The sequence below is a fragment of the Myotis nattereri genome (genome assembly GCF_964212035.1).
Source record: "Myotis nattereri genome assembly, chromosome: 5".
Classification (NCBI taxonomy): Eukaryota; Metazoa; Chordata; class Mammalia; order Chiroptera; family Vespertilionidae; genus Myotis; species Myotis nattereri.
The window spans coordinates 98,392,572-98,464,660 of NC_138080.1; positions in this window are offsets into that span (position 1 = coordinate 98,392,572).

A 72,089-nucleotide genomic window follows, 5' to 3' on the forward strand; every position below is an offset into this window, starting at 1 on the left:
GCCAGTGTCTACTTCTGTTTGCCCAGGAGACTCTGAAGCCTTGGTAAACTGCCATCCTCAAATCCTGCAAGCCTGTGTTGCTATGGAACTAACACCTCCACCCCAAGGAGTAGCCTAAACCAGCGGTTGCCAACCCGTGGTCCATGGACCACTGGTGGTTCGTGAGGTCTGAAAGGCGCTGGCCTAAACCAATGGGTAAATGGAGTTGCTATATAGATGCCCAGTGGCTCACCTCCCACGCAAGACAGGTGTGTATTTTACACCATTTTTCATAATTTCACAACTATGTTAAGATCAAATCACTAATAGCACTGGCTACCTCACCTTCTCTGTATCTCTCCCCCACTTCCCCACTCCTGTGTCCTGTACCTGCCAAACAAGCTACTTGCACTCAAGTCCTTATATTGTCTCAGGACCTGTTTCTGGGGAAACCCAAACTCAGACTATCAGAAACAGGATGATCTCATCATGCAAGTAAATCTTTAAATAAGTTATCATTTGGTCTTCCACCACCCTGCTTATACACACACTCACTATCTTACCCAAAATTGGAAACAAACTTGACAGGAATCTTGTATTTGCTACCAAGAAAGCAATATCCACTTACAAAAGATAAATAAATATGGAGGTAAAATTTAACACTCACCCTGGAAGCAAAGAACATAACAGAAACTGTTTTCACAAATGAAGAAATTACAGGATGGAGGTATGGGGAGGAGGGGTGCATAGCTATTTTTTCTGCTCTCAGGAGAATTTCAAAGATAAAGACTTAGCCTTGGATGATTTGGCTCAGTGGATAGAACGTTGGCCTGTGGACTGAAGGGTCCCAAGTTCGATTCCAGTTGGGGGCACATGCCTGGATTGCGGGCTCGATCCCCAGTAGGAGGCATGCAGGAGGCAGCTGATTGATGATTCTCTCTCATCACTGATGTTTCTATCTCTCTCCCCTTCTCCCTTCCTCTCTGAAAAAAAAAAAAAAGATAAAGACTTAGCCTATTTTATCAGGATAGGTGTGAAGGAACTAACACTAAATCTTAGTCTAAAAGCAGATTCCTGGCAGAGATACATTACGGATATAAGCCTACCCTAGCAGAGTGGTTGGAACATAATAGGATCTGTAAATATAAAGAACCAAGATGTATCAGCAGGAATTAGAGGCTAAGAAATAGGAAGTTATAACAAGATCAAGTTGTAACCGGACAACCAATGGGTCTTCGCTGTCTGTTGCTACTTGAGCCAATTAAGCAGAGACAGGGTTGAATCATATATGCACATTTATTCCAATACTGCCAGCAGTATGGGAGAGCAGCAGGTCATCCACGAAAATCTACTCTGCACCCCACCATAAGCCAGCTGCTTATATTGCGTAGAAGGACAAAGATTACATGGGGAAGTAGGCAAAAGTGTATGCCAAATGGACAGTCAACAGGTAATGCAGGCTGGAGATTTGCAAAGGCCTGCAGGTATGGAAAGGCTGGGGGTCTTCAAAGGGTTTGTGATATGCACATGCCTGGGGGTCTTCAAAGGGCAGGCAGTTCTGGTTTCTGCAACAAGGTTGTTAATCTTTCCATGATAATAGGCAGCTCTCTGATGGGGAGCTTGAGCTGCATTTCCAGGTGAGCTCCCAGGTCCCATACAACTCCCAGCCAGGTTAGAATGTGCCTTCTTTAATCAGAACAAAGCAATCATGGTTAATAGAGCATGACTAATATTTCTTACAATTAATAGCTGGTCCCCAATATTCTATTTCTGCCCCTACCAATGTCTTTAGAAAGAGAAGTTAAAAGAAACTTTGATATTTCTTCTAAGTCATACAGTTCAGCCCACCAAGTTAGGAAGGAGGACTGTTCAAAAATTCCATGTGTACTGTCTTTCAGATGTGTGGGGATAGATAATAGAAAGGAGGGCAAAGGTTCTCCAAAGGAAAGCGAAATATCCATCACCTCAATATGAAGTCCAAACCAAAGGTAAACTGTCTATTTTACCTTCAGAATGACTAAATAATTAATTACTGTTGTAATATCTTGATTCTTACATTTGAAAGTCAAAATTGTACCTTCCTAAATGTCTATTTTTATATCTCTGAATTGCTCATGAATACACTATGGGTTACAGACATGGCGGTGTTTTTGTTCTGTTTTTTAATTTATCTGTATTGTTGAAAGTATCACGGATGTCCCTTTTTCCTCCCATTGACCTCCTTTACCCTATTCCCACCCCCTCCCCAGGCTTTCACTGCTCTACTGCCTGTGTCCATGGATACTTATACACGCATATAAATTCTTTGGTTAATCTCTTCCCACCCCTACCCTCCCCCCCTTCCCTTTGAAATATGTCAGTCTGTTGCATGCTCCAGTGTCTCTGGGTCTATTCTGTTCGTCAGTGTACTTTGTTCTGGCATGGTGTTGTTATCTGGCTCAACCAATATAGTGCCACTCATATTAATAGGCCTGATTCAAGGTAAAAATTATTCTGATGGAGACAAAAGAAATTTAATGTGTGACTGATCCTAGCCTTCTTACATCACCTCCAGTTATAAAGAATTTGGGTTTTTTGCTCATCCTTTTTCTCTTCCCTCTTGTCTGCTCTCTTTTAAGGCGAATTTTCTTGGTAAGCCCACTCTCCAGGGTTTTATCTTTCTGACTTTACGGAGTAAGTGCAGTGATATCTAATTGGAGGAAAGGGATGCTTCAAAAAATATTGGACATCATGGTTTGCGACTTGGTAAGACGGGAAGCAAAGGGAAAAAATGATGGGTCAGGCATCACTATGGTGAAAAATTGAGAGAGAAAATGGGATTTTATAAAATGCTGCTGAATTACAGAGCTGTGATTCAGAAATAAAACACTCAAATACTTGTCTGGAGGTATAAGCTTAGAGTAGAGTAGAACAGAGTAAATATTGTCTGTAATACTAAGCTAAGCTGCCTCTCCAACCCCCTTTCTATCCTGAAGCTACATACAATGATGGTGATGGGTCCCCAGAGCACTAGCAGGACAATTTTGAAATAATTTATTAGAAAAACAAACCACTAAACAGGCGCTAAGTTATCATCTTTCCATCAACCATAATACCCTTCTGTCTCTAACAGACAGATGTTTAAAGAGTGAGAATGTGCATGTTTACATGGGGGGGGGGGGGGCAAGGATGTGGGAATTTTATTTCAGCTTTCTGTGCATCATTAGGTTACTGGAAATCATGGAAACTAAATCACACATGCAAGCCGTTTCATGCACTGAGAGCTCTTGTGGAAAGAGAGAGGCGATCAAATCAGTCTGTTCAGTTCATCCTGAGCATTAACGAGGTGGCCGTAGGATCAGTTTAAGAAATGAGTTTCTGCTCCTATTAAGCAGAATGATTATATTCTAGTGTTTCTTCCAGAAACATAGCACCAAACCAGTCTCTAAAAATGTCTACTAAAAGGATATAATTTTTGTGACAGTGTTTATATTCAAGTCAGAGTGCTTTTTAAAAAGAACAAGAATGCCAAAAAAAAAAAAAAAAAACCACAAAAAAAAAACCTTGAAGCCATGGCAGTTTGCAATAGCAATCACCAAGGCAAACATTTGCTATTTGGGCTGTTGAACAGAGATGTGTGGACAGAAGTTTAATGTCTGCGCAGTCTGTTTCCAGTGCATTAGCCATCACATTACAAACAACAAACAAGATTCTTTCTTGTTTAAAATGTGTCCCACATGCTCAGAATCAATCTTGATCAACAGACTGGAGTATAATATGGCAGTTCAGAGTTGAGAAGATTCTGGATACATTTCAATTAAAAAATAAATGTGGAGGACAAATCATATGCATTACACATCTAACAAGGTTTCCAAAAGACATTTAGAAATCCAATACGTCAACTCTGAATACAGTCTTGGTCTACTTTGTCAAACAATGGAATGGCTGCTCTGGGAACCGTAATATGCATATTTCTGCCCCTTTTTTATTATATTCAACAAAGAGTATACTATTAAAAATGGGAAGGTATCTGAACTTCATTATTTAACACAGAGGTGGGGAACTTTTTTCTGCCAAGGGCCATTTGGATATTTATAACATCATTCTCAGGCCATACAAAATTACCAACTTAAAAATTAGCCTGCTATATTTGGTCAAAAATTTAATTAACTTACTCCTAGTGCCTTGGCAGGGCCAGACTAAATGATTCTGAGGGCATTGTATGGTCCGCAGGCCAGATGTTCCCTACCCAATTTAGCATAAGAATCAGATTGATTAGCTCCTAAAGCAGTGATGGGTAACCTATGACACGCATGTCAGAGGTGACACGCGAACTCATTTTTTTTGGCTGATTTTTCTTTGTTAAATGGCATTTAAATATATAAAATAAATATCAAAAATATAAATCTTTGTTTTAATATGGTTTCAAATATCAAAAAATTTCTGTATGTGACACGGCACCAGAGTTAAGTTAGGGTTTTTCAAAATGCTGACACGCCAAGCTCAAAAGGTTCGCCATCACTGTCCTAAAGTTAGGATGACTGAATTGGAATGAAAGACTTAATTATCAATGTGTGTGTACATAAGCTATTTGCCATTCATAAAAGACTAACAACTTTTTTTCCTGACCATGTCTGTAACTAGGCCAACAGCCATGTAAAAGGAGATAGATATGTATGAAATGTGGCAAAGCTAGAATAGAACAGAGAGAACCCAGCCTGGTTGATGTGGCTCAGTTTATTGGGCACTGTCCCATGCACCAGGGGGTCACCAGTTTGGGTTGTGGGCTCAATCCCCAGTAGGGAGCATGCAGGAGGCAGCCTATCAATGTTTCTACCTCTTTCTCCCTCTCCCTTCCTCTCTCTCTGAAATCAATCAAAACATATTTTTTTTAAAAGGAGAGAAAAGAGAGAACCCAGGAAATTCTCTTTTAAAGAGAGGCAGTAGCATCTGAGTTATGAATTCAGTTTATTTGTCAAGTGAACTAGTCTTGAGAAAGTCTAAATAACCTTTAGAGAAGTACTATAGACATCTTTTACCAGTTATTTGCCACCGACACAATGCATAAACAAAACAAGGTTAAATAACATAAACAAGGACCCAGTACCATATGACTACTACAGTCTGTTCCAATCTCTCAGTTTCTTTCTCTCTCTCCCCTTCTCCCTCTTTTTTGCACTCTCTGATTTTCCCCTTCTCTCTCTTTACATTCTCCAATTTTTATGTGTGGGAAGAAGGCAAGGAGTGAATCAGAGCTTTCAAGGAGAATTTTGCCTTGTTATTTTGCTAATTTAATGTTCAGCATCTGGTCCACCTTCTGCTGTGTATGAGCCACAGTGATCTGACATTGATCATGAAATGCTGATTGAAAAATAATGAAGAGTTGACTTTAGATTGAAATTCTCTGCATGTGAACTAACAACATTCAAGCTTATTAAGACCAGCCAAAAACGAACCAAAATGTTGCTTTCAAATTTTAACAGATGGCTGTCTTATCTTGTTTCATGTATCTTTCATAAGCTCACAAAGAGAGCTCATTTGCATTTTCTTTACATCTTAGAAAATAATTGCCATCGTTCTTCCCTTTTATTCCCTTTTGTGCTTAAGTTTAATTTTTTATGTCAAAATTTTATTCTGGACTTTTCCACTTTATAATGGCAAGATTAGAATAAGTAGTTAAGTGTCGGTCAGAAGCATATGTAAATGCTTGGAAACTCATGTTGCCTTAGGAAAATACTTCACCTGTGTCTTCAGTGCAAAATGTGAGATTCTGCGTTTGCCAGATTAAGCATCTGCTTACGTAAGACAATTTTCCAAAAAATTAGAAAAAGTTCAAGGCAATAACATGAACGTTTCTAATAGCAACTGACTTTTTCTGTAATTGCAAACAAATATTTAAACAATTATGAAAAAGTCACATATCTGAGGTGCTTACTTCTTTTAAAGTATGTTTTTATTGATTTAGAGAGGTAGGGAGAAGAGAGATAGAAACATTGATGACAGAGAAACATCAATTGGCTGCCTCCTGCACCTCCCCTACTGGAGATTCAGCCCACAACATAGGCATGTGCCCTGACTGGGAATCTAACCAGCGACATATTGGTGCATGGGACAAGGCTCAACCAACTGAGCTGCACTTGCCGGGCTGAGGTGCTTATTTATAGGGCAAAGTTTTCCAATGGATCCATGCAATAGATACACCATCCTACATCTAGGAATCTTTGGCAACATAGACTGATGTGACACGTTACTCTATATAGAATTTATCCCAATAGATACTATTTTTCCTTTTGTCTATCCCAGTGGTCGGCAAACTGCGGCTCTTTGGCCCCTTGAATGTGGCCACGAAGTTTCAATCACACTGTACGTGCGCGCCCACACGTGGTATTTTGTGGAAAAGCCACACTCAAGGGGCCGCAGTTTGCCGGCCACTGGCCTAGACTAATTTACCTCTAAAAATACTTGGAAGAATTTTCTTCCCTCAGGGATAGGGCTTTCAAATGCCTTATATTATTAAAAACATAATTAAAAATGCTAATGATCAAATAAAGAAATACCTAACCTAGGCAGCACACTTTATATTTATTCATCTACTTTTCATACATATGCTAAGAGTCCTTATGTCTGGAGAGTTGCTTTGTATGTATGCTTGTTATCAAATCCCATGTTTGTAAGCAAGCCCAATATAGCCTCTCTCCCTGTACTCAATATTGAAGTAAACATTGCATCAGTAATCTCTCCAATATGTCCCAACACCAATCTTATCCTAGGTTCCAAGTGAATAGAAGATGCTGGTTGTATCTGAAAACAATAGCAGAATTAATAGTTGCAATTGCCAAAAGGTTTACTTTGCATTTGGCCAGAAGATAGATATAAAGGCACAGAGACCAAGAGTGACATAAACTATAAAATGGAGGTCTTTCAGAGAGCATATTTCCTGGGAGCAGGTCTTGCCTTCATCTTTTTATTGTTGGGGGCTCTGTAACCCTAAAACTGCTCCTAATTTAGAGAACTTTGGAGCTACTAGAGTTATTTACTGGGGGATTTTGTATTATGAAGACAATTGAACAAACTGCAGTCCCATATTTTGTTATTGAAAGAAATCAGGCTTTAAAGCCAGATGGACATTTACAAACTTGCATACCTGGGGTTATTTATTTTCCATGTTTAAGCCTCAGAGTCCAGCTCTAACTCACAAGGAAGTTACAGACTAAATATAGACTTCTGTTAAGTGCTTGGTAGAGATTTTGGTACAGATGTTCAATAAATGATTGCTATTTAATTAACTTGATTATCATCTTGATATTTAATCTTATTTTCCTTAAGTTATCTTTAGACAAAACTAGAAGTAGAAATACCACAATACAGTCAGCCAATTTCACACTTACTCAAAATAACTTTCTGGTCTCAAAATTAAATCTTCTTTTAAAGCCTGTAATCCTACCTAATAAAGAGGGAATATACAAATTGACCATCACACCATCACAAAGATGGCAGCGCCCACAGCGGAGGCGGGGTTTCCGTAACACAAGATGTCTGCACCCACAGTGGAGGCCAAGTTCCCATAATGAGCCTTAACGAGCAATCAGCAGGGACCTGAGGCTGTGCCCTCCACCCAGTGGGGCTTGACAGGGGACCTCAGGCCACGCCCCCCACCCTGGCACCAGGCGAAGGGACCTCAGGCCATGTCCCCCGCCTAGCAGGGCTTGATGGGAGACCTTAGGCCACACCCCCCTCCTTGGCACCTAACCAGGGGACCTGAGACCACAGCCCTGGCGCCGGGCCGGGGGACCTGAGGCCGCGCCCCCCACCTGGCTGGGCTTGGCAGGAGACCTCAGGCTGCACCCCCCGCCCGGCAGGGCTTAACAGGGTACCTCAAGGTGCGCCCCCCCGCCCTGGTGCTGGGCCAGAGGATCTCAGGCCGCGCCCCCCACCCCGGCGCCAGGCCAGGGGACCTCAGGCCATGTCCCCCGCCTGGCAGAGCTTGATGGGGGACCTTAGGCTGCACCCCCCTTCCCAGCACCGGATCAGGAGACCTGAGGCCACTGCCCCAGCGCCGGGCTGGGGGACCTGAGGCCGTGCCCCCCACCTGGCTGGGCTTGGCAGGAGACCTCAGGCTGCACCCCCTGCCCAGAAGGGCTTGACAGGGGACCTCAAGGTGCACCCCCTGCCATGGTGCTAGGCCAGGGGACCTCAGGCCGCGCCCCCCACCCTGGCGCTGGGGGATCTGAGGCTGCATCCCCCACTCGGCAGGGCTTGACAGGGGACCTCAGGCTGAGCCCCCTGCCCAGCGGGGCTTGATGGGGGACCTCAGGCCACACCCCCCACCCTGGCACCATGGGACCTGAGGCTGCGCACCCCCCCCCCGCCGAGCAGGGCTTGACTGGGGACCTGAGGCTGCGCACCCCACCCAGCGCCGGGCCAGGGGACCTGAGGCTGTGCCCCCTGCCTGGCAGGGCTTGACAAGGGTAGGGCTGGCCGGGTCTGGATCTCACCCAATGTGGGTGGGGCTGGCTGGGTCTGGATCTCACCCAATGTGGGTGGGGCCGGCTGGGTCTGGGTCTCGCGTGATTTTGAGCGCCGCGGGCGGGCGGGCGGGCGGGCGGGGACTTGACTCTGGGTCCCGCGGCGTGCCCCACACTCTGACAGGAGGAAGATTTTCATATACATTTTACTAATTTTCTTTCATCTCTGACACTTCTATTATAGAAAAAGGGCAAACAGCAATATTAAAATATTTCCTCTAATTAATCCCCTTTTAATGTGCACAAATTTCATGCACCGGGCCACTAGTCTCTAAATATGAGGAAAGGAAATTGTGATGAGAGCAGCCATTGATTCTGTTGAGATCCCTGACTGGGCTGAGCAGTCTGGGTAAACTCCAAGTTCAAAGGGGGCTGAGGGAAAAATAAAAGAAAACCACAGCAAGTTCTATTTGCTCCATCTGCTTAAAATGTGAAGAAAGTGCAAATGCAGTGTCCTATTAGCCTACACTTTGTTAGAAAAGGTGAGACTGGTCAAGTAGCCTGTGCTTTGGCAGCCTTAGTCACAAATATTAGCTCTCAGTGAAACACAAAATCTTACACTCTTTCTAGTCCTTCTTCCCTGTAGACTGTTCATTTAACAAGTGTTTGAGTGCCTTCTGTTTTTTCAGGCATGGAGGATGCAAAGGTTAGTAAGATTCAGCTCCTGCCCCCATGACGCATGCCCCGTCTAGTTGGAATGAGAAACCTTTAAAAACTGGCTTCTGTAGCAACCCTGGTGAACAGCAATACAGGCTGAGAATGAGTTGTTTGTAGAGATCATAGAAAATAAATGCTCTGTTACTCAACTTACTTATCAAGTTATATCATGAAAAGTCTTCTCCTTCCCTGCCTCCCTAACGCAGCTTCTCTATGCGAGTGCCAACACTTGGAGTCTAGAGTAATGCAGACAAGAGTATCCAGGCTTGTATTAAACTGAAATTATTAAATCAGCCTGAGAAAACAAGGAACTATGAGTGATCTATTCCATGGAGCCTGACTCAGAAATTCCAAATGCCAACTAGTCCAGGTGTGCAGCCTGGCTCATATCCCCATTAGGTAGCCTTAACCCAAGAAGAACAGGTGGCAATTGTGTCCTAAACATTGATAATATTCTAAAAAGAAATCCTTAAGCCAGAGACCCTGTTTTACTTGTTTCTTTAATATTTCACTAAATTTAATATTTAATATTTCACTAAATTTGAGGACATGTCGGCCAAATAACTCCACCCAAGTAGGAATAAGACAGGCTTGTATGCAAAGGACCCAATAACTCAAGGATAAGAATAATGAAACTGCCAAACAAGATGGATGCAATGGCAGCGACAAGCAACATAACTGATTGAAGAGCAGAATAGGGCCACGCAGCAGAGGCCAGGAAACCAAAGGCGCCTTGTTGGGACCAAGCTCTGAACATGAAGATCAGGTTGCATCAGAAAAACCCTAAGAAAGATTTGAAAGAGTGGATGTCCTTCTGCAGGTTTCATTTAATTTCAGTATTCAGGCACATTCATACCCACTTTTAAATTTTGCTTTCTGCTCTAACCGGTTTGGCTCAGTGGAAAGAGCATCATCCTGCAGACTGAAGGGTCCTGGGTTGGATTCTGGTCAGGGGCATGTACCTTGATTGCAGACTCATCCCAAGTGGTGGGGGAGTGGGGGGGGCATGCAGGAGACAGCTGATCGATGTTTCTCATTGATGTTTCTAACTCTAACCCTCTCCCTTCCTCTCTGTAAAATCAATAAGGTATATTTTTCTTAAATTTTTGCTATCTGTCTTGTATGAAAGAATAGAAAGGACAGAAAACAAAACAAAACAATATTCTCAAAAAAGAAAAGGACATATAATTGCAGTTATCAGAATTTTACATGGAATCATTATTCTACTTTATGCCAACAATGGGCATGTTTCAAGAAACTTGGCAGTTATTTTATGTCCAGATTTCACAATTTTTTCCCAGATACAATGGTATTTGCAGGGAGTGCTTTTTTCTTGCCAATATATTGTCTTAGATTGTCTTAGATATTAAACTCCTAGAGGCAATGATAGATCTTACACTAATTTTATATAACCAGTTGTACTTTGTTTTAAATAATAATGGATTGCCTTTATAATGCAGAATTAGATATTTCCGTAGAGTTTTTCTAGTATATGATTTTGTGAGATACTCATTGTCGTTGGGAATGAGCAGGATGGCATTATCCTAATTTTACAGATAAAGTTTAAAAAGAATGCATAGTTTCTCAAAAACACACAACTATTCAGCAGGAGGGTTGAGGCAAAAACCCAAATCTTCTGATTTAAGAATAAATGAACCAGCCCTAACCAGTTTGGCTCAATGGATAGAGCGTCGGCCTGCAGACTGAAGGGTCCCAGGTTCGATTCCAGTCAAGGGCATGTATCTTGGTTGCAGGCACATATCCAGTAGGGAGTGTGCAGGAGGCAGCTGATCGATGTTTCTCTCTCATCGATGTTTCTAACTCTCTATCCCTCTCCCTTCCTCTCTGTAAAAAATCAATAAAATATATTTTTTTAAAAAAGAATAAATGAACCAATTTTCAGATTCATTTATTTTAAAAGAAGAAAAAAACTCTAAACATTCCCATGTAATCCTCTTAAGTCTACTCAGCCTAAATTCTGGGTCAAACACTAGGAACCCATGAGCAAAATCTTGAGAATACTTGTTGTTTAGTCTAGATACTGTTATAAAGGGCAGTATAACATGTTAATAAAATAGTTGACAGATATTGCCTTTGTGGAATAAATTCATTTTGATTGGAAGTATGTTGAATTTCTAATTAATACAATAGCCTATTGAATAGCTTAAATATAAAATAAAGCAAAGGTTATTGCTATACACTGAATTTTGGTATGGCCCCAAAATTTATAAGTTGAAACCCTAACTCCCAATATTATGGTATTTGGATATGGGGTCTTTTGAGGTAGTTAGTGTTAAGTTTAGATCGTGAAGATAGACCCCTCATTATGGGATTAATACTCTTGTCAAAAGAGGATAAAACATGGGATTTCTCTTAGTGCATATACCAAGGAAGGCCAAGTGATGGCATATCCAAAAACAGGGCCCTCACCCAAAATATGACCATGGGACCACGCTGGAACTCTCATCTTGGACTTATAGATTTCAAAACTGTGAAAAAATAAATGTTTGTAATTTAAGCCACACAGTCTGTGGCATTCTGTCATAGCAGCCTCCGTAGACTGAGGGAGACATATAACTGAATAGGTGTCATACATGGAAAAAAATACAAGAAGCTTAGCACCAATTCCTTATACTAGCCGACCTCTGTTGTCCTTTGAGATTGTGACCCTGCGACCCAAATAATGGATTTGTCCTCACTTCTTTGAAAATTCTGTTTCTAGTCAATTTTAATTCCTAAAAATACTACCACATAAAGAACTTTTCAAAAACAAGGTTAAAATGTCTATCAACTGAATCCATCAAAAATTCTCTAAGTAGTATTGGCCAGTTAAGTCCATTAGATGATTGCCTCAATATGCCATTCTCTGTTCAATGAAATGTTATATATTATTCTCCAAAATAAAGCAAACATCTTAAAAACAAAAATGCCATTTGGAGGCACTCTTAGAGGGATATAATACCTAAACACCTTGCTTAGACAGTGAGAGTATTACCATCTCCCAGGAAAACATTTTAAGTGTCTAAACATAATAAGCACAAGATTGAAGAATCCAAAGGAATAGATGGGCCAAATGACTTCCTGGGCATTCTTTCCCTGGACCTCAATCTGTACATAAATTAGTAAAATGTCTAAATGATACGCCAGTGCTTAGCCATTCAACCAGGAAGAAGGAAAGGTGAATAAAGTCAGTGCAAATCACTAGGTCCTGCTGGGTTAGAGAGAGACTGGGTTAATTCCCATGTCTATTCTTCCTACGGAGCTTCCCCCCACACACATACTGGGCCAAAACCAGGTCATAATTATTCAATATTTATTTAAAAAAAAATTAACTGAGCCCTGGCCAGTGTGGTTGGGTGTCATCCTGTGTACTGAAAGTTTGCTGCTTTGATTCCCAGTTAATGTACATGTCCAGGTTGTGGGCTCAATCCCCAAACCCCGGTAGGGGGCATGGAGGAAATAGCCGATTCATGTTCCCCCGCTCTCACACCAAAGTTTCTCTCTCTCTCCCTCTCCTTTTCTCTCTAAAAATCAAACAAACAAACAAACAAAAAAAGCATTAACTGAACTCATACAATATTCTAGGCATTCTCCTTGACTCAAAGAACAGAGGAGTGAACAAGACAGAGAAGATAGCTGACAAAAATATAAACAAATAAATAGGAATGTTTCGAAGGATGGTTCTTTTTATGAAAGAGTTATAACATATAACTATAAAGATCACAGAGTGACCTGGCTAAGTATATATAGATAACATGCTATTAAAAAAAATAAAATATAGACATCCAGCTGGCCTGGAGGTCAAATCCCCCTAGTTTTAACTACAACAATCAAGGCTTAACTACAGGAGGACTGCACACAAAGACCACTAGGGGGTGCACCAAGAAAGCATAAAAAATGCAGATACAAAGAAACAGGACAAAACTGCCAAAGGAGGATATTCAGTTCAGAACCACACTTTTAAGGTCTCTCAAGAACTGTCTAGAAGCCACTGATAAACTTAATGAGATCCTCAACAAATCTAATGAGACCCTCGATGTTATGATAAAGAACCAACTAGAAATTAAGCATACATGGACTGAAATAACGAATATTATACAGACTCCCAACAGCACACCAGAGGACCGCAAGAATCAAGGCAAAGATTTGAAATGCGAAGAAGCAAAAAACACCCAACCGGAAAAGCAAAATGAAAAAAGAATCCGAAAATACGAAGATAGTGTAAGGAGCCTCTGGGACAGCTTCAAATATACCAACATCAGAATTATAGGGGTGCCAGAAGATGAGAGAGAGCAAGATATTGAAAACCTATTTGAAGAAATAATGACAGAAAACTTCCCCCACCTGGTGAAAGAAATAGACTTACAAGTCCAGGAAGCACGGAGAACCCCAAACAAAAGGAATCCAAAGAGGACCACACCAAGACACATCATAATTAAAATGCCAAGAGCAAAAGACAAAGAGAGACTCTTAAGAGCAGCAAGAGAAAGAAACTCAGTTACCTACAAGGGAATACCCATACGTCTGTCAGCTGATTTCTCAACAGAAACTTTGCAGGCCAGAAGGGAGTGGCAAGAAATATTCAAAGTGAGGAATGCCAAGAACCTACAACCAAGATTACTTTATCCAGCAAAGCTATCATTCAGAACTGAAGGTCAGATAAAGAGCTTCACAGATAAGGAAAAGCTAAAGGAGTTCATCACCACCAAACCAGTATTATATGAAATGCTGAAAGGTATCCTTTAAGAAGAGGAAGAAGAAGAAAAAGGTAGAGATACAAATTATGAACAACAAACATGCATCTATCAACAAGTGAATCTAAGAATCAAGTGAATAAATAATCCGATGAACAGAATGAACTGGTGATTATAATAGAATCAGGGACATAGAAAGGGAATGGACTGACTATTCTTGGGGGGGAAAGGGGTGTGGGAGATGCGGGAAGAGACTGGACAAAAATCGTGCACCTATGGATGAGGACAGTGGGTGGGGAGTGAGGGCGGATGGTGGGGCGGGAACTGGGAGGAGGGGAGTGATGGGGGGAAAAAAGAGGAACAAATGTAATAATCTGAACAATAAAGATTTAATTAAGGAAAAAAAAAGAAAAAATATATATATATATCTTTGTCTTAAATTCCTAGCTTCATTCACTAACTGCCTTGCCCTAACCCAGTGATGGCGTACCTCTTGAGCTCGGCGTGTCAGCATTTTGAAAAACCCTAACTTAACTCTGGTGCAGTGTCACATATAGAAATTTTTTGATATTTGCAACCATAGTAAAAAAAGACTTATATTTTTGATATTTATTTTATATATTTAAATGCCATTTCACAAAGAAAAATCAACCAAAAAAATGAGTTCATGTGTCACCTCTGACACGCGTGACATAGGTTCGCCATCACTGCCCTAACCTCTTCTGATGACTAAGTGGCACCATAACCAGCTGTCCTAGTTCTATAAACCTCAGAAAATTTTTAACATCATTTAACATTTTACACTTCACAGATTACATTCAAATACATTGCATCATTAAACTAGATAAGCAGAGTAGACATATATTATTTGGAAGATATCCTGGCTCATTTCCACCTTCCTAACCATACCCTTATTTCCTAATAGGGAATTCTCTGTCTCCATTGTTTGTAGTCTCCATGGGATTATAAATCCAGGTGACTATCTGCCACTAGAATTTAAATTGACTGTATTATTCTGCACTGTCCTAGCACATCAGCAGTTGAACATATAGCCTATACTTGGTTAACAAATGCTTTCTCACGGAAATTTTAATCTTTATTGCAAGAACAGAAGAAGAATGGTGGTTGGATGTTATCCATCCTGGTTGTGTGTCCCTACTACCAGCTAGGCCAGTGGTTCTCAACTTTCTGGCCCTTTAAATACAGTTCCTCATGTTGTGACCCAACCATAAAATTATTTTCGTTGCTACTTCATAACTGCAATGTTGCTATTGTTATGAATCGTAATGTAAATATCTGATATGCAGGATGGTCTTAGGCGACCCTTGTGAAAGGGTTGTTCGACCGCCAAAGGGGTCGCGACCCACAGGTTGAGAACCACTGAGCTGGGCTTTGTTCCAAGCTACTCCTCAACCTTTTCTTTAATTTCCACACCTCTAGGTAGACTTTCCTTCAATGTCTTTTGCTTGATTTACCCATAATTTCTGTTGGCTGCAACCAAAGTCTTCCAACTAATAAATAAGACTATTATTTTCATTTTACCAATGAGAAATGAGACAGAGAGGACTGGCCCATCTATAGTCTTACTGGTATAGAGTATCTGAGCTGGAATTTGAAACTAGTGCTTCTTATTCCAAATGCAGCATTCATTTTGTGACATTCCAGCCAATAAAATGTATCTGAAAAACTCTAGTTAAAGACTATAGATTGTAAAACCTACATTTTTCTACACTTGACTTTTGCTGATTAAAGACAGTACACTGATTTAACAGCATCTCTCATCTGTCATCTCAGGATCTGGTCCCCTTCACCAACGTGTCTTTTAGAGTGTCTGCATCCTCTTAGAAAGTCACAGAATATTTCATGCCCACAGGGATCCAAGGTTTCCTGGGGTTTTAAAGCTTCCTTTGAGTAATTCAAAGCAGGGATATTTCACAGTTATCTTCATTTTTGAAACTCTGCCACTGGCATAGTGTTTTCCTTGAAATGTTCGGCTAGAACAAAATCATTCTGACATGTATACACAGGAGATGTACCCCTCACATGCCCCAAACACACCCATTGCCACAGAGCACAGAACTGAATTAATCTGGGTTTGGAAGACATATGAACATGTTTCTATTTCTGCCATTTTGTCTCTTCACTAGTTTTCTATTCTCCCCTGCGGTGGATCTCAGTATTTAGTGTGCATAAAAATCACCTGTAGTGCTTTTGTAAAATGCTGGTTCTAGGGCCCCAGTGAATTTGTGAATCTGCATTTTAACAAAACCCCTCCATCCTGTGATGCCAGTGTAATTTACAACACACTGGTCTATGGGGATAAAATTACAATTCCTCATCACAGTTTCCATGGTTCTTCTAATCTGGCCCGTGCCTATTTCTATAATCTTCACTTCTTACATCCCAGAGGGAATGCTACTGCTCTAGTTCAACTCACAGACTCCTACACTCTTTCGATTATTTGTGCCATATTTCCCAGTACATCCTGGACATAGGTCTCAGCCAATATTTATTATTTTATTTTCCCATCATCCCTCATGTCTCCTGAGAAGGGGGGTTGCTCTTTTATCCCCACTCCTCCCTTCAAACATGCTCACCATTCAACCCACTCCCTCAGCCACAGGGAAACCAGAGTGAATATGGGAAACTAACGAGATATATGCCCTGGAACTTTTCAAACTGGCAATGTTAAAAAGAGATAGACCTATACTAGTGAAAAGCTGAGAAATGTCAAGGTCAGAAGGTAGGTGAAGGCTTGGTCTTTGAAAACGGAGGAAAGCAATCAAACAGAATAAAGCTAAATCCACAAAGGAGCAAAAATAGTTAATAAATATGAACTGACCAAAATAAAACTTTGATATAGATAATAACTGCTATACATTTTTAAGCTAAATATTCTGAGACAATTACTACTTGATTGATAGACTGAGGCTTGCATGGATATATTTTATGTAGAAAAATATATTCCATCCTAAAATTTATTTAGGATTTTATCACTGTCCATAGTTTACTTCAAAATGCTGATAATACCCTAATATGATAGCATTTGTTAATATGTAGCTAAAAGAGTTTCTTATAAATGTCCCTAGTTAACAAGACATTATAATATTTTGTAGGTCATAGATCACTTTGATAAACTGATGAAATATATAGATTTTCTTGGAGCCAAAAAGATACACATTTACACAATTTTAACAATTTTTGGATAATCACAGATGCCTCTGAAACCCATTCATGGACCTCTTAGGACGCCCTGGGATCAATGGGGCTTCTTTCTATTCTGTTTTCCACATCTGCTACACCAGCCTACCTATGTACATTCCAATGGATAGAGTAAGTTGGCTCTCATGAGAATAAAAATTTATTTTGTTTCTAGGTCAGAGATGGTAGACAATAAAATACATGAGAGAATTCTAAGTAGCAATTAAGTATCAAGGGAAACCTTAACATAACCAATTTTAATATATTTTTATTGATTTCAGAGAGGAAGGGAGAGGGAGAGATAGAAACATCAATGATGAGAGAGAATCATTGATCGGCTGCCTCCTGTACGCCCCCTACTGGGGATCGAGCCCACAACCTGGGCATGTGCCCTTGGCCAGAATCAAACCTGGGACCCTTCAGTCCACAGGCCAATGCTCTATCCACTGAGCAAAACTGGCTAGGGCTTAACATAACCAATTTTTTTTATATATATTTTATTGATTTTTTACAGAGAGGAGGGGAGAGAGATAGTTAGAAACATCGATGAGAGAGAAACATCGATCAGCTGCCTCCTGCACACCCCCCACTGGGGATGTGCCCGCAACCCAGGTACATGCCCTTGACCGGAATCGAACCGGGGACCTTTCAGTCCGCAGGCCGACGCTCTATCCACTGAGCCAAACCGGTTTCGGCGACATAACCAATTTTAAAAGCATCTCTCTTCTCTCCAGTTTTTGTTTGATTAGGTTTCTGCTTTACTGGTTGATATTGGTGGACGTGTTTGCTTGCTTGTTTTTCTTCTGATTTCTCAGTACATTTATTTTGTGTAATGTAAAATGCAGATGCTTTTCTGACTTTTCTTCAGATTGCCTCATGATCTTGTGTTATGCTCCCGGTACTTTGCCTTCATATCTGTAGAAGATAAGGAAATCCTTTCTAATATCAAGTTGGTAATTCAAGATTGAATAGAGATATTACATATTGAATAAAGATTCTAAACTGTCTTAACTACCCACATCTCCTGAGAGTATTTCACAGTCTGACATTTAATAATATATTTCATACTAGATGCCCGATGCACGAAATTCATGCAAGAGTAGGCCTTCCTTCCCCCAGCTGCAGGCACTGGCTCCCCTCTGACACCCAGGACCCAGGCTTCCCTCCGGCCGCCAGCAGGCACCATGGACCCGGGCTTCCCTCGCAGCCCCGGCTTTGTCCCAAAGGTCATCCGGAAGGACATCCTGTCTAATTAGCATATTATGCTTTTATTATTATAGATTGTATTCTCATGACTGCATGTCTGTTAGTCTTCTTTATCTTATGTATACAAATTATCTATGGGCAGATTCCAGGTCTTCTGTGTCCCAGGTAATTTTCACAAGGTATTTTGGCCAATATTATGAGCTGCATGTGACAGAAACAACTCATACCACCTTAGGAAGAAAGAAAGGGGAATGTTATTGTCTACTAAAACTGAAGAGTTCAGTGATAATTCTTCCTTCTGACACAGCTGTATTCAGAGGTTCAAATAGTGATGTCAAGGGTCAGTCCTTCCACAGCTGGCACAACTTTTCTCTGCATTGGCTTCATCATTTGATGGGTTCTTTCCATGAGTATAGCAACCAGCACCTCTGGGTTTACATTGCCTTTGACTTCTCTTTCCCAATTATATATTTTTGTAAAGTCCTAGAATTCAGAACCATGTACTCATCTCTGAATGAGTCTGGACATAGGCATCAACTCTATACAAATTATATGTTAAGAACTGAGAAGAGGTTCTTTCCCAAAGGAAAATCAAAGGGTGATTATCAAAAGAATGGCAGAAGGGAGGGCATGTCATTTATATTCTACTAGAGGCCCAGTGCATGAAATTCATGCACTCATGGGGGGGAGGGGGCATCCCTCAGCCTGGCCTGCACCCTCTCACAGTCTGGGAGCCCTCAAGAGATGTCCGAGTGCCAGTGTGGGGAGCAGGCCTAAGCCGGCAATCAGACATTCTTAGCGCTGCCACCGAGGTGGGAGAGGCTCCCGCCATCCTGGCTGCACTCACCAGCCATGAGCCCAATTTCTGGCTGAGTGTCACTCCCCCTATGGGAGCGCACTGACCACGAGAGGGCAGCTCCTGCATTGAGCGCCTGCCCCCTGGTGGTCAGTGCACATCATAGCGACTGGTCGTTCCGCTGTTCAGTTGATTTGCATATTAGCCTTTTATTATATAGGACGTGTCTTTGGCATTTGTGTGTCTCTTTCACTCTAAATCAGTTTGTCACTTAGGTCATTTATTCCAAGATTTATCTATGACCTAAAGTAGGTCATCCAGATAGATAACTTAAGGCCAGGATGCACAGGAACCTCTAGCTGAGCTGCCCACAAAAATCTGCTTGCCACTACAGATCTAATAGGTAAACAAAGGTCAGAGATTCACTTCTGGCCCCTGGATGAGTTGTCTGGAGTAGGAATAGGAGTGGAGGAGTTGAGGATGAAAGTCACTTAGCTCAAAGGGCTTCTCATTCTGGAGGCAGGGGCATGGCAGATCCCCTGAAGGTGGTTATGAAGACAAAGAGAAAATTATAGACATCTTTAATGCAATTTGATACAAAATTTAATTCTGCGTTTTACTCCAACTACAAGAAAATAACATACGAAGAAGAAATAAATAAGAAAGATTGGAAGAATGAGAATTCCCTTCTATTTATTAGGCCTAAACCAAATTTCCATCTCAGGAAAATGATAAAAAATGAGATCATCTGTGTACAAAATAAGAATTGTATTCATTGATTTTAAAACAAGGTGACTAAAAATGCTTTCTCTTATGAATTAGGTAATTAATGGATATAATTAGTAGAATTTAAAGTTTTAAGGGATAGTAAAAGTAATGAAATATTAACTGCCACCAAATATAAGAATCGCTGATGTTCAAATATATTCATATTGGGGTTAATAACTAAAATAATAGATAATATCTACTTAAATATATGTTATTTCAAAAACAGCAATATAAAGTATATTATGGCCTCAGCTTCTAAAGACTAACAGTAAGAGTTTTTTTATTGTTTTAGCTATATTTTCCTTCTGCTGTGAATCTGTTGATACTAAAAAATACAAATGAACACCTATTTCCATTAGATTTGAGTAAATTGAATCAAGCACACAGAAGCGTGATTCTGGTATGTGTTCCTTTTCAATATTCCATTTAAAATTAAACAACTAGAAGGAACTCTTATCATTTGCAACAGTATGGATGGACCTGGAGAGTATTATGCTAAGTGAAATAAGCTAGTCCAGTGGTCGGCAAACTCATTAGTCAACAGAGCCAAATATCAACAGTACAACGATTGAAATTTCTTTTGAGAGCCAAATTTTTTAAACTTAAACTATATAGGTAGGTACATTGTTATTAACTTAATTAGGGTACTCCTAAGGCTTAGGAAGAGCCACACTCAAGGGGCCAAAGAGCCACATGTGGCTTGCAAGCCACAGTTTGCCGACCACGGATCTAGTCAGAGAAAAACAAGTGTCACATGATCTCACTCACATGTGGAATCTAATGAACAAAATAAACTGATGAACAAAATAGATACAGAGATACAGAAGCATGGAACAGCCTGATGAATTTCAGAGGGAAGGTGGGGGTAGGTGGGTGGGTGAGTGGATAGGGGGAGAGGGATTAACCAAGAACTTATATGCATACTAGAGGCCCAATGTACAAAAATTCATGCAAGAGTAAGCCTTCCTTCTCCCGGCTGCCGGCCCCAGCTTCCCTCTGGTACCTGTAACCAGGGCTTCCCTCCTCTGGCCGCTGGCAGGCACCCAGGACCTGGGCTGGTTTCCCTCCAGCCCCAGCTTCATCAGGAAGGATGTCCGGAATGACGTCTGGAAGATGTCTGGTCTAATTAGCATATTACCCTTTTATTATTATAGATATGTATAGCCCATGAGCCCAGACAAGTGTGTGGTGAAGGCCTGGGAGGGGCGAAGGGGATCAATGGGGAAAAAAATAAAGGGACATCTGTAATACTTTCAACAATAAAGATAAATTAAAAATAAATAAATAAATAAAAATAATTTATTTTATTCAACTGATTTCTTTTTAGTCAATTACAGAGAAAAGCCAAATGCTGTTTACAATAGTACCTTCCAGAGAAAGGGAAACAAAACTGATTTAGTTCATTATACAGCAGCATTTAGACCATCAAGCAGTAGGAGACCTGCCAAATGTTTTCTATTTGTTTTTATGACTATGTATATATTTATTTTCCTCCATGGAGTGGTAGCCATCAATAGACTGCAATGCAATAATGTCATTTAAGTCTTAAATCCTTCCTTAACTTGGCCAGCTTAGGGTCATTAGTTATGGTCATAATAAGCCTGTCGCTATGAAATCTCTAGTGCATTAGGAAGGAAGGGAGGGAGGAAGGAAGGAAGGAAGGAAGGAAGGAAGGAAGGAAGGAAGGAAGGGAGGGAGGGAGGGAGGGAGGGAGGGAGGGAGGGAGGGAGGGAGGGAGGAAGGATTCTAAAAATTCCCCATAAAATGCATCCTCTTCCGTTCTCTGAGACTTCTGGGATTGTCTTTCTGGAATTTACACCTACCAGATCCCATATCGACATTCATCTTTCAGGAGAAGCAATTTTTCAAAGTTAAGGCAAGGAGTTTAAAACAGAGTAGAGGTTGAATTCCTCCTCTCCACTTACTGGCTATAAGATCTGGAACAAATTACTCTACTTGTTTCCTCCTCGCCAGCTATTGTATGGATTAACTGAGGTAAAATGTCTAAAGCACTTAGGGCAATAACAACACATAAAAATATGTATTCAATGGTAGCCATGATTGAAAAAAATTCATTATTTAAGAAAACAACAAATAACCACAGGTCCATTCCTACTTTGGAACTTATATATTATACTTATATATCATATGGTAATTATTTTTCCATATCTGTCCTACCCACCTTCACTGGCCAGTGTGCCCCTTAAGGACAGTGACTGTGTCTTATATTTTCATACTGACTTCAGATATTGATACATATTAGATATTAAACAATTGCTGGTAAATGAAATTGAATGTAAAAAGTCCTACAAGTCTCTGATTCCTTCTGGGATTCAGAACTACATAGCTCTTTATTCTACTTTATGTACTTGAAGTGCATAAGATATATTGCCCTCTGAGATCTTCAGTCCAATGCCAGAATAAAAGAGGCAGATATTCACGGAAAAGCAGGCTACACAGAGCTTTTTAACTGGAAGAGAAGCTTCAACTCTCAAGGCAAGTACTGAGTTAATGTTATTTCATTTCAAGTACTAACAGTGTTCTTAGCAATCTGTATAGAAGAAAAGAGGCTGCAACATTCTTTGAGATAATGCATCAGAATTTTTGGTTCTGGGCTCCAACCCTTGCCGCATCAATTTATATTCTGAAGGTTATCTTCAAAGCCAGAAGGGTGAGGAACAAAAAAGTTAAAAATAAAAAAATGTTCAGGGGTTACTAAAAATCCTTATATTTTAAAATTGGCTTCACCTTGATAATAGGACTCTGATTGTGGTAAGAAATAGCCCTCATTCTTTTTTCCCCTTGAAAATGTACTATTCCAGTGTTGGGAGAATGCACGGAGCAACTTTTAAAGTTATGTTTATGGATATTTCATAGACCGCATATACCTACGGATGATAAAAAGGTTAGCATTTCTCTCCTTTGGATCCTGACTTGACTCTAGGACAGTGATGGCGAACCTATGACACGCGTGTCAGAGGTGACACGTGAACTCATTTTTTTGGTTGATTTTTCTTTGTTAAATGGCATTTAAATATATAAAATACATATCAAAAATATAAATCTTTGTTTTACTATGGTTACAAATATCAAAAAAGTTCTGTATGTGACACGGCACCAGAGTTAAGTTAGGGTTTTTCAAAATGCTGACACACCGAGCTCAAAAGGTTCGCCATCACTGCTCTAGGACCATTAATCAGCAGACTAAAGGAAGGAATCCTAGTTAGACCTGGGCACCTCCCACTGGTTCCTGATGGTGCCTCTCGGGCTTACCTGGCCTACATAATTCAGCAAACATTGACTTGGGTGTTCAATTACAGAGTGGGGAAAGGTTGACTAACAGTCAGATAACCTAATACCTGCCTGTTTATTCTAATCTAGGAGTGAAAAAAAAGGATGATGAGATGAATTTGCAATACTGAGGAAGGGAAGGGAGGTGAAGGGCAAAGCGTAGAGGGGAAGTTCACCAGTGGTCACTTAATCAACCATTGCAAATCACCCCAAGTCACACAATTAGAAAAGCTCCTGCTCTTGAAAGAGTGAGTGCCCTGTTTGAAACATGCTCCAGCACTCAGACTGACAATGTTGGGCGTCCCCTGGATTCAATCTTGGGCCCTTTTCTTTCTCTTCCATAGCCCTCCTGCCCTTACCAACTTTGTCTAGTCACATCACTTCAATTAATTGGTATACCCTGATGACTCCAAATTTCTTATCTCCTAAACTGCACATTTCAGTGTAGGTATCTCAAACACCAGACTGCATTATCTCTAACACGGAAGCTTGATCATTCCGTAATATCTGCTTCACTCCAGTTTTTCTTGTCTTCGTAAATGATGCCACTATCTACTTCCTTCTATTTTCCTGAGTCAAAGCAACCATCCTATCTTTTCTGACAACTCTGTCACTCCAAATGGTTTCCACAGCTAACTGTATCTTCCTGACATCCATTCTCCATACCGCAGCCAGATGATTTTTTTTCTCTTTCAAGGAACAGGGTTGGATGATGTCACATTCCTGAGTAAAGGTTTTACATGGTTTAGCTTTGCACTTAGAATCTAACCTCAAATTCTTAATGTAACCTAAAAGCCCAGCATAATGTGGATGCTTGCATTGACCACTTTTCCTCTCCCTACCCACACCCCAGACATACCAGTGTCTTAAGCATGCAAAGTCTCACCTGAGTGCAAGGCCTTTGCAAACACTCGTTTCTACCCTGACCCTCAAACACCTTCACAGGATAACACCTACTCATCTCTCAAGACCTAACTTAAATTCTACTGTCTCTGGGAAGCCTTCCCCATGTCCTGGACAGGTTAAGTGTGTCTCTTAGTTTCCTTCTCCATTTTCTATCCAATAAGATTCTTTATACATTTTTCTGTGTGTTATCAATCTCTAACTAGTCTGTGAGCTTTGCAGCAGAGGCAATGTCTGTAGGGTTGTCTATCTAATGTTCAACAGCTAGCATTGGTCTGGAATATAGCAGGGGCACAATATAGTATTTTTGGAGAACTCACTAATGAAGGAAGTAACTATATTTAGAAGATCAACTAAAGATGGCAGTTGTATTAGTCAGGGTTCTCCAGAAAAACAGAACTAATGGTAGGGAGGAGGGAGGGAGAGAGTCTTAGATGTGTTATGAGGCATTGGCTCGTGTGATTATGAGGCTGGCAAGTCCCAGGATCTGCAGGGTGAATCAGCAAGCTTGAGACCTAGGGGAGCTGATGGTTTTGAAGCATCCATCTTATATAAAAACTGCTGTTTGAAATTTTAACCCTGCTATTTTGGCTTCTGTAAATGCTTGCCTGCTTAAATAATAAGGAAAATAAGACTACTCCCATTTCAGAGAGGCCATTAAACCTTCCCCAGATGAAGTTATCAGTGCTGGCACCAAGCCAAGCCTTTGGTTGAGGTCTCAAAGCCTCAGCACATAAGGCTCTTTAAGAACTTGCAAAGGGGACTGGAAAACCCATATTTGGGAAACGAAGAGGGTAAAAAGGTATAAATACAGGAAATTCCTGTGTGACTTCACCCAGAATTCTAGAGACATTTTTCTCTGGGCCCACGCATAATAATAATAATAAATGTAACTCCATCTCTCTAAGCGTAGCTTGGTTCTTCTCTGGTCTTCTGTAACAGTTTAGTTTCAGTCCAAAGATCTAAGAACCAGGGAAGCCAAATACCTAGGTCAAAAGCCATCAAGTGGGAAGAATTCTCTTTCTTGGGGGATGGTCAGCCTTTATATTCATCCTATTTAGGCCTTCAACTGATTGGATGAGGCCCACCCACATCACAGAAGGCAATCTGCTTTACTTAGTCTACTAATTTAAACATTAATCTCATCCAAAAACACCCTCATAGAAGCACCCAGGATAATGTTTGACCAAATATCTGGGTACACTGTGACCCAGTCAAGTTGGCACATGAAATTAACTATTATTCCAGCCAAATGGTGCCATGGGTTTGGTTTTTTTATTGGACATTAAATGTCCTTGTGTCTCCAAAATATCAGTGACAAAGCCAAAATCCTAACACAGAAAAAAGCTTTAGCAAAGTCAGTTTGTCTGACATGTTACTGAACAATTCTGTTTATGGTTTTCCCCTAACTACTAAGCTATATTTTATTTCAAAAATAATAAAGTCAAGAATATGATAGAACTAATAATTATGTTAGATGGCCCGTGGGTTCTGCGTGGGTTCTGTCTATATCCTCAGTACCACCTCAGACACACGCCCAACAACTCTAACACAAAGTCTCTGTTTATATCAGATTTTTCTGAAGTTCTGGAGATAACCAAATTACAGTTAAGGGGGAATAAAATAGGCCTGGATACTGAATACAATAAAAAGTTAGATATTTACAAGGATTCTCTTAAACAATGATCCAGTCTCTAGCTTTGTTTTCTCTGTAAATTCTTCCTCTCTCTCCATCCTCAAAGATGAGTCCCTCAACAACCCCTATAAGAAAACACAAGAGTACTTGATTTCTTTCTCTATTCTTTGCCATGTGAGGAAGCCATGTGCCATGGTGAAAACCTGACCTCAGACTTTCAGCCTCCAGAACTGTGAGAAATATATTTCTGTTGTTGATAAGCCACCAGTCTTCTTTTGTTACAGAAGCTCAAACTGACTAAGACACCAATCATACAATATCTATTGTGTCCCCACTACATGCCAGGCACTATGCATTTTGAAGGATCACCACCAGTGTAAGGTGAAGATATGCCCTTTCATACTTTTAATGGTCACAACACAAGACACACACACACACACACACACACTTGTGGGTAAACAGTATTTTCCCAATGTAAATTTATCTGAAAAGTTTCTCCCACTCACAGTACAGACAGAATTTTACATTTTAATGCAGAGAAGGTTTACTTCCTCTATATGCACTCTTTTGCTCATGCAAAGTCAGGCTCTGCCTTTGTCTAAGAAACTAGCAGATAAAAGTGTATGTGCAAGCAACATACACATCTGCCTCACATCATCACTCCTAGGTGAAAAAGGACTTGAAAAAATAAATACTTGAAATTATAATTTGTTTGTGTGTTTGTTTTGTTTTTCCTTTACCATCACCCAAATTCCTCCACCCCTACTTCTCCACAACTGGTTTTTATAGGCAGATGGGGAGCGAAAGGGCTAAGGAGGGTATACTTTTTCTTACAGTCATTCAAATATATTCTATGTAGATATATATATTTACATAGCCAAATGATGTATCTTAAAATAAAATGGAACTTGTAAGAGAAAAGCTCTTTTCCAAATGCAAGTTTGCAAGATGGGTTTTTAAAGTAGGATCATACTGCAGTCACTAGGTTCTTGAAAGGTGACCTTCACTCCCAACTATATTAGTCAGCAATTCAATTCTCTCAGTATCTTAAAGGGGTGATAATAGTTGCAAATTGTCCTGACATATGCTACCAGCTGCTTCTTTAAAGCAACAGTTATACAAGTTGCTTTCTCTCAATTTGAATTTAGAAAAATGTTCTTCTTTAACAGTTGTTTTACATTTTCAAGCTGAAGTTTGGAATTGAAAGTTGGAACTCATTTGCAGGAGGATCCAACAGCCATTCTCCATATCTTAAAGCCACTCTTACTTATGTATAATTTTATGTGTTCTCAATCTCATTATTTTTTTAGGTAACTTGAAATGCTATCCTATTTGGTCATGTTTATGTGATTTGTCATTGTAGTTTCACACTACATCTGAAGTAACACCACATTTTTTCAAAGAATGTTCACTTCCTGAAAACCTCACAACCATTGTGAATATGGGATGTGGGGTGGGTAATATTAACCACAGTTCAGAGTAGAAGTAGAAGCTCAAAGAAATTAGAGTGTGGATATTCTCGATAAACCTGTTTTGAGCCCTTGTTCTTCCACTACCCAAGAGAACTATATCATCATAGATTAAACACACAACTTTATGGGATGGCCTCATGAAATTCTCTTATTCCTCCCATTTAGGTTAGCTCTACGCTTATGGTTCCAAATGTCTCTTGACCACTATAACTCAAACTGAACTGAACATCTCCTCTGACCTGTTTCTCCTTCATTAGTTCCTGTACCTATCACCTCAGTAGCCTACTCTGACTTAAAACCATCTGATTTTTAGGGATTTGGCCTAGTAAAACTTGCCTTTTAAAAAAAAATCTCTCAATTTCCTCTTCTCTTATGCTTCCCCATCTCAGTAGGTTGTAACGCCACTCCCCCAGTCCTTAGATTTTGAGCCTTGGAGACATTTTTGACTTCTCTCTTTTCTTCAACTCACACACCTAATCTACTAGCGACTCCTATTGATTAAACTTTCACACTTTTCCTGAAATAATTCTCTTCTCACCACCTCCATCACCACAACCCTAGTAGGGATGCTACTGGTGTAAGTTGGCATTGTGCAAAGTTTTTAAAGGTGCCCACTTTGGGCAGGCATATAGTTGGATGAGAAATGGGACATCTGTGAGATTTAGAAAATTATACTCCTGTGGGCACATGGATTGGCAAAAGGTGACTTTGCAAAGACTGAGAAAAGTCTCTTTCCTCTAGGTGAAAACAACCCTGTGCCAGGGCACAGAGCTAGAAGAGCACAGCTCTAGCTGGATTTCAGCCCCGACTTAATCCTCAACCTGCACAACTATATTTAACAGCCCTGAAAGCAGGCCACCATTGTCTCTCACAGAGAACATTGAGATCACTTCCTATTCACCTCCTTGCTTCAACTGGTATTTCAGTGCATTCAGTTGTCCATAAAACTTGCAGGGTGATGTTTCTAAATTGTAAAGCTGATAAGGACTCTTTCCTTAACCAAACTTGAATCAGGCTCTTCTGAGCCCTCTTCTCCACCATGCCCCAACATTTGGGCTCTTTTCTTGGCCTGCTAAATCCAATTTTAGCAAGGCAATATATTGGAGAAGTCATAAGGACACACCAGCATCACACTCACTTTCTTCTCCTGAGAAAATCAAAGTAATTGAGAGAAAACTAAAGAGAAAACATTTTTGCTTATGAGATTTGAAGTTATTCAATGCCATACCATTGTACTACTTAACATGTCATATAGTAGTGACTTTTCACACATCGGGGTACTAGATAGTTAAGCCCTTTACACATTTCTGATTCTGGGACTCTATAAGGAATAAAAGAGGCTTGCCCTAGATGGCGGCATAGGTAAATGCCTGTACTTGCTGCCTCCCACAACCACATCAAAATTACAATTAAAATACAGAACAACTATCATCCAGAACCACAGGAAAGCTGGCTGAGTGGAAATACTACAACTAGAGAGGTAAAGAAGAAAGCACACTGAGACTGGTAGGAGGTGTGGAGGCATGGAACGGGCTGGTCTAGCACCCAGATGTGCCACTCTTTTAATCGGGAGGGAGATCGCCTCTTTGGAGGCCACCTGAAGGAGCGAGGAGTCCCAGCCCACACCAGACCCCCAGCCCAGGGTTCCAGAGCTCGGGAAAGAAGTCCCTACAGACTATAAGAACTATGGACTGTAAAAACAAGTGCAGATTGGGGCTGAGTGACACACAGGCTGCTAGAGACCCAGCTGCTCCTCTTAAAGGCCAGCACCACAAACTGAATTTACAAGCTCCCACTTGCTCTGAGCTCCAGTGCCCGGCAAGGCTCTGGGGGACCCAGACAAATAAGGAGAGAAACTAGACTGTCTAGCATCTGGGCAGGAACATGGGGGCAGCTTTCTTCCAGACAGAGGTGCTCACAGCAGTCATTGTTCCCATGATGGGACCTCCTGGGTGCAGGGCTGACTGGCAGACATTTCTGTTAGCTCCACCCTGGAGATTCCCTGAGACCCTGCCCTACCAATCAGAACCCCACCCAAGCTGTGCGCAGCAGCTTTTGCATATGAATGGCCTGTCCTTTCTCAGCCTAAAACCTGTCAAACTAGCTGCAGCTGGGTCAGGGAGCCCCAAAGCTATCAGTAAAAGGCCCAAGGCGGGCACCAGCACCAGCCTGCCTTGCTTCACAGCTGGGCCTTGTCTGGGCACTTCCAAACCAGATACAAAGAGGCGGAATCTACAGATCTCTCTGTAGCTCCTGCTGGGTGGCCCCAGGCAGTGGCTGACTTTGCACCTCCTTGGAGATCCAAGAGCCAGTGTACCCAGTGGTCAGTGTGAGACCATATCAGATTACAACTCTTCACATCCATAAGTGACACACACTCAATGGGGCAGAAACAGTGAGCACCAAAGCCCCACTGATACAAGCCCTGCCCCACAAGGGTGTCTCCTACACAGCAGCTCTCCCATTGTAGTCACAGCTGATCCACACAGCCAATTGGCCTGGAGGTCAATTCCTCCCAGTGATACCAAGAGTATTCAAGGCTCCACTACAACAAGACTGTGCACACAGCCCACAAAGGGGTGCACCAAGAGTGTCCACCTCAGGTGATTGGGGAGGCTGAGCCACTGGGCCCTATAGGACACCTACTACACAAGGCCACTCTATCAACTCCAGGAGACTTAGCAGCTCTACCCAATACATAGAAACAAACACAGGGAAGCAGCCAAAATGCAGAGACAAAGAAACATGTCACAAATGAAAGAAATGGAAGAAAGCAAACTACTGGATATAGAGTTCAAAACCACAGTTATAAAGTTACTCAATAATCTTCTAGAAACCACTGAAGAACTTAGTGAGACCTTCAAGGATCTTAGTGAGAATGCCAAAAAAAAAATGGAAAAGGATCAGTCAGAAATTAAGCATACACTGACTGAAATAAAGAATAACATACAGAGATTCAATAATAGACTAGAGGATCCCAAGAATCAAGTCAATGATTTGAAATACGAGGAAGCAAAAAACACCCAACCAGAAGAGCAAACAGAAAAAAAAGAAACCTGGTAGAGAAATAGATGTACAAGTCCAGGAAGTGCAGAGAACCCCAAACAAAAGGAATCCAAAAAGGACCACACCAAGACACATCATAATTAAAATACCAAGGGCAAAGAGAGAATCTTAAAAGCAGCAAGAAAAAAAGTTAGTTACCTACAAGGGAGTACCCATACGACTGTCAGCTGATTTCTCAACAGAAACTATGCAGGCCAGAAGGGAGTGGCAAGAAATATTCAAAGTTATGAATAGCAAGGACCTACAACCAGGAATACTCTACCCAGCAAAGCTATCATTTAGAACTGAAGGTCAGATAAAGAGCTTCACAGACAAGAAAAACCTAAATGAGTTCATCACCACCAAACCAGTATTATATGAAATGCTGAAGGGTATTCTTTAAGAAGAGGAAGAAGAAGAAAAAGGTAAAGATAAAAAAAATTATGAACAACAAAGTGACAACAAATTCATATCTATCAACAAGTAAATCTAAAAATCAAATGAATAAAAAATCTGATGAACAGAATAAACTGGTGAATGGGATAGAATCAGGGGTATGGAAATGGAACAGACTGACGATTCTCAGAGGGAAGGGGGTGGGGGGAAGATATTAGACAAAGATTTTATATGCATGTATTCAGTACCTATGGACACAGACAATAGGTGGCAAGGGCCTGGGGTGGGGTGGGAACCGGGTGGTGGGGAGCTATAGGGGGAAAAAGAGGGACATCTGTAATAACCTCAACAATAAAGATTAAAAAAAAAAAAAAAAAAGGCTTGCCCAGGTTCAATGGTTGGACTACAACTTGGAGTCAGATTTTCTGATCCTAGCCCAGGACTGTGTCCACTTAATTAACCATCTCCACCAACTAACACCAAAACTATACCTATCATCTTTCTACACACCTGTAATCTGGCTTTGGCCTTTCCTAAAGTGATCGCATATTCAAGTCTCTGGCCATGAATTGCATTCAGAATTTGCAAATCAAGGTCTGAGAGATTAACAAATTTTACAATCCTTAATATAAAGTCAGTTACCCCACAGGGCCCCCCTTTGAAGAGCTTGCATCATTTGCATATGTGAAATGAAGTTGATGTGCAGTGGGAATGACAGAAACAGATGCTTCTGCCATCACTTAATGTGAAACATATTTTTCCATGCTGATGAACAGAACACTATCAGCTGCAGAGGCTAGAGGTGAAAAGGGCCTTACATTTTAGAATCCATTGACTATAAAATGTCTCCAACTTTTCCCAAAATGCATTGTGGTCTTATTTTTTGGTTTTATTTGAATGCTATCCATTCCTATATTGGGTTAGGTTATAAACTCCACTGTTTAATGGCTGTTCATAGGTTGATATTTTCGCTCTGGCTCCTCAGATATAAATATCCAGATTGAAAAACCTGAGTTTCTGACCACTCCAGCCCTGATAAACATTGGTTCATTACAAATGGCTGTCATAGCAATAAGCAGAGTATTGCAAAAATAAGACAGAATAATACATCCATATAAAACTTATATAACTTAAAATATCCAATAAAGGATATTTAAGATAAAATTCTAAATCCACTATGCTATAATTGTGATTTTAATGTCTGTTTTCACCAGGTTTTCCAGCCTTCCTTATTTGCTCAACAGTCATTTGTTGTTAAGAAGCAACATGGTATGGTGAATGGGGCAAGAAATTTGATATCATATAATCCTGGGCTCATATTTTGCCTCAGCCTCTTACTAATTCTACAGCCTAACTAACCCTATGGTCTTGGGTTATAAATCTGGCTCTTCTGTCCTAGCCGGTTTGGCTCAGTGGATAGAGCATCGGTCTGCGGACCAAAGAATATTGGGTTCCACTCCAGTCAAGGGCACATACCTAGGTGGCAGGCTCCTCCCCGGCCTGGGCCCTGGTCAGGGCTTGTGCAGGAGGCAATCAATCAATGCGTTTCTCTCACATCAATATTTCTCTCTCGGAGAAACTAAGATGGTGGCATAGGGAAACACTGAAATTGCTGCCTCCTACAACAACTTCAAAACACAATAAAAAGACAAAACGGACATCATCCAAAACTTACAGGAAGGCTGGCGGAGTGGAAATTCTACAACTAGAAGGAAAGAGAAAAGCACATTGAGGGTCAGGAGCTGCGGAAGTAAAGTGCAGAGGTACGGAGGCTCGTGCGCACGGAAAGGGGCTGGTACCTGAGGACGCGGCTGTCTTTTTGAATCGGGAGGGAGTCACAAGCTCCCGACTGCCCTGAACTCCGATTCCAGAAAGTCTCTGGGGACCCAGGACTCATACGGGGAGAAACTGGACTGTCTGGCAGCGGGCAGAACTCGGAACTCGAGGGCGGCTCTCACTCAGAGGTGCTTGCAGCAATTAAATTATTAGGACACTGAGACGCGCGCGGCCCCTTAGGTCAGGGCTGAGAATCCGCCATAGTTCCTTGCTCTGCCCTTTGATTCCCTGAGACGCCGCCCCACCCAGGCTGCGGCAGAGGCTTTTGCATATGAAAGCCCTGGCCCTTTGCAACCTGAAAATTACCTAACAAACTGCAGCTGGGCCACAGACCCAGAACTTCCAAGAGAAGGCCCAAGGCCCCACAGAAGCTTGCATTGCTTCACAGCTGGGCCTCATGAGGGCACCTCCAAACTCCAAAAAAAGAAGGGGAATCTGCAGTTCTCTTCATAGCTCCTGCTGGGTAACCTCCAAGAGCCAGTGTACCCAGTGGTCAGAGGGGGACCATCCGGATTACAACTCCTCAGATCCATAAGGGACACACCCAGGGGGCAGACCCAGTGAGCACCAAAGCCCCACAGAAGGAAGTCTTGCCCCAGAAGGGTGTCTTCAGCACAGAAGTTCTCCCACTGCAGACACAGCCGATTCTCACTGCCAATTGGCCTGGAGGTCAATTCCTCCCAGTGATCCTACAACAATCAAGGCATAACTACAACAAGACTGGGCACAAAGCCCACAAGGGGATGCACTAAGAGTGTCCACCTCAGGTAACGGGGGAGGCTGAGCCACGGGGCCCTACAGGACACCTAGCACACAAAACCACTCTACCAACACAGGGAAGCATAAAAAATGCGGAGACAACGAAACAGGTCACAAATGACAGAAATGGAGGAAAGCAAACGACTGGATATAGAGTTCAAAACCACGTTTATAAGGTTTTTCAAGAATTTTATGCAAACCATCGATAAATTTAGTGAGAACCTCAAGAAATCTAGTGAGACCCTCGAGGATATGAAAAAGGACCAACTAGAAATTAAGCATACACTGACTAAAATAAAGAATAATATACAGAGATCCAACAACAGACAAGAGGATCCCAAGAATCAAGTCAAAGATTTGAAATACAAAGAAACAAAAAATACCCAACCGAAAAAGGAAAAAGAAAAAAGATTCCAAAAATATGAAGATAGTGTAAGGAGCCTCAGAGACAACTTCAAGCGTACCAACATCAGAATTATCGGAATACCAGAAGAAGAGAGAGGGCAAGATATTGAAAACCTATTTGAAGAAATAATGACAGAAAACTTCCCCTACCTGGTGAAATAAATAGACTTACAAGTCCAGGAAGCGCAGAGAACCCCAAACAAAAGGAACCCAAAGAGGACCACACCAAGACACATCATAATTAAAATGCCAAGAGCAAAAGACAAAGAGAGAATCTTAAAAGCAGCAAGACAGTCAATGAAGGAAAAATACCACATGATCTCACTCATTCATGGATAATAGAGACCATTATAAACTTTTGAACAATAATAGATACAGAGGCAGAGCTGCCTCAAAGAGATTGACAAACTGCAGCGGGAAAGCCGGGGAGGGTTGGGGGGCAGGAGGTAGGGGGGTAAGAGATCAACTAAAGGACTTGTATGCATGCATATAAGCATAACCAATGGACATAAGACACTGGGGGATAGGGGAGGCTAGGGGACTGTCTAGGGCGGGGGGATAAAATGGACACATATGTAATACCCTTTGTAACACTTTAAGCAATAAAAAATAAAATAAAAAAAATAAAAGCAGCAAGAGAAAGTCAGTTACCTACAAGGGAGTACCCATATGACTGTCAGCTGATTTCTCAACAGAAACCATGCAAGCCAGAAGAGAGTGGCAAGAAATATTCAAAGTGATGAATAGCAAGAATCTACAACCAAGATTACTTTATCCAGCAAAGCTATCATTCAGAATAGAAGGTCAGATAAAGAGCTTCACAGATAAGAAAAAGCTAAAGGAGTTCATTACCACCAAACCAGCATTATATGAAATGCTGAAAGGTATTCTTTAAGAAGAGGAAGAAGAAAAAGGAACTCTTACCATTTGCCACAGCATGGATGGAACTGGAGAGCGGATAAATACCACATGATCTCACTCATTTGTGGAATATAATGAACAACATAAACTGATGAACAAGGACTGATCCAGAGACGTAGAGGCATTGATTGGACTGTTGGGCCTTGGAGGGAAGGTAGGGGAGGGTGGGGGTAAGGAGGAAAGATCAACCAAAGGACTTATATGCAAGCATATAAGCCTAACCAATGGACACGGACAACGGGGGGTGGGGGGGTGGGGGTGAGGGCATGAGCGGGGGGGGGGGGGTAGGGGGTAACGTGGGGATAAGGACACATATGTAATATCTTAATCAATAAAAAATATATTTTAAAAAATATTTCTCTCTCTGTCTTTCCCTCTCTCTTTCACTCTCTCTAAAAATCAATAGAAAAATATCCTCGGGTGAGGATTATAATAAAAATTAAGAAAAGAAAGCAGGCTCTTCTGAGGCTCTATTTCCTTTTCTACATAAAAGTTATAATGCCCTTCAAAGTTGTTATGGAATTAAATTAAATAACATTGAGTCCAATACAGTGTTTGACTAGGCACTAGACAATTAGCAAATGTCAGCCTACTCATAAGCCCCTCTTCCTTTCCTGGAGCCAACCTATCTTACTATGTGCTGCTACATATTATGAATACAGAAAAGTGGGATAAAGTTATTGACTCAGGAGTAGACGGTGTGAAAAATTTTCAATTCCTTCTGACCTTAGTGCCATACATAGGATTTTCAGCCTGACAAGCTGGACACAATTGTACTACCTTCATGTGTCTCTTTTTCTTCTCATCCTTCAAATCAAGGTCTAAATGTCACTTCCAAAAAGGAGTCTACCCTCACTAGTCCTAACACATACAATTACTTTTACTTCCCAATATTCCTCTTATTTCCTTCATGGTGCTTATCACTATTTATATAACGTGTGTGTGTGTGTGTGTGTGTGTGTGTGTGTTAACTTTCTTCCACTGCTAGACTCTAAAAGGGCTGGAAACATATTGTTCTTATGACTAATACACCCAGTTTCTTGTTCAATGCCTAGCACTTAGTAAATGCTCAAAAATATTTGTTCAATACATGAAGGGAGATACAGTATGGAACAATAAGAACACATTTCTTTCACCAATGAAAATAACATTCTAAAGTGAAAAACAAAGATTAAACAAATTAAAAACAATATTCCAATTATAATTTAAATAGTATCAAGTACATAAAAGATGCTAAGAATATTTATCTAGGAATAAAGAAATATCTATAATATAATTTGATGACCACTATATCAAAGTGTTTCATGAACAAAGATGGTAGAGAGAAAGATTTTTCTAACTGCACAGAAAGAGGATACCTGAGATTACATGGAATACCTGACATTCTGATCTGGGACTTAAAGAATAAGTACAATATTCCAGAAGCTGAAAGAGTAAGAGAGTGTTCTGTGGTAGAGGCCTTCCTGTAAACAAACTCACGTCATCCATAGAACATCTGTCAAATGACAGGAAGAAATGCCAAACAGGAGAAAAGAATAGAATAGAACCCCAAAATCCCTTAATAGAACTTAAGGGTCAGCTCTGACATATAAAGAGTTTGGAAGTCGTCATTCTCATCCTTACAAATAAAAATAAAAACTAGATATAAACAAACTGAACATCAATGACTTCTCTTGGACTTATCAGAGAATTGAATCTGCAGGGCAAACCGCCAGCCTGAAATCTCAAGAGATAGGCTCATCTAGAGAAAGCCAAGACCTGCTTTGTCTTCTAAACAGAGGCTGCCATAAATTTAAATGGTGCATTATTTCACTGGGGTGCTGTGACAAATACCAATAACTGGATGACTTAAAATCCTCTGTCTTCACGTATCTGTATTACTCTGAGTCTCTGGGACGTCCCTCTGTGTGTTGCTTCTCTATGCAATATAGACTGAGATTTTTCTAAATCATCATGTTTTGGTTCCCTGTTGCTTCACATTTCTTTCCTCAATTTATCTCTTTCCTCTCACATTGTGCTAAAATCAGAAATCTCGCCCGGCCGGTGTGGCTCAGTGGTTGAGCATTGACCTATGAACCAGGAGGTCACAGTTTGATTTGTGGTCAGGGCACATGCCTGGGTTGTGGGCTTGATTCCCAGTGTAGGGCATACAGGAGGCAGCCAATCAATGATTCTCTGTCATCATTGATGTTTCTATCTCTCTCTCTCCCTCTCCTTTCCTCTCTGAAATCAATAGAAAATATCTTTTAAAAAATAAAATAGAATCATAAATCTCCCTCTCTTTTCTCTTACAAGAAGACCAGTCATTGAATTTAAGATCCATCCTAATCCAGTATAACCTCATCCTAACTTGATTACATCTTCAAAGACCCTATTTCCAAATACAGTCTCATTCACAACTACAGAGATTCGGACTGGCCAGACTTAAGGTGAGATGCAGAGAGGTGAACTGCCAAGTTTTGGAATACCCAATTAAAACAGCAAGCCAAGCCCTAACTGGTTTGGCTCGGTGGATAGAGCGTCAGACTGTGGACTAAAGGGTCCCAGGTTTGATTCCAGTCAAGGGCACATGCCCGGGTTGCCGGTTTGATCCCCAGTAGGGGACATGCAGGAGGCAGCCAATCCATGATTCTTTCTCATCATTGATGTTTCTATCTCTCTCTCTCCCTTTCACTCTGAAATAAAAATATATTTAAAAAAACAAACAAACAAAAAACAGCAAACCAAATGATATTAACAGTCAATCTTTAATCACTTGCTGTGATAGTGAAGGCAAGAGCCTAAATCAAAGACTCCCCTCTATTCTATTTTTCTCTGGGAAATGGTTCTTGTGGAAAGCCAGCTGGGTCAGCACAGATATAAGGAATTTTCTCACCTGGAGAGAGCCCCCCAACAAAGAATTCTTATAGATTTCTGGTTCTGAGGTCTAGAGGGAGGATGAGGGAAAAGGCTAGGAATGGGAAAGTACTGAGTCACAGTGGCAAAAAGGTGTTTTCAAGGGACCCTCCTCCAAGTAAGGAGGTTTGAGCAGGTGTGTCTGAGGATTAGGCCCTCCAATGCAGATGCTTAAGCTAATAATGAGACTATGTGTAAGGAGATGGTTGGCAAAAGGGCCTGAGTTCTTGCCTGCAGCTTCCTTCTGAGGTTGTGCACTAGGTCTGGCATGGAGAAGTCACCAATTCTGTGTGAGGCTTGGCATGTAAGACCTTTGTAATTGCCTGTGTTTGGGCCTGAAAAACCACATATGAGTTTTTTATCAGGATCTGGACGCCTCAAGGACTCAAACACACCTTTTTGCAAGGGACACAACTTAATCCACTATCAATGGTAGTTTTGACAAATTGCTGGAGACAAAGAATGGTCCAGTGTGAGAGTGAGAAGCTGCAGTCAAGGGAACAAGATGCTTTCATGGACTTTACCGCCAGGAATCCCACCAAGTACTCACAGCAAAGATCTAAGAAAGATCCTTTCAAAAAAGAAGATGAAAAGTAAAGGAGGAGGAGGAGAAAGATCCTCTCTTAGCTCTACCAAGGAAAAGGAAGAGTGATCAATGTGAATATGCCCAGAGCCAGCTCCAGACAAAGCCCTTCTCTCCAGAGAAAAAGACTGTTCCAGAGCCTTACCCTAGTTGGGGGAGGTCATTCTTCTCACTAGTGTCCTTGAGCCTTCCTGTCTCATCTAAGGGGGGAAAATATCATAGACAATAGGACTCACGGCTTCAAGGAAATAAACCTGGAATACGAAAAAAAGTAAGGCACAGGGAGAAGAAAAGGTATACTGCTGAAGAAACAGCTGTGAAACAGCTGGTCCCAAGACACAGTGCTAATAAATGACTAATGGTAGCTAGTGGAGGAAGTACAACCAAGAGATTTTTTTAATAGATAATATTCCATCATATCATTATGATGGTGAAAAATTATGGCAAAGTTGGTTACAGGAGAGAGAATTGCTAGAATGGTGTTCTTTAAAAAAACATGGGAAAATGGGAACCAATAGATCAGGGAAAATGTTGGTATTAAATAGAACAGATGGTTTTTCTATAGTAACAGAAGGGAAATCAGGACAAGTGGATAGAAATGCATCTAGGCATACACAGGTGTTAGCATTGAATGGTACCCCATACCAGACCTCAAATACTCTAAAAATCTACTTTCCATTTGACAAAAAGGAAAGAGGACTTGTATGCATGCATATAACCATAACCAATGGACAGAAAATAGGGGGGTAAGGGCCTGTGCTGGGGGGAGGGCAGGAGCAGGCTGGGAGAGGTCAATGGGGGGGGGGGGAAGGAGACATATGTAATACTTTCAACAATAAAGAATTAAAAAATAAATAAAGTATATTTTTTAAAATGGGGGGAAAAGGAAGGAAAGATGGGTCATTCTTTTGTTTTTCCACAGAAAGCCTTTACTAGAGGATTTTAATTGGATCCAAGTTCTGAATGAACACAGTTTTACAGAGATGTGCTACCTCCATGAGCTGGAAATGAAAAGTACAAAAAAACCCCCAATATTCAGTTATGTAGTCAATCAAAATTATCATGCCTTCCAGTGTCCCCTAGTAATGAATGAAGTAGGAATAACATTTGAAACCTTTTTCCTACTTGAGCATATTACCCTTACTATTTTTTAAAGATTTTTTATTGATTTTTAGAGAGAGATGAAGGGAAAAGAGGAGAGAAAGAGAGAGACACAGATGTGAAAGCAAAACATCAATGGGCTTCCTCCTACATGTCCCCTACCAGGAATAAGCTGCCAAGAATCAAGCTGCAACCTGGGCATGTGCCCTGACCTGGAATTTAACCAGCAACATTTCAGTGCACAGGACTTCACTGAACCAACTGAGCCACGCCAGCCAGGGAAACTACCCTTACTATTTTTAATGTTAGCCATATGACTAATAACATAACTCAACAATGTATTATTGTCTTCTAACTATAGTTGGTCCTAGCTTAGGATGAGGCAATTGATTGTGACCTTAGTCAACAATATATCTTCTTTCAACTTTCCCATATAATTTGACTTAGTAGTCCCTGGATTATGGTAAATTTGATATTGAGATAATATTTTTAAAATTTGTAGAAATATATAATATGCTGAAATGGTGCACATCTGGATGGACTCCAAAAGTTGATTAGCTTCAACTGCTATGTGTCCCCTTCATGCCGAAGTCCCTAGAGTGCTGAAGCATCAGTTCTTGGGTCAGGATCAGACTTGATCAACGTCCAAAATAAATCAATGATATAAGAAAAGTTGAACAAAACTGACCACTAAGCCCTTGAGAACAATTGAGGTCTGCATTTCTCATTCTGATGAGCTAATAAAAAATATAGAATAATGAAACTACTCAGTCTTAAATTGCAAGCTGATCCATAAACCACAAGTACAAGCAGCATATTCTCAATACTCAATAGCTTAAGAATAGCACCTCCTAATGTGAAACATCTTAACTCTACTTAAAAATATCTAATATTTACATATAGAACCAGAACTTTTTCACATTTGATCCAAAAACCATGGCTGAGCCAAGACCTATAATTACTGTATTTACATTAGTTGTGAGGAATTGGTCATTCTGCTTCTGATATATGTTATATCCCTCTGTCTCTTTCCAAATTTAGCAGGCCCAGATTTACCATAAAAGTAGAGCAATTCTTCTTCACAATACAAAATTAAATTAACTCGCAAATATTGAAAGCTCTTATGAATCAAACCTAAACTTTACCCATCATACAGTTCACTATCCTTCACCATGACTGCATGAGAATATAAAATACTTAGCTTGGAAAAGAAGAAATGCCATTATGTAATACGCAATATTGTCACCTTTTGGTACATTACATGCTGAGTCATTAATAACTACACAAATCTGCACAAAGTACACGTCGTTGGAAAAGCACAGGAAATATTTGAAAGAAATGCAAGCACTTGACAATCAGGAGAGAGTGTGTTTCAAAGGACAAGTTGATCTTTTCAAGTGATCTAATCTGCATGAATCATTAATATTTCTTCAATTATTTAAGAGACAATCTTTATTTTTCACTGAAGGTATCATGAGAAGATTTATAATAGTCTTTTTAGTGATTATAATATCACTTCTTTTTACCAAGTAAGAGTATTTCTTGTTTTGAAAGGGTGTGGGGGGAGGTAGAAGACGGTAAAAGGGGATAAATGGTGATGGAAGGAGACTTGACTTTGGGTGATGAACACATAAGACAATATATAGATGATGTATTATGAACTTATATGAAACCTATATAATTTTATTAACCAACATCACTCTGATAAATTCAATTAAAAAATAAAATAATTTTTAAAAGAATATATGTTGTTTTATATATGTGCCCAAACCACTCCAATACTAAACACTAAAGGCACAGGCAGTGCAATAGGTTTTGTAACATTTAAAAATGTATTTTTATTAATCCCCGTAAATATCAGAAGTACACATTTCAGCATTTTTATTTTTTATATATATTTTTATTGATTTCAGAGAGGAAGGGAGAGAAAGAGATAGAAACTTCAATGATGAGAGAGAATCATTGATTGGCTGCCTCCTGCATGCCCCACACTGGGGATCAAGCCCGCAACCTGAGCATTTGCCCTCACTGGGAAATCAAACCATGACCTCATGGTTCATAGGTCAACACTCAACTACTGAACCAGACTGGCCGAGCTCACCATTTTTAAATGCCTAGCATAAGGAACTTCAACAGAAATAACTGGAAATATAATTATGCTCAATAGAATTAGCTGTACATAATTGCATATGTAAAATGTAGTAATATAAATATATCAATGTTTCTAATCAGAGTTTTGTACCTATGGGACCAAATCTAGCTTTGCTCACTCTTTTCCTAAGTAGAAATTTCATCAGTGAGTCAGACCTAAAACTAAAAAAAAAAGTGAGGATGGAAATGAGTCAGGAAGTCTTTGGGTGGGGGTTGAGGGAAGCTATAAAAATACCTAATTTTCTTATCCATATTAGTAGAAAATAGTCCTGTCACCATAATGTTGCCTAATATTATAAATGCAAAGCTAATAACATAAGTCAAAAGGCTTTCACTAATTCTAGAAGCTTTTCTTCTGGCTCAGAACTCCTTTCCTCATTCCTCATGTTCTGTTTGTGTTTGGGGAGTGCATGGAATGCACTGACCATACATCAGAATAAGGCCTCTTTATCTGGAGCCTACCTTTTCCATCACTCCTGAGGACTGCATGGCTTAGGTTTCATTATTTATTATTTGTGTTCCTATAAAGGAAAGCTGGATAAATGGAAATGCTTTTGAGTTTCCATTTGTGGTATGAATACTGACAGCAGCTTGAAATGTCCATTGTAGTGAGCCCTGGTGATTGTCCACACACATACATAAATTAGAGCAGAAAGATGCCTCTCCGCATCTGCCAAAATGGGAACATAATTTCTTCTCTTCTTGCTTTCTACTCTTTGATCCTTTAAGGTTACAGCCTGTAGTTATTCAGTAGATGACGTATTCAATAATTCTGTATATGCAAGTACACCTAGCAATATTTTTTATGAAAAACTATGACTGTACTGCAGTGGTTCTCAACCTTGGCTGCACATTAGAATTACCTGGGAATCTTTTTAAAATCCTGATTTCTGGGTCTCATCCTCCGGAAATTCTGTTTCTTTGTGACTAATGTTGTGGCCCCACCCCTTAACAAAGAAACAGAATTTCCAGAGGATGAGGTCCAGAAATCAGGATTTTAAAAAGATTCCCAGGTGATTCTAATGTGCAGCCAAGGTTGAGAACCACTGCTGTATTGTATCCTCATTATTCAGTAATGCATTAAAATTGCAATTTTGTCATTTTTAGGTTCCTCTGCTAGGACATGAGGATGGAATCTGATGACAAACAATTGCTATGGGATTTTGAGTGAGAAAATGCTAGAAACATGATTTCAGCACATGGTCAAGGGCAGCAAAAACTTTCCAGTCTATCACTATGACACTCCTCCCCATAAGGCCACAGGGAATAAGGGCAATGGCATCTGTGAGATAATAAGCTCACTAGAGATTGTCTTTGGGATCAAGTCAGGTCTCAGAGCAGAATTTAAACAGCCTGTATCCCAGCAGTCCAGTATTCTGTGTTAGTCTCAGCAGAAGCAGGAACCTATCTATCACCTTTCCATCCCACTCATGGTGGCTACACTGGAAACCAGAGTGCACATCTAATTGGCTTACTCACTCTGGAAAAAGAAAAAAAAAAAAACACAAGGAGAGTGTACTTTTGATAGTATATGTTTTTTGTTTTTCTTTGCTCACTGAGGCAAAACGCAGCAATCTTTAAAAAAAAAAAGACAGCCTGTTAACGAGTACAAGGTCCAGTCCAGTTCCTTCTCCGAGAACATTTTACCATAGAAAGCCTTTAATTATCCTTCATTTAACGTATTCACTAGATTAATAGACCTGTTCCATTCCCTCTGATAAAGTCAGTAAACTAATATACATGGTGTGATAAGCATATGGCTGTCTTTCTAGCACTCTACCCAATTATGGGCCCACTAGTTGAGTTGTACTTTTACTAAGAGTCTATTGTGTCTATTTGTTCCTACCCTGTTTATACCAAGTAAACTTGTCAAGGTAATTGAAGCATTTGATGAACTATTATGTAAACCACTAAAATATGAGTTCATAAAGAATGAAAGATGTTTTTCTATGAAACCCAAGTCAAATGCTCTGAAAAGATGCAAGACCACTACCAAAAATTGTATTGAATTAGGTGTGAATGAGATGGATGGATTAGAAAGGTCTACATAGAGTCAGAAGTAGGCAGATTTACAAATATTCTAAAATTCTGACTATTTTTAAAGAAACAGAACCTAGAAATAGGATATTCAGCCTCATGAATGCAGTTTAGCCAAGAAAAATGATACAGAATTCTAATCAGTGCAGCTTCCCTCAAAGGAAGGCCTCAGATTATGTTAGTAAGATCGGCAAATAAATATGTTTTAAAACAGTTTACATTAAAGTAAAATATTTAGCCCTGACAGGGGTGACTCAGTGGTTAGAGCATCAGCCTGGGCACTGAAGGGTCATGGCTTCATTCCCAGTCAAGGGCACGTACCTGGGTTGCAGGTTCAGTCCCTAGCCCCAGTGAGGACCCTTGCTGGATGTATCTCTCTCACATTGATGTCTCTCTCTCTCCCCACTCTCTCCCTCCCTTCCACTGTCTATAAAAATCAATGGAAAAAATATCCTTGGGTGAGGATTATTAAATAAACAAACAAACAAATAAATATTTAAGCATATGTATTTCATTTGTTATGATTCCTTCTCTTTTTTTTTTTTTTTTTTATTGCTTAAAGTATTACAACGGGTATTACATATGTGTCCATTTTATCACCCCGCCCTAGACAGTCCCCTAGCCTCCCCTATCCCCCAGTGTCTCATGTCCATTGGTTATGCTTATATGCATGCATACAAGTCCTTTAGTTGATCTCTTACCCCCCTACCTCCTGCCCCCCAACCCTCCCCGGCCTTCCTGCTGCAGTTTGACAATCTGTTTGAGGCTGCTCTGCCTCTGTATCTATTATTGTTCAAAAGTTTATAATGGTCTCTATTATCCATGAATGAGTGAGATCATGTGGTATTTTTCCTTCATTGACTGGCTTATTTCACTTAGCATAATGCTCTCCAGTTCCATCCATGACGTTGCAAATGGTAAGAGTTCCTTCCTTTTTACAGCAGCATAGTATTCCATCGTGTAGATGTACCACAGTTTTCTAATCCATTCATCTACTGATGGGCACTTAGGCTGTTTCCAGATCTTAGCTATGGTGAATTGTGCTGCTATGAACATAGGGGTGCATATATCCTTTCTGATTGGTGTTTCTGGTTTCTTGGGATATATTCCTAGAAGTGGGATCACAGGGTCAAATGGGAGTTCCATTTTCAGTTTTTTAAGGAAACTCCATACTGTCTTCCATAGTGGCTGCACCAGTCTGCATTCCCACCAGCAGTGCACAAGTGATCCTTTTTCTCCACATCCTCTCCAGCACTTGTCGTTTGTTGATTTGTTGATGATAGCCAGTCTGACAGGTGTGAGATGATACCTCATTGTTGTTTTGATTTGCATCTCTCGGATGATTAGTGACTTTGAGCATGTTTTCATATGTCTCTTGGCTTTCTGAATGTCCTCTTTTGAAAGGTGTCTATTTAGGTCCTTTGCCCACTTTTTGATTGGATTGTTTATCTTCCTTTTGTTGAGTTGTATGAGTTCCCTATAAATTTTGGAGATTAGGCCCTTATCAGATATGACATTGGCAAATATGTTTTCCCACACAGTGGGTTTTCTTGTTGCTTTGTTGATGGTTTCTTTTGCTGTGCAGAAGCTTTTTATTTTGATGAAGTCCCATTTGTTTATTTTCTCTTTAGTTTCAAGTGCCCTAGGAGCTGTGTCAGTGAAGAAATTGCTTCGGCATATGTCTGAGATTTTGTTGCCTTTGGATTCTTCTAGAATTTTTATGGTTTCCTGTCGTACATTTAAGTCCTTTATCCATTTTGAGTTTATTTTTGTGTATGGTGTAAGTTGGTGGTCTAGTTTCATTTTCTTGCATATATCTGTCCAATTTTCCCAACACCATTTATTGAAGAGACTATCTTGGCTCCATTGTATGTTCTTGCCTCCTTTGTCAAATATTAATTGAGCATATTGGTTCGGGCCGATTTCTGGGCTCTCTATTCTATTCCATTGATCTATATGCCTATTCTTGTGCCAGTACCAGGCAGTTTTGAGAACAGTGGCTTTGTAATACAACTTGATATCTGGTATTGAGATCCCACCTACTTTGGTCTTTTTCAGGATTGCTGCAGCTATTCGGGGCCTTTTTTATTCCAGATGAATTTTTGGAGAGTTCGTTCTAGATCTCTGAAGTATGCCGTTGGTATTTTAATGGGAAGTGCGTTGAATTTATAGATTGCTTTGGGTAGTATGGACATTTTAATGATGTTGATTCTACCAATCCAGGAACACGGTATGTTCTTCCATCTGTTTATGTCTTCCTCTATATCTTTTTTCAACGTCCTGTAGTTTTCTGAGTAGAGGTCTTTTACCTCTTTAGTTAAGTTGATTCCTAGGTAGCTTAATTTTTTTGGTGCAATGGTAAACGGGATTGCTTTTATAATCTCTCTTTCTGAAAGTTCACTACTGGTGTATAGAAATGCCTCAGATTTCTTGGGGTTAATTTTGTATCCTGCTACATTGCCAAATTCATGTATTAAGTCTAGTAGCTTTTGGATGGAGTCTCTGGGGTTTTGTATGTATAATATCATGTCGTCTGCAAATAAGGACAGTTTTACTTCCTCTTTTCCAATTTGGATGCCTTTTATTTCTTCTTCTTGCCGAATTGCAATGGCTAACACTTCCAGTACTATGTTGAACAGTAGTGGTGAGAGGGGGCATCCCTGTCTTGTTCCTGTTCTTAGGGGAAATGGTGTTAGTTTTTGCCCATTGAGTATGATGTTGGCTGTGGGCCTGTCATATATGGCTTTTATTATGTTGAGGTATGATCCTTCTACTCCCACCTTGCTGAGAGTTTTTATCAAAAATGGGTGTTGAATTTTGTCAAATGCTTTTTCTGCATCAATTGATATGACCATGTGGTTTTTTTCTTTCAGTTTGTTTATGTGATGTATCACGTTTATTGATTTGCGGATATTGTACCATCCTTGCATCCCTGGGATAAATCCTACTTGGTCATGGTGTATGATCTTTCTGATGTACTGCTGGATCCGATTTGCTAAGATTTTGTTGAGGATTTTGGCATCTATGTTCATGAGGGATATTGGCCTGTAGTTCTCTTTCATTGTGTTGTCTTTACCTGGTTTTGGTATTAGGGTGATGCTGGCTTCATAGAATGAGCTTGGAAGTGTTCCTTCCTCTTGAATTTTTTGTAGTAGTCTGAGGAGGATAGGTTTTAGTTCTTCCTTGAATGTTTGGTAAAACTCCCCTGTGAAGCCGTCTGGTCCTGGGCTTTTGTTTGATGGAAGCTTTTTGATGACTGCTTCAATTTCTTCCATAGTTATTGGCCTGTTGAGATTTTTAGATTCTTCCTGATTGAGTTTTGGAATGTTGTATTTTTCTAGGAATTTGTCCATTTCCTCCAGGTTGTCTAGTTTGTTGGAGTAGAGCTGTCCATAGTATTTTTTAATGATCATTTGTATTTCTGTGGGGTCTGTTGTTATTTCGCCTCTATCGTTTCTGATTTTGTTTATTTGGGTCCTCTCTCTTTGCTTCTTGGTGAGTCTGGCTAGAGATTTGTCAATCTTGTTTATCCTTTCAAAGAACCAGCTCTTGGTTTCATTGATTTTCTGTATTGTTTTTTTGGTCTCTATGTCATTTATTTCTGCTCTAATCTTTATTATTTCCTTCCTTCTGTTCACTCTGGGGTTTTCTTGTTGCTCTCTTTCTAATTCTTTGAGTTGTAGAGTTAGATGATTTACTACCATGTTTTCTTGTTTTTTGAGATAGGCCTGTAGAGCTATAAACTTCCCTCTCAAGACTGCTTTCATTGTGTCCCATAGGTTTTGGATTGTTGTGTTTTCATTGTCATTAGTTTCCAGGATGTTTTTAATTTCTTCTTTGATCTCATTGGTAACCCAATCAATATTTAATAGCATGCTATTCAGCTTCCAGGTGTTTGAGTATTTTTGGTTGTTTTTATTGTAGTTTATTTCTAATATTATGCCATCGTGGTCTGTGAAGATGCTTTTTATGATTTCAATCTTCTTGAATTTGGGGATACTTTGCTTGTTACCCAATATATGGTCTATTTTTGAATATGTGTCATGAGCATTTGAGTAGAATGTATATTCCCTGGCTTTGGGGTGGAGTGTTCTGAAAATGTCTATTAAGTCCATCTGATCTAGTGAGTCATTTAGGATTGCTGTATCTTTGCTGATTGTTTGTCTAGAGGGCTTATCCAGTGCTGTCAGTGGTGTATTAAAGTCCCCTACTATGATTGTATTGTTGTCGATCCCTCCTTTGATATCTTCCAGGAGTTTTTTTATGAATTTGGGTGCTCCTGCATTGGGTGCATATATGTTTACCAGAGTTATATCTTCTTGTTGTATTGATCCCTTTAGTATTATGAAGTGGCCTTCCTTATCTCTTGTTATGGCCTTCACTTTGAGGTCTATTTTGTCCGATATAAGTATTGCTACCCCAGCTTTCTTTTCCTTTCCATTTGCCTGAAAGATATTTTTCCATCCTTTCACTTTCAGTCTGTGTGAGTCCCTTCTAATGAGGTGGGTTTCTTGTAGACAGCAGATGTATGGGTCATGTTTTTTTATCCATTCAGCCACTCGATGTCTTTTGTTTGGAGCATTTAGTCCGTTTACGTTTAAAGTTATTATTGAAAGGTACTTGTTTGTAGCCATTTCTGTTTTTGTGTGGCTGTTTTCTTTCTGAGCTTTTTATTTCTTATTTTTATACCAGTCCCTTTAGCATTCCTTGCATTGCTGGCTTGGTGGTGATAAACTCCCTTAGCCTTTTTTTGTCTGTGAAGCTTCTTATTTCCCCTTCAAGTTTGAATGATAGCCTTGCTGGATAGAGTATTCTTGGATTCAGTCCTTTGCTTTGCATCACTTTGTAAATTTCAGTCCATTCTTTTCTGGCCTGATTTGTTTCTGTTGAGAAATCATTTGACAATCTAATGGGAGATCCCTTGTATGTAACTTTCCGTCTCTCTCTTGCAGCCTGTAAGATTTTCTCTTTGTCCTGAACATTTGCCATGGTAATTATGATGTGTCTTGGTGTGGGTCTTTTCGGGTTCACCTTGTTTGGGACTCTCTGGGCATGTGTGACTTTTTTCTTCCCCACCTCAGGGAAGTTTTCTGATATTATTTCTTCTAATAGGTTTTCTAATCCTTGTTCATCCTTTTGTTGTTCTGGTACTCCTATTATTCGTATGTTGTTTCGTTTCATGTTGTCCCAAAGCTCCCTTAGGCTGTCCTCCTGTCTTTTAATTTTTTTCTCCAATTGCAGTACATTTTGGGTGTGTTTTGCTTCCTTGTCTTCTAATTCACTGATTCGGTCCTCCGCTTCTCCTAGTCTACTGTTGATACTTTCAATGGAGTTTTTCATTGCAGCTATATCACTCTTCATTTCTTCTTGGGTCTTACTTAAGTTGTTGATTTTTTCATCTGTTTCTTCTAGCTTCTTCCATATGTTATCGATTTTTTCATCTGTTTCGTCTTGCTTCTTGCAGAGGTTGTCGATTTTTTCCTCCATCCGGTTTATGCACTCTAGGACCCTTATTCTGAATTCTTTTTCTGTCATGTTGCATGCCTCTGTATTGCTTAGCTGCTTTTCTGGAGAGTCCTCCTTCTCTTTCCTTTGGGGGTTTCTTTGTCTACCCATGTTTGATCTCACTGACATATCTAGACGTTGAGTCGTTCAGTGGTTGCTCCCTTGGTGGCAGTGACTCCTTGATCTGTGGTTGCTCTTCGGGCGGTTGCGGTAGCAGCTGCTCTTCAGTTGGCAGCAGCTCCTCTGGTGGGTTCTGTTCACAGCTGTGGTGGCTCTTCTGGCTGGTGGGGCGAGGTTTCACGTACAGCTGCTGTTCCTCGGCAGAGGGTGTGTTGCTCAGGAGGTTGCTGTTGCTTGGACCTGCTGCGTTGATTTAAAGGCACAAAATACAACACAACAAGGCACCACGTACCAGGCACTATACACAAATATATTCACGATATTAATAACCCCAAATAAAGGTGATCAACCGAATTAAGAGAATTAGGGAACAAGGAAGAAGAAAGAGAAAAAGAGAAAAGAGAAAAAGAAAAGAAAAGTAGGGACCAAAAAAAAAGGAGTGCAAAAATGAAATCTGGAAAAAGAAGGGGGGAAAATAAAAGCGAGAAAAGAAAAGAAAAAAAAAAAGAGCGAAAAGAGAGAATGAAGTGGAAGAGGGGGAGAGACTTTTTATATGAGGAGAATACTCCTATAGAACAGCCATTAATCCCAACAAATTCCAGCAACAGCTCCCTGGAGATGAATGCAAACTAGAAACAACCAATAATATAACGATGAAAATAGAATGGAGAACACTAATCCCAAAATAAAATAAAGAGAAAATAAAATGGCACTTTAAAAAATGGTAAAATGGTAGCAGTAGTAATACTGGTTAAAAATAAGAAGGTAGTAATTAAAAGGGTAAAATCAGGTGATGGAAAAAGAAGAAAAGAAAAAAAAAAAAGAAGAAAAAAAAAAAAGAAAAAAAATTGGTTTCTTAGTTAAAAGGTGGAAAAAAAAAAATTGCAGTAGTGAAGGTCCCTTGGTTCTTCTATTCTTCAGTGTGGCTCGCCTTAGACCTGCCAGGTATTCAGGAGAGTGTTGAGTTTCCCTGCAATACACTGTTCCTCTGTGTTGTAAACCACAGTCCTTATTTTAAAGCAGACCACTTTTGTTTCCCAGACTGCCTTATTTTGTGTTTAGCAAAGAGTCAGTTTGTGGGTCAGCCTCTGGGTGGCAGTGTTTTGGGGTTGGCCTCTGAGGCTATAGGGCCTTTCTGTCCAGTGGAAGTTCACTGCCCGGAGCTGGCTGCGTAATAGTTAGTTACCAGCGCTGTGTTGTTGCTGGGATTGAAAATCCCTCTATAGGCCAGACCCTGTTAACTCCCAGGGACTGATCAGGTTATTTTAATCCTTGATCTTGTACAGGGTGGAATCTGGGTGTGGCTGTGCTCCTTGCCTGGGGGCTGGGGGGAGGAGTCTCACTCTCCGGAGAGAATGGCTGCCCCAGTCCTGTGCTCAGGGGTGTCTCAGCACTCAATTCGCTGCCACCTCTCCCGGCTCCCCCTCTCTCCTCAGTCTCTCCCCAGATTCCACTCCTCCGCACACTCTCCCTCTCTTCAGCACAGGTGAGTGTCTGTATCCGAAATGTCCCATGAACAGGATTCAGTGAAAACAAACAAACGCCGGCCGCGGAAACGGGGAAGGCTTGGTTTCTGTAAGCTTCTTCTCTTACCGAGACTGCATGGTCTGGTCAGCTCTTCAGGCTGCCCCCTTTAGGCTCAGTCCTCTGTGATCACAGCACTGAGCTCTCAATTCCCCCGGCGGCGCCAGGAATCCCGCGGTTCTCCTTTCCCCCGTCAGGGGCTGTGCCTGTCCCAAGGGACGCGGCTGCCGCGCGGTCTCCCTCCGACTCTCTGGGTTCAGAGGTCTGGCAAACTTTCCTGCCCAAATCCCTGGTTTTTTTTTACCTTTCCTGGGGAGTTCTGCTCTTCTCGGCTGCAAACCGTCTCACCAGCTGAGCAATTTCGCCAATTCGGTGTGGGTGTTACTAGTTTCAGCTGCTGACTCCATTTGCTCCGGGACACGACCTGGGACGCGTCTGCCTATATCGCCGCCATCTTCCCTCTCCATGATTCCTTCTCTTAATGATTTTTTCAATTAACCCCTCCTCCATGTTCTAATTGCCTTGGGTAAGAGATCTGCTTCTATTTTTCTAATTCTAACCACATTTCACTTTCTTGTGTTACTCTCTTTGCTTCCTTCAAGAATAGTATTTTTAAGAAATATCCTTAGCATGACCAAAAATGCTGCCAAGTAAAAAGATAGCAAGTTTTGCATTCTAACAGTGAGTAGTGATAAGGAATCCTATCAACCTGCATGAATTAAGATTCCATTCTAGCTTCAATTTACTTCCAGCCTGGTTATCATCTCGTGACATTTTCACTACTGGGGGGAGAGGTTGGCTAAGTCCTTCATGCAGATGTAATTTATGGCAATTTAAACTGAGTCAAGTTAATAACTTTGAAATAATGCATGCACCCCATAGTGAGTTTAATCAGGGTTTATTAAATGATGGGTTACTTATGCCTTTTTGCCCTTCATGTTTCTTCATTTGAAAACAAGCTTACTAGGAATTAAGCAAAAGCCCTCATAGTGCTCTTAATATTTTCTAAATTGTAGGCTTTTTATGAAAATGACTTGTCAGAACATAAATGGCTAAAAAAGATTCCACAGCTCCCCTCATCACTCCTCAGGTTCATTATCAGCAAAAAGCACATTTCTCTTCACTCTGAAATTGTAGAAAATTACGCGGCTGTGAAGCCTCTGGGACTCCTCGCTAAACATGAATATTCAGCACCAAGGACAGAAGCTTCTGCACATCAAATTAAATGGAACCTTAAGAAGAGCTTATCATTTTTTAAGTCATTTGCATCTTTCCCCCCTCAGACTTCCCTTCCCAACTGTGGAAGATGACAGGGTATCTCTACCCAGTCAGCATCAATTTTACATATCTGAGTGAGAAGGCAAATGGTTGCTTTCACTGGGGCTCCCGGGTAAGAAGCTTGGGCCTGTCACCTGTAGCAGCCATATAGCCAGCCACCAAAGAGTCAGTATTACGTGAGATAAAGTTATATCACTGACAAGCCTCACAATACTAATTCAAGTCCTATAAGAGTAACTATGTGTTAGGAACTCTCAATTAGGATTGTTTGGTTGCAAGCATCAGAAACCCAACTAAAGTTGGTTGGAGCAACAGCGTGAATATATTGTTATACTTCACCTGGATGTTACAGGGGAGTGGACTGGCCTCAGGCATGGATGGCTGAGGGTTCAAACAATGTCTCTTGCTCCTTGCCTAATTTCTGCTCTCCCAGAGAGCCCTCACTGTCCAAAGGCAAATTCAGCACAAAAAGTACCCCTGCATGTCTGTGTCAGCCTCTTGATTGTCCCTTTCCTGTGTGGGTTACATGTTCATGCAATTGGCAGGGAACTCAGGGACAAATAATTAAGAACTGTTTTTGGATTACATGGTATATGGTAAAAAAATAAATAGTCAACATCTACAAATATCCTTTCAAAGAGCCAATAGGAGTGGCAAGCAGGGAGGAGACAAGTGGGGTGATGAAAAGAATGCAAATTTTGAGCAAGTGTTTCATCTTTGAAAACTGTACCCATCACCTACACACAGTGAGTGGCTAAGTCAATCACCTCTCTAACCTGTTTTCCCTCCTACAAAGCAAGTACTAGCTTGTAAGATTATTTCAAGAATTAGATATCCTCTCTGTAAAGCACCTAGCATGGGTCCTGCCAGGTAACATATGTTCAGAAAGGGTAGTTCTTATTTGGGTGAGGCAAGAAGCTTAGGTTAATTCTAAATCTCAACCAAAAAAGAAGCAGAAAGTTAAAAAGATATGAAAAATATAAAGCTTACTCTCTCTAACAGAGAGTAAATAAAATAACCATATTTGCTTTGAAATATTTCAAATAAAAATTAGCATAGCCATGGGCAGTGTGGCTCAGTGGTAGAGCACTGGCTCACACACCGAAGGATCATCGGTTCAATTCCTGATCAAGGGCACATATCTGGGTTGCAGGTTTGTTCCCCAGTCCCAGGGCCCTAATTCAGGGCACATTAAGAAGTCAACCAAGCGATGTGTCTCTTTCAGATCTCTATTTTCCTCTCTCTCTCTCTCTGTTTCTCTCTCTCTCTTTCCCTCCCTCCCCACTTCCACTCTCTCTAAAAATCAATGGAAAATATATCCTTGGGTGAGGATTAACAATAACAAAAAATTTGCATAAACTTACAAAATAACAATTAAATTTAATATAAGTATCAATGTCTACAGGGTGAAGTATACAGTGACTCATTTACAAACCAAGCATGTGCTCACAGTGTGTAGTTGCAATAGATATGTGACAAATTTTTTTAAATATATTTTTTATTGATTTCAGAGAGGAAAGGAGAGAGAGAGAGAGATGGAAACATCAATGAGAGAGAACTGATCGGCTGTCTCCTGCATCCCCACAGTGGGGATCGAGCCTGCCACCCGGGCATGTACTGTGACTGGGAATCCAACCATGACCTCTTGGTTCATTGGTTGATACTCAACTACTGAGCCATGTCAGCCAGGCTGACAAAATTTTTCATTCTCACTGTTCACACTGATATTTAATATGTGCTGGATAAGTAGCACAATTCAAAATGGGCTAAATGTGTTTCAAAAAACAATTAGGAAAAGGCAGTAAGAAAGGCTTGTGGATGAGTAGGAACTGGAAGGCTATTTAGAGTTGAAATCCCATTTCAGGTTCTCACACTCAGCTTCTCTGTGACCTTGCCTGCCAGCCCATTGACTTCTCAATGCTCTCCCTATATGCAAAAGAGGAAGGTGATGGGCACTAATCGCCTCCAAAAGATAGTTTGTGTTTGAGAACATAGCATGACAAAGGGAAAAGGGTTATTTAGAACCTTACATTTCACCTCATCTCCCAGGACACTTTTCTTAAATGAGCAATTAATTAATACATACCTGTCTTTCTTATTAGTTGCACATATATATTAATTGGCTTTTAATGTGTAAGACCAACTCCATTAAAGAGGCATATTTCATAGTTAATACAGGAATTCAAATCCACGGAATCACAGATCTATAGAGCCAGAGGTAATCCTTGAACTGAACTAGTCCAACCTCTTCAGTTTATAGATGAGGAGAATCAGAACCAAGTTCATATTTTCTAGGCTTGAACCTCTGTTCTACCATTCCATTTAAACAAGAGATTTTTAAACATTTAAAGGTTTTTTTAAGGGAGTATTATATTATCTCAGCTGCAAAGAAAAGAATAGAAATAAGAAAAAAGAAAGATGTAAGAAGAAGGACTGAACATAGATGATCCAGATTGGTGTCCGAAACTGGTTGAAAAGATGTCCTTGAATGGGAGACTCAGGAAGCCATTAACCACAGAGATGAATGGGAGTGTAGTAGAGGAATAAGAGTCTCTGGAAATTTTCATGTAATAATTTCCACACCTCCATAAAGCCAGCACACGACTATCTACAAAATAAAGAGTCAGGTAGGTGTATGTCAGAGAGCAAATTAAATACTAGAATTAAATGAAAAAGTTCATTTTACTGACCAATGTAAGGCTACTAACTGAAGAGTTGATAAGGAAAATGTTAAATGTCATCACACCAGACAACTGTTTTGAGTAACTACAAGCAAATTCTAAATAAAGGGAGGATGATTATTAGCAGGCAATATATGCCCAATGTCTAAAAAGTCAACAAATCAACTGTGTAAAATAAAAGAAAAAATTTCTTTTAAATCTCAAGTAAACAGTTTTTGTAAATTTATCTTTATAGCCCTGAAAACAAAAGTGATATGACCAGGATTTTCAGAATGCTGGAGTAGGGTTCTCAACAGATCCTTTCCCCAAAAAGCAATGATAAAACTGAACAAAGTTGTTAAAAACTATTATTTCAGAGTTTTTGAATGAACCAAAGGTATCATTTCATTGGGAATGGATCAAAGGTATACAACGAAATGAGAAATGTTTATAAACAATGTTTATTTATAAATGTTTGTAAACAATCGCTACATTTATTTATAAACAAACGATCCATTTGAGCCAGTCTGAACCAATTAGGGATTTTTCTGTTCCAGCCAATGGTTCAGGAATGGGCATGTTAACCACATCTGGACAATGGAACATGAGAGGTTTTCTGAGAACCTCTGGAAAAGTGTATAAAATAAAAGGTATTATTTTCAAAGTAATCATTTTGTTCACCCTTTTGTTTTGTGTGAGGAAGCCTATAACCCAAAGATAATCTCTCTAACCAAGAGAGAAAACCAGCGTTAAACACAATCTGACACATTAAAAGACAGAGCAGCGGGAGAGACCAAGAAATATATCCTTGATCCTGTAAATGAACCACTGAATTAAACCTAACCTGAAGCCTACCTATCCTGTGTACTGTTAGATAAGTGAGCCAATAAGACACTTTTGTTTTTTATGCCAGTCTGAGTTGGGTTTCTTCTTATCTTCAACCATTATACCCGGGAGTTGTTTGCTTGCTTGTTTGTTTTTCAATCTCATAGCAACCTTATAAAATAGGTTATCTTATTGTCATCATTTTATGGATGAAGAAACTGAGGCCTAAAACGGTTGAACCTCAGAAGTAGTAAGTGGCAAAGCCAGGACTTTACACCACATTCCTAAGCACCGTATCCTACCGCACAAGCAGCACACGTTTGGAATCAAGAAGCCACAAGAAGCGATGATAGTGGGAATAGCACAAGCATAGGAGCAAAAAGCAAGCTTAGAATCCTAGAATATTCCAGCAGGAAACAGTGGACAGGTTACCTGTTTCCACCACTGCTTTGAACCAATGGGAGCCTGAGATCCAGACAGGCATGAACCTGAGTCACACAGCCAGAGATGGGATTTAAATGCAGGGCCTCCAACTCCCAGTCACATGCTATCTGGAGATCAGTACTTGTAAGGCCCACAGTCCAGTAACCAATAATAAGAGAGGTCATTGGGCACCACTGCCTTACAGAAGGAAGCCTGGGTCTCAGGGAAGAGGGTGGCCCCCATATACTCCTAGCAGTGTGTCCCAAATAACTTCTATTTCTTATATATTTAAGGCCCGTCACCTATGTCAAGGCGCTGGGCGTTCCCATATAGGTGCTGCTCCTAAGTGGGACATGCTCAGGTGGTCTGGACCATCCGCTTGAGGCTTGCGCCAGTACCTTCTGGTCAGACACTTTCACAGAGACAGCACCGAGATCTGAGCCGGGCCGGAGAAATTACACACCGACAAACAGGTTAGATGCAAACACACAGGGGGTTTATTTACCAGTTCCTGATGGGTCTCAGACACTGGGAAGGATCCACCTGGCAATGCTCGCTGACACACACAAAGGGATAGATGGCGCCGTTGGCTGCTGGCTCTTTCGTTGATCGACAGTTAATTGGGCAGAGTTTCCTGCTAGGAACTGAGACGTGAGCACACACAGGTCCTCACGCTCTGGCGACAGGGGAGCTATGTACGCTGCTGGGTCAATCAGACTGTCTGATTATATACCCCTCTGCAGACGTGGTCTTCGTTGGTGTGTGTGTTATCAGCAGCTGCCATGTGTAGATCCACCCGGGGTCTGCTAATCTATGGGTGTGTACAGGCTTTGGGCGTTCCTATCAAATAGGTTGTTTACCAGTACTAGTGGGGTTACAAGGGTGCATTCTTGGGCCTCACACAGTATTCCTATATCTAACATTAGTTACTATAATTACTATAACAGTCCACACAGGGTTACATGCTTTAGGTCTTACATTCTAAGGTCCTAACATTAAGTACCATAATGATTACTATAACACAGTGTGGCCACAGGAGAAGGATCATTTTTCTGCCTCTGGAGTTCCAACAGCCATGTCTACACTAGTGTTCCAGGCTTTGGACACACAGCTCCTGAGATCCCTGTTTTCTGAATATGCAGGGTACTGTGGCATACTTCAGGGGGGTAGCCTCACCTACAGAGAGCTTTCTGTCATTCTTTTGCTGGTGGACATTAAGTGAAGTCCACCTGCTGTCCTAGTTAGCAGCCCTTGCCTGTATACCAGGGGTCCTCAAACTATGGCCCACGGGCCACATGCAAATACAAATATTGTATTTGTTCCCGTTTTGTTTTTTTACTTCAAAATAAGATATGTGCAGTGTGCATAGGAATTTTTTCATAGTTTTTTTTTAAACTATAGTCCGGCCCTCCAAGGGTCTGAGGGGCAGTGACCTGGCCCCCTGTTTAAAAAGTTTGAGGACCCCTGCTGTATACTCTTTGGTTTCCCTGTGTAACCAGTTTGTGTATTATTCTGTATTTGTCTCCCACGACTTGCTCTTCCTCTGAAGAAGACCATCTTTAGCCATATCAAATTGAGAACCTAGACTATTTTTGCACAACTGGCTGTCCAAAACCCACAAGCAATACCTGTCCTTCCCGCAGGACCAAAGGAACCAGCCTCAGTACTTGGGTGTGACTTGCACAGCCACCTCTCCCTCAAGAGTCAGCAGCCCTTTCAACCTCTGGCTCCCAGGCCAAGTATGCTCACTTAAGGGTCCTTCCCTTTAAGGCAATCCCAAAGGGCAGAGCCTAAACACAGAGAATCAAGCACAGGCACAAACAGCCTTAGCCAGTCCCTAAGGGCAGAGCCTCGCTATGAAGATCCAAAGATCTCAGCCCACCAGAACAGCCAAACCAGACCCAAAGGGCAGGGCCTACCTCCGAATAGCCTAGCCCAGAGCACAACAGCTGAACCTCTTCCCGAAGGGCGAAGCCTAGAGCCTGAAGGCCAAGACCAGACCTGAACAGCTTTGGAGCAGAGGAGATAAAGTGGTGGGGGCTGGGGTCCATCCATGCACAGAGTCTCTCAGAGGTATGAGAAGGGCCAGGATCCATAGGAAAGCTTGGGTTTCCTCCACAGGTTAGAAGACAAAGAGCAGATCCGAAGAGATGGCATGACTAGGTTAAAAGGAGGGAGGAGTCCTTGAAAGGACAGTGAAATATTGAGATTGACACTGACCTACCTCTAGTTCCTTAAATACTGGGATGATGGGACTGGTGGTGGGTTAGGAAAATAAAAAGATGACATCACCAGGATCTTTGTACACTTAAGAGTTCAGTATTATCATTTATCAGAGAAAAGCCAGGTTTCCGTTTAGAGAAGATAGATAAAATGTTGCCAGAAACGTTGAGTGAGCATGTGTGTCCAAGGGTTCAAGAGAGCACAGTGAATGTACTGAGGGAATAGAGGGAGATGGGGAGGAGGATGGAGCTAGAGAGAACAATGTAGGAGGGCAAGCAGGTGGTTTTGATCAATGGAACATAAGCAGGGAATCATGGGAAGGGAAGAGGTGGTTTCTGGATGCACCTGCTCCCCAGGTTACATTTACATATGTGGGCTCCTTCACAATTCTGACTCCCTGTGCATCGTGTCCTGTAGACGGAAGGGAACTAACGTAGCTCTGGCAATCTGACAAACATCACACAATGTTAACATTCACAAACATGTGGAGGCTGCAATCCTTTAAAAACAACAGTAATATCAACAGTGGCAGCGGCAAACCAACAACCATAGTAATTTGTAACTGTCCCCTCTGGAGAAGCACAGAGCTGCATATATTATTTTTTAATAATCAGTCACAAATGAACTAATTGCTACAATTCTTAAATCCGTTTTCCCCTCTAGCTTGTCATTATCTGCAGATGTCAAAACAAGTAAAATAAATGAACTAGATTTCCTTCAGATGTTTGTTGATAATAATTGTTATTTAAAATTTTTTAAAATTGTATGAGTCTTAGAGCAAAGCTCCTTCTTGGATTGTTGCTTTAAAATGTCTTTTTTAAAAAAATCTGGATATGTGCTAGCAATTATTTTGGACTGTGCCTTGCTTTTTTGAATCATCAAATTCAGTGGTTTGCCTGAAGAACTGGTTAAAATTCACTGTGGGTGCAATTAAAATGGAAAATTTCTGGTCCCTACCTTAGAGCTGTGGATTCATTCGGGCTGGACCAGGGCCCAGGAATCGGCATTTTAAATGCACTCCCCAGGTGATTCTGATGCTGGGATACTAGGTAAGGTTATGAGGAATAGCTCAAGTCTTCTTTGCAGGGTGGGGGTGGGAGCTCAGGAGGGGAAGGTGTCCATCCCTGCTCTGCAAGTTGTTTTAAATCTTTTTTCTAATCCTCATTTCTTTCCTCTTCACAAACCTTTGCTCCTTTCACTCTGTCTCTGAATGAATATCTATTAGTGAGGACCTGAGCCTAGTCATAAGGTGAAAAAAGGGGAGTGCTGCTAGATTGAGAGCAAAGACCAGGCAGAGAGATTCTCAGAAACGTCTGCTTTTACGTAAGGTGCTCATAGGAAAGGCACAGGACAGCATAAAGAAAGGGCATCTGTATACATTTGTGTCGTCTGTTGGGGGCACTGAGCAGGCAAACACTGTTATCTGTTTCATATCTGCCTTTTCTTCCTGAAAGTCAACAAGGTGGGGTAGAATGGGGATGGAGGTTAGAAACAATGTTTTTGTTCACATCACCCCTTCTGTATTCAGTGTCTCCTCTGTGCACAATTGACACAGAAACTTGGGGAAATGGTTGAGCGTTAAGGCATGTTCTAAGTTCTGTATGTACTGCTGTGCATGCCACAAAACTTCTTTCTACATAGGAGTTTCTATTTTCAGAATTATCATTGAACAGGGATCCTTGGATAAGAGTAAATATTTTAACTCTTGGTTTGTGTTGGAGAAGGTCATTGAAAGGATGTGGCTGACAGTTAACCGGTGGAGCTGGACCGGGGCAATCATCAACTTCTCACCCTCTCCCCTGTCCTTGGAATTTCCTATGGCCCACCATTCTCACAGCCAGAGCTGTTTCAAGGATGCAACCTTGGGAGAGCAATGTGTTGTTGAGACCATCTGGACATATACAGGTGATTGAACCAGTTAATGCCTCTATATAAACTTTTTAGGATTCTGGCAGGTGAGTACAGAGATCTACTCACCTTGTAGCTTCCAGGACAAGCCTTGTTTGCAAGTTCCCTTGCTTATTCAAATAGCCACCCACCAATTTAAAGAGGTCTGTGTCTTTCTTCCATCGCTCCTTGACCTCTGTGTACAGGACCAGTGTTTGGACCAATAGCTTAGATCATGGATCCAAAAAAAAATAATTTCTTGGAAATTCTTAATGTGGTTCTTAATGCAATAATACCAGGGGCTTTGATTGTTTTGTTATAGATTGTAAACTGGAATCTATGGGCTCCTTTCAGCTTTTTAAAATGTTTACTTTTTAGCAATACATTTTTTAAAAAGGAAAGTCACCAATGCAAACAAGTAATCAAACAAAAACAACCAGAATAGTTCATGTAAAAATCCATATTTCTGGTTTTTCTTGAAAAATCCAAATTCATGGCAACATCAGCCAAGAAGCAGAGAGCAAAACCATCACCCCCAAAGCTTTGTCACTTCACTAGTTTGTCACAGACCCTACCTGGTCATTTCCACTTGGCTTGGACTTCAGAGGCATCGGGGTTTCTGATCTCAGACTTGAGAGCACAGCTCTAGACTCAGACAGCCTGGGCATGATAGCCACTTTTCCATTTATTCTATGTAAATTTCAATGAGACAGTTAATCCTCTTTGTGTTGTTTTCTTATCTGTAAAACAGAAATAATGAAAGTAACATCTACATTTTTGAATTGTTAAGAGAGCTACATTAAGAGAGGTGATAATTAAATACATATAAAGGCTGTAGATCATGGTTAGTGCCTATCATTATTATTGCTGTTAGATCAACTGAGTTAGTTGCTTCATTAACAGTCTGGGCTATTACATGTGATCTCAGAAACTCATAGAGAGAATAATGTTCACCAATTAAATGATCACAGATGATTTTGACTGTTGTTTCCTGTTACATAGGACAATATTTTGAAAATATATTGTTACTGCTTACTGAATGAGGATGGAGTGAAATGAAAAGGAATAAAGTAATATATTAATCTTTTTATTATAAAATATTTCAAAAATGCATAAAAAGATAGCCAAAAGAACATTTGTATTACCTCAACCTAGATTCCAGAAGGGACACCGTTACTCTTGGTATTTTTTAAAATTTAATTTGCAGAAATTAACTCTTCATCCTGAATCCTTTCAGGTGCATCTTCTAAAAAAGCAACTTTTCCCTATAAAACTACTGTTATACTTAAAGAAAAAATACACACCCTGAATTCTATATAACTCTTGAATTCCAATGTTCATTTCCTTTATTGTCCTACAATTATTGTATATGATTTTTAAAAGAAGGGTATAATAAATGGTCGCACATTGTAATGAATTTTTAGTCTTTTTTAAACTTGAGAAATCCATTTTTTTAAAAATTGAGGCATAATTGACACAAAACCTACGTATATTTAAAGTATAATTTGATATGTTTAGACATGAATACACCATGAAACTGTCACAATCACAATCCATCAATCCTGAAGCTTTGTCACTCCTCTGATCTTCCCTTCTGCCTCCTCTCTGTCCTCCACCCCCATCCCCAGGCAACTGCTGATCTTTCTGTCAATGGAGATAACTTTGCATTTTCTAGAATCCTATATAATAAAAGGCTAATATGCAAATTGTCCCCTAGACCAGGAGTTGGACCGGGAGTTCAACCAGGGGGTGGAGCCAGCCTGCCAACTGCCCACGGCCCCTCCCCCCAGCCGGCCTCCATCCATGCACAAATTCGTGCACTGGGCCTCTAGTTTTATATAAATGGAATCAGTCAGTCAGTGTTATTTTGCATCTGACATCTTCAACATCATTATTTAAAATTCCTTTGTGTCTATACATATATGCATATATATATATATATATATATATATATACACATATATATATATATATATATATTAAAAATTCATGGCTTTATTGCTGCATAGCACTCCTTTTTGTAGCTATATCACAATTTGTTTATTCATTTACTAGATCATGGACATTTGGGTTGTTTCTAATTTTTCCTATTTTTTCCTATTACTAATAAAGGTTTTATATGGACATCTACTCTTTCTTTAAATCTTGGGTATATTTTTAGAATTGGAATAGCCTAATCATATGATAGCTGCATATTTGGCCTTTTAAGAAATTGCTAAACTATTTTCCAAAGTGGTTGTACCATTTTATAACAGTATGTTTATTTGCTTAATTCCTTACATTTTGGGTCCTGGCTGGGGAAAATCTAAGGGAACTGGGAGATATTTGACTGCATAAACATACTTTTATTTAGATGAGTTCATCCAGTACTCTGACCAACTCTCTGGCATGAATGAGCCTCAGAAACATGGCCTCACCTGGTGGCTATTTGGGATTGTACCCCTTCCCATTTTAAAATGTACTTTCTGATTATGAAAGAAAACTCAGAAACCTCAAAATATGAATAAGAACTTCTTAAATGTTGAAGGCTGGTAATTTTCTAAGCTTCGGATGTGCACAAATTTAATTAAATGGACATTCACCGCTCGTGAGCGGCCCAAGTCCTTCTGATTGAGGCCAAAAATAAATAAATAAATAAATAAATAAATAAATAAATAAATAAATAAAATAAAATGGACATTCAAAAATTTTAAAAAAAGAACTTATCTCTGTTCACTCTTCCCCTTATCTTTTTTAAAAGTTATAAACTCTAAAGTTCAAATGAACCCTTGAAGCAAATTTGTAGATGTCTAATATTTAAAATCTGGTTTCCTGGTCTTTCTAAGGCAAAATTCACCCTACTTTTATTCTAGACTGTAATGAGACAAACATCAGAAAAATTTTTTTTGCTTATTAGTATGGAATTATTTAATAACCCATGATCTTCATGGGCACACCCACCTGGGATAACCTTGAAAACTTTCAGCTGTTTTGGGGATAAAAATGCTTACAGGAAAACATTAAATTAAAAGAGTGGGGATGTAAAGTACAGCACAGGAGTAGAGTCAATAATATTGTAATAACTATGTACAGTGCCAGGTGAGTACTTGAAATATCGGGGGAACCACTCTGCAATGTATATGATTGTCTAACTACTATGCTGTATACCTGAAACTAATATAAAAAAATATTGAACACAAATTGTAATTGACAAGTAAAATTAAAAAATAAAAGAGTGGTGATATAACATTAAGAATTTCTATTGTAAGATGAGTCAAATGTTTGAAATGGCAGTGGGTCATAATATTTTACAGCTAGAATGGATGTGAGATATAATAGAGCATCTAACAATTATTGAGTGCTTTCATATTTTAGGAGGAATACTTTGTATGCCTTATTTCATTTCATGTTCTCAGCAGTCCTTGCCCTGTGTACTATTAGTTACCCATTTAAATAAGGCATCAAAAATTAGAGAGGTTAAGGAAGTTGATCAAGGTCATGTAACTCATTTATTTAAACTCTCATCTTGGAAGTATGGGCAGATTAGGTATTTTTCAAGGTCATGTGTAAGTAGCAATTTATTAGAGAAATTTTTTGACATTGGATTTAAAAAGCTAAGTATTCTTTGTTATATAACCTTATTGCATAAATTGTTGGTTTTCAGACTTTTCATGATTGAATCTGCCTGCTGAGATATCTTTTTTCCAATTGCAAAGGCTCATAATACGTGCAGACTTCAGAGCCTGGCTTGACTTCCTGGTAAGATGTTACAGACTGAGCTATAGAAAATTCAGTGTTATCAAAGAAAAATTAAGTGCGGTGGTGTGTGAATAAGCCTTATGTTAGTTTCTGAGGTAGGGGCTAATACTTGTTAGTATTTTTCAGCTGTCTGTATAAGTCATATCTATCTGATGTTGCAGCAGGCAAGAAAGGAGATAAAGAGAGAATGTACAGACAGAACAAATAATTTGTCAAGCAACTTATTCTAAGCACAAAAGAGTAATTAATTAGAATAAGTTATATTGTGTCCTGCATTTCATATAAACACTTCCTTAAAGGTAATAAGGCTTTGATTAGCTTCCCTTCTAAAGAAAATGTTCTGTAGGCAAAATGCCAGATGCCTCTTGGCTTTATGTTGCTTTGGAAGCCTACTGATGGCTCTAATCCATTCTCTTTAATGTAAAAATCCCATATAGGCTCATTATGAGGTTGTGAGGACTAGCACCATGGATATGCTCAAGTTTCAAGAAGCTTCTAAAAATAGCTATATCACAAAAGGATTTTTGATAAGAGAGTAAAAGTAATAAATAACAGTAAGAATAATAGTTTTCACCATTTCATTTTGGGCTGTTACTGTAATCTTATAATAATTGCATTGGGTATAAATGAAATGGTGATTCTTATTTGACAGGTGAGGAACATGAATATTAGAGAAGTAACCTGGCAAGTAACACTGCTACTATGTGCAGAGATGGGATTGTACCCCAAGTTGGCCTAAATCTCCAGTCCCATTCTCTGAATTATTATACCATACTGTGCCTTCTTTCTTTACAGTGCCTTAAATAAAACATAAATGGAATATTTACTTATTTAGCCTTTTTAAACAAAAATTTCTTCTAATTTTCTAAGTCATAATTAAGCCATCATATATATATATCATATATATATAGTAAATTACAAGTTGGAAACAAATTATAGGTACAAACAAATGAGAATTAAAAGTACACATTTTACGTTAGTAAGGATCTCAGCAGGAAAAAGATGGCATACTCATATTGGACAATTTAAAAAGAGTTTAATAAAGGGATTATTAGAAAAGTATAGCTTAGTGCCTTGGTCTTCCCAGGCTTCCATAACAAAAAGCCATAGACTGGATGACTTAAAGAACAGGAATTTATTTTTTTCACAGGCTGGAAGTCTGGGGTCAGGTTGCTAGCATGGTCTGGTTGCGGTGAGGGCTAGGTCCTCATATATGACTTTCAGGGGGACACAATTCACTCTAGAGCAGTTAGGGAAACGACAATGGATAGTGCAGTACCCTGAAGCTAGAAACTTTAGGGACTTACTGCACTTAAGCCAGAAGGAGCTGGCGAGTGTTTGGCCACTGTTCTGGGCAGAGAGAAAATGGATGTGGTGAGGGCCACCGGACAGGAATTGTAACCATCCTTGTGGAATGCTGCCAGCCAGCAGCAACCTTAGCCCAGAAGGAGTGAGGACTTCACTCTCCTGCCTCCCTTGGATTTTGTCCTGTGCTTCTCAGGGAACCTAACTGGAAGCCAGAGGGAAAGAAGTCCATTGATGGAGACCATACATGTAAACGGGAAATAAAATAATTTTTTCTCTACTCTTCAGAGGTCTTCAGCCAAGACCTCTGTAATAAAAGATATATTAATAAAAAGAGAAACAAAGAGAAGTTTATTAGCATGTATACCTCATGTATCCAGGGGGTTATGAGGAACTCCCATAGGTGTCTTAAAATTTAGACTTAAATATATCTTAACTAGAGGCTCAATGCACAAAATTCATGCAAGAGTAGGCCTTCCTTCCCCTGGCTGCCAGCACCGGCTTCCCTCTGGCACCCAGAACCCGGGCTTCCCTTGCAGCCCTGGCTTCGTCTGGAAGGTCGTCCAGAAGGACGTCCAGTCTAATTAGCAATATTATGCTTTTATTATTATAGATAGGGAAAGGGAAGGGAGGATATAGTCCTCTTGGGAGAGTAAATGCTTTTGAGGAAAGACTAATGGGCCCTTAGAAGAATGGATGGGAGGCATGATGGTTTGTGACCGTTTGTCAGGGTGTAGTGTTGACTTCTAGTCTCTTCTGTGATAAAAGTCAATCTTCCCTGGTTGATGAAACTCCAGGGTGGGGACTTATGACAGTTGAGTTCCTTTTGGATGATCTGTCTTTAGGCAGATAAGGGGAGTTCAGAGAGCACCTTTCCTTGTATCTGCTGTTTTTCAAATACCTAAAGCTCAAAATCATTAATATACCAAAGTGGCATATTTTGGGATGGCGTGTCTCGAATATCTATAGTCATGTTTGGAGGTGGCATATATTTTTTGGCCTTTCCCAGGTGAACTTCTAAAGACACAGAACAAGATGGAAAAGGAAGGAGAGTGGACTTAAAAGGGCAAAGATAACAAAATATACCTGTTGTCTACTTTATCCTGTAACCAACCACATAATCTAAAATGGACCTTCTTCCTCTCTCTTTCCTCATGTTACTCTTTATCACATCATTGGTTATCTCATCCATATCATTTATTGCAACAGGAAATTACCTCTTTATTTATTTGTATACTTTGTATTTGTGTGACTCCCTTCACTAATAAGTTTCTAAGAGCAGGGACTTTTGCTATTGGGATTACGGCTCTGGTAGTAATCTTGAGGTATCTGGAGAGATTGCATTTTCCTGCCTATTATGATTGGGTGGGGTTTTATGGCCTGTTTTAAAAAGTTGTGAAAGAAATGAGAAAGCCATTTAAGGCAGAAACAGCTAATCACTAGTGCAACACACTCTAGAACTAATTTTTCCCATTGTCAGAGTGACCAGCAACATTTGAGATGGAGACACCAGGAGTGAGAAGACTGGGAATGGCAGTTATGTGGTATGAGGGAGAAATAGACCTTTATTTTTATGACAGTGAGATTTTGGGATTGTTTGTAACAGAAAATAACACAACTCTATTCTGACAGAGCCTTAGTGTGAAAAGAATGAATAAATGTGTCCCTTTTAATTTGCACAGCCTGTGATTACCCAAGTAGCTACTTTACATATTTTTGAAACTCTCCCTTGTCAATAGGTCCTTGTCATGACCTTAAAAGTTTAATGTTATATTCTATCTCACAGTAGAAGAATTTCTAAATATAACTCTCATTAATTCTAACAGGCCTCTGCATATTGAATGACATTCTAGCCCTTGAAATTGTAAGTTTGAGTGAGAACAGCACATGAAAGACAGTTCCGAATCAGGCAGGCGGTCTCTCCTGGGAGGACAGGAACTAATTTGAGTTTTGAATTTATCCTTTTGATGTTCTATTATTCCCAACAATAGTAAGTAATTTTAAGATGGAGAATTGAAGCTGCCTAGGCCTGTTCTCTCATGTCTAGTCCACTCTTATTCAAATCTGACTCTCATTCATTACTTTTATTTTCTGACAAATAGGTCTACAGACATGTACATCGCTTCGTCCTGAATGTTAAAGCAGGAAAAAAGGGTTCTTAGCACAGCAGATTTACAGTAAGTGTGTAAAATTTGAAGATGAGTGCATAAAATCTAAGACCATGCTTTAATTGCCTATTTTGCTTCATCTTGCTTTGGGTAAGGATATTTTTTATTTTACAGGTTTAAAGTGAAATCAAACTAAAAGAATATTAACCAACTACAACATATAGTTAGTTAGGTCTTTTTCTTTAATTTGGGAGGGAATTCTTTTGGGGACATAGCAAAGATCTATCAGTTTCAATGAAAAACTTACAAGCCCACTGCCTATTCCAGAGTAAAGTGGGATCACATGAATATGGATTGATTATTTCTCTGTTATGTCCATGGTGTCCAAAGTACCCAGACTAAGAATCAAATATGCCACTAGCCAGAGATTTTCAGAACAAGCTCTAGGATATCCTATATAAGAAAAGGCTAATATGCAAATCGACCAAACATGCGGAACGACGGGTTGCTATGATGAGCACTGACCACCAGGGGGCAGACACACAATGCAGGAGCTGCCCCCTGGTGGTCAGTGCACTCCCACAGGGGAGCACCATTCAGCCAGAAGCTGGGCTCACAGCTGGCGAGCACAGCAGCAGTGGCAGGAGCCTCTCCAGCCTCCGCAGCAGCGCTAAGGATGTTCGACTGCCTGTGTGGGCCTACACCATCAATCAGACATCTCCCGAGGGCTTCCAGACTGCGAGAGGGTGCAAGCCGGGCTGAGGAACCCCCCTCCCCAAGTGCACAAATTTTGTGCACTGAGCCTCTAGTATGAAATATAAAATACTTCTCCAAATGAAGTTATTACTGAACATTAGTAGATGTATGCCTCCAAAAAGGACTAGAAGTGATCAGAATCATACAGATTCCTGGGAATAGATCATCAAATAAAACTTGGGTAGAAGAGTTGTTAATCATATAGGGAGAAACCTGGGTGCTGCATAAAAGATGGGCTCATGGTTCAGTGAAGAGAAAGACTTTATATTTGTTTTGTTTGGTAAAGTTAGGGGAAAAGGCCTTTGGAAGAAGTTAGTGATACTAAGGGCTTCATAGATAGGAAACCCAAGCAAATAGACTGAGTGGACTCCATATATTCTTATTCCTGTTTACTTTTCTGCCTCAGTCCCAGCCATCCTTGCAGAAGGCTCCATTAGGGAGCTAGAGTATTTGTTAAATTAACACAGATGACTGGGCCAGGGCTAGGGGCCAGTTGTTAGATTAACACAGATGACTGAGTCAGGGGCTAGGACCTATAAATGGGAACAATATAAAGGAAATGAGCTGCCTCCCAGGTATCTCTGGATAGAAATGAGTAAATACGTAGGTAGGGGGTGGAATACAAACTTTTCATGTTGAATGGCATCAGTCAAATCTTCACTTTAAAAAAAACTTTTTAAATTTATTTCAGAGAGGAAGGAGGAGATAGAAATATCAATTATGAGAGAGAATCATTGATCAGCTGCCTCCTGCACGCTCCACACTACGGATCGAACCCACAACCTGGGCATGTACCCTTACCAGGAATTGAACAGTGACCTCTTGGTTCAAAAGTTGACTCACAACCACTGAGCCATGCCTGCCAGGCTAGAATGTAATTCCTAATACCCTTTTCTGATTATTCATTGTTATTGCATTATATACAATGAATTATTATTTAATCTTGTATTTGTGAACTTGCTAGTCTTGTTTATTTGTTCTAGCAGTGTTTTTGTGGATTTCTTAGAATTTTCTACAAGATTTTATTTTCTATAGATGAAGAAAATTTATAGTTTTACTTCTTTCTTGTTTACTTCTTCCTTTCTATTTATTATTAGTATGTTTATGAGAGATATTGGCCTGTAATTTATTAATTTGTTAATACTAATCTCATGGAATAAATTTTATAGAAGAGTTAATAAAAAAATATTATTTCATTTCTTTCTAGAGTCAGAGTTAGTAATTGAGTCAGTTATTATGCTTTCCAACTCCAGAATTTCCATTAAAATAAATTGTTTATAATGAAATTCTCTTTTTAATATGTCATTATCATCATAATTTCCTTTATTTCATGAAACTTTTTTTTCTACTACTTTGAATATATTGATGGCAGTTGTTTTGTAGTCTTTCTCTGTCAAATCCAATATCTTGGCACCCTTAGAAATAGTTCCAATTTCCTGTTTCTTTCTTTTCCCTTTAAGAAGCAAGCATTCCTATTTATTTTCATCCCATTAGTTTTATGATTGAAAACTGGACATTTTTGATATATTGTAGCTATTCTGGATTCTGACTTTTTTCCCCTCCTGGAGTTTTTTTGTTGCTGCCATTTTGTTTAGTAAGCTGCCTGACCTAATTCTGTGCAGTCTATCTCTTCCTTGATGTGTAGGCATTGATGTTTCTATTCAGTATTTTTTTTAAATATATTTTATTGATTTTTTACAGAGAAGAAGGGAGAGAGATAGAGAGTTAGAAACATCGATGGGAGAGAAACATCGATCAGCTACCTCCTGCACATCTCCCACTGGGGATGTGCTCGCAACCCAGGTACATGCCCTTGACCGGAATCGAACCCGGGACCTTTCAGTCCGCAGGCCGATGCTCTATCCACTGAGCCAAACCGGTTTCAGCTCTATTCAGTATTTTTAAAAATTGTTTTTTGTTAAAATCTGGCTTCCCATGGGTCACCATTGAATCAGCATGACTTGGTATCTGGCCAATGATTGGTCAGAGGTTGTGTTTGTAGTGGGGGGGAAAAATTTTTTTTCTATTCCTCTTAGGTTTTTGGCTGGGGTTCCATAATTTAAAAAAAAAAAAACAGATTAACAAGAAAAAGACAAACAGAAGTTTATTAAAATGTGTATATATGAGTAACTTAGGAAGAGTAACTCAAAGAGGTGGTCTCTTATCTTATTTTTTATTTTTTAATATGAAATGCTTCATGAATTTGCAAGTCATCCTTGTGCAGGGGCCATGCTAATCTTCTCTATATCATTCCAATTTTAGTATATGTGCTGCCAAAGCAAGCACTCAAAAGAGTGGTTTAGAATCAAGGTCTATATAGCATCTTCAACAAAAAATAATAACTTGTAAAGAAATGACAGGACAAAGGAAAGCAATTTTAGGCTTCTGAGAGCAGCAAACTATGAGAAGGTAAGTATATGGGAAACTAATGGTAGGTAAAAGCTACCTTGCTAATAGGGTCTAAAGTTGTCTCCAGTGATTAACTTTTGTCCTTCCTGGTAGAGAGGGGAGGATGGGCACCTTTGAAATGTGTGTCCTGCTTTTAGGCAAATAGGAAGCAGGCATGGAGCTTTTCTAATATATGATTCTTAAATGCTTTCACCCAAAATAATCCTTGGGCTAAAGTAACATATTTTAGGGTGACATAACTTGATTTCCTTCATGTTCAAACATCTCAAGTTGGTAATATTTCCACCTATTATCAATGGATCTATGTGTGGTATAGGGAATGCTTTTAAAGTTTCATCAATTTACAAGTTTTCTCTGACTTTTACTTGCTGTTCTGCTCTCTTGTTTGACCTCTGCATATTTGCATGGCCTCGCATTCAGCTAGGGCTGTGTGACTTGCATTTTCATCCGACCTTGTACTTACGCATAGCCTCTCAGACTCCCAAGGATACGTAGTTGCTTATCAAGGGCCTCTATGTATGTCTCATTCTCTCTTCCTCCCAAATTTCTAGCTAGCCTGCCAGTTTATTACTAGACCCAACCAGGATCATCACCTCAGGCATGCTATGGCCTTGATCTTCACTCTTTTAACAATAGATGGTTCTCTTTCTCCCAGTACTTTTCTGACCATTCCTCCTAATCAAGAGATTCCTCTCCTAGAGTTAAACTGCTGTTTTTCACAGCTTGCCCTACCCTAGTAGAGCTATGAAGTTGATAGTGCTTGTTGAGGAGTTGGAAGCAACTCCTGAGTAAAACCTGACAGATCCCCACTGTTATTATCCAAGATATAGGATATTTTTTTCTTGATTTTTACAAACCCTGGAAGTTGTCTTTCTGCCCATAAACTGTATAGTAAGTATAAGATGGGCAAAGAGAGGGGAATAGATGTAGAGGAGGAGGAGATGACCTAACACCCACTGTGGGCAATTAAGTCCTTAGCCAATAATGGGCATTAGTGAAGATAATACTAATATTATCACTTACTATTATCATTTTCCCTTTGTTGACTACTTCTCATTCTTTGGTGTATTATCTTTTCATATTTACAGGGTTGCCTCTCTATGTTCTCCCATCCTCAAGCTTGTAAAATCCTAAGGCTTTCCTGACCTTTTCACTTCTAACAGGGCCCACCCCAAGCTCTGTATCTAGCAGAGTGCATAAGAGCACAGCTTCAGTAAATGCTGACTGAATACATGAATACTAAAAAAAATAGTTCCAGCCAGTGACAGAGTCTCTCTCCAGCAAGAATTACAAGATTATGCAATGCTCTCATGCCCTTCAATAAAAACAATTTAATACATTTTTAAAATATTCTTTTTTTATTTAAATTATAATTACTAATCCACTATTGATTACAGAGGTACAGAGAGCAAATATGTATTTGGTATTTTCTAACTGATTAATAAAAGCTTATTCTTTACCACAATTACATGCAATTTATTCTTTTTTAGAATTTATTCTTTCACAATAACTTTTGAAGTAGGTAATTCTATTTGATCAGACTAGATGCACTAGAAAGAATACTATGGGCATGTGATTTTATTTATTTTTTGGTCTGAGTACCCTCACAATTAAAGCTAAGAAATCTTCACATCAGTACATTTTGTCTAACCCTATAGTTCTCAAAAACACAAAGTATTAGGGAAAACTCCAATAGTGCATGGTGTGAAGTTACAAGATACTTATACAAGAAAAGACTTCCGGCCTCAGAACCTAGAGACAGAACCTAGCGAGAGAACATGGCAAAAGATCCTGGACTGAACCTGACTACAGAAATTGGCAAGAGAACCTGACTAGTACCTGGTGACTGAACCTGGCTGGAGAACCTGGACAGAACCTGGCTGGAGAACCTAGCGAGGGAACATGGCTACAGAACCTGGCTGGAGAACCTGGAGAACCTGGCTGGAGAACCTAGCAAGAGACCATGGACACAGAACCCGGCTGGAGATCCTAAACAGAACTTCGCTGGAGATCCAGACCAGAACTTGGCTGGAGATCCTGGCTAGGCTGCTGATCAACTGAACGCTGTCTCCGTGTCATACCTTCTTCACCG